General features: G+C 44.0%; 1 protein-coding gene across 2 annotated transcripts; it reads left to right on the top strand.

Annotated features, from left to right (window-relative positions):
• Positions 1-6,726: 6,726 nt before the first annotated feature.
• Usf3 (upstream transcription factor family member 3) lies at positions 6,727-55,032 on the top strand. Of its 2 annotated transcripts, XM_052157805.1 has the most exons (7): positions 6,727-6,989; positions 29,006-29,123; positions 30,672-30,736; positions 32,027-32,055; positions 35,264-35,346; positions 44,249-44,345; positions 47,045-55,032. In XM_052157805.1, the coding sequence occupies exons 3-7, from the start codon at positions 30,690-30,692 to the stop codon at positions 53,413-53,415; spliced, it is 6,627 nt and encodes a 2,208-aa protein (XP_052013765.1). In that variant the 5' UTR covers positions 6,727-6,989; positions 29,006-29,123; positions 30,672-30,689; the 3' UTR covers positions 53,416-55,032. The 2 variants fall into 2 exon arrangements, with proteins under 2 accessions (XP_052013765.1, XP_052013766.1); XM_052157806.1 differs by lacking the exon at positions 29,006-29,123.
• Positions 55,033-66,189: the final 11,157 nt, after the last annotated feature.

The following is a 66,189-nucleotide window of genomic DNA, read 5'->3' as shown; positions in this document are numbered from 1 at the left end:
ATGTCTTTTTTTCTCTGAAAGATTGGGAAGAAGGGGAAGAGAGCTGCTCTCAGCGCTTGTACACCTGGACTAGTTCATACTGCCATAGTCCAGTGACAAAACGGAAGGCTTCAAGCATGGAATTTGGAAAGAAGTAGGGCAGTTTTATTTGCAGATGATATGCTTAAACAGAAGATGCTGCTGGTGGTTTTGGAGAACTCTACTACTTTAGTTCACATGTTACAAAGTTGAATAAAGTTGGGCAGTGATGGCGCACACCTTTAATCCAGCACTTGGGAGGCAGAGGCAGGTGGATTTCTGAGTTCAAGGCCAGCCTGGTCTACACAGTGAGTTCCAGGACAGCCAGAGCTACACAGAGAAACCCTGACTGGAAAAACCACCAAAAAAAAAGAAGAAAAAGAAAAAAGGAAGAAAGAAAGAAAAAAAAGAGAGAGAAATATACCTACATTTGCATGAGTACTTTGCCAAAACATATGAAAGTATTTCAACAATATGAGAAATGTGTAAATACCCAAGTATCTTCACAATATACAAAAACCAAAACAAAAGCCAGGCGGTGGTGGCCCAAGCCTTTAATCCCAGCACTTTGGAGGCAGAGGCAGGTGGATTTCTTAGTTCGAGGCCAGCCAGCCTGCTCTACTGAGTTCCAGGACAGCCAGAGCCAGGGCTATACAGAGATGCCCTGTCTTGAAAAACCAAAAGAAAAAACAAAACATACAGGGGGAAAAAAAACCTTTAAAAGCATAATGACTCGGTCCTCTGTAGTCCTAGGTAGTCATAACTGAGCAACACCAATCTGGACAACAGTGAGACTAAGACATTAAGGAAGGAATGGATGTTGGAGAGATGGCTCAGTGGTTAAAAGCACTGACTGCACTTCCGAAGGTCCTGAGTTCAAATCCCAGCAACTACATGGTGGCTCACAACCATCCACAATGAGATCTGATGTCCTCTTCTGTGGTGTACTTATATATAATAAATAAATCTTTAAAAAAAACTTAAAAAGAAGGAATGAAAGCCAGGTGGTGTAGTGAGTGTGGCAGAACTCCAGAACAACCAGGGCTACATAGAAAGACCTTGTCTCTAAAACAATTGTTAAAATGTCACTTGGACCTAAAGGAAAACATAACAGTAAAAGTATCTAAAAGTCAAAAGTCTGTGTGACCTTGTATTAATTAGTAAAGTTTGCTTTTAGATATAGTACCACAGGTATGTTTCAGGTGTAATCTGTTAGACTTAGGTGTTAGTATTTTCTGGCCTGGAACTCAGAGAGATCCACCTGCCTGCTTCCCACGTATTTAGATTAAAACCATGTACCACCATCGTGCAGGATTTAGCAGTGCTTTTAGAAACATTAAGAAACACAAAACTTGCCGGGCAGTGGTGCAGTGGTGGTGCACGCCTGTAATCCCAGCACTCTGGGAGGGAGAGGCAGGTGGATTTCTGAGTTCGAGACCAGCCTAGTCTACAGAGTGAATTCCAGGACAGCCAGGGCTATACAGAGAAACCTGTCTCAAAAAAACAAAATCAAAAAAAAAAGAAACACAAAACTGTGGACCTTTGTTTTATGATATAAAAATGGTATTCAACCCAAGAGGTAACAAACTTCAATACCCTTGAAATTGAGGAAAGAGGGGGGTGGAGTAGTGGATTGCTTTCAATTACAAATTAACATGCATACATTGGGTCTTTTCAGAAAATCTTGATCTAAGACTTATAACCTATATGCTCTACTATGTTCATAGCAGCCCTATTTATAATTGCCAGATGCTGGAAAGAACCCAGGTATCCCTCAACAGAAGAGTGGATGCAAAAAATGTGGTATATCTACACAATGGAGTACTATTCAGCCATTAGAAACAATGAATTCATGAAATTCTTAGGCAAATGGATGGAGCTAGAGAACATCATACTAAGTGAGGTAACCCAGACTCAAAAGGTGAATCATGGTATGCACTCACTAATAAGTGGATATTAACCTAGAAAACTGGAATACCCAAAACATAATCCACACATCAAATGAGGTACAAGAAGAAAGGAGGAGTGGCCCCTTGTTCTGGAAAGACTCAGTGAAGCAGTATTCAGCAAAACCAGAACGGGGAAGTGGGAAGGGGTGGGTGGGAGGACAGGGGAAGAGAAGGGGGCTTATGGGACTTTCGGGGAGTGGGGGGCTAGAAAAGGGGAAATCATTTGAAATGTAAATAAAAAATTATATTGAATAAAAAAAAAGTTAAAAAAAAAAAAGACTTATAACCTGGCCAACAGGTATTTCAATAACAAATTCAGAGATAGCTGGAAGGGCTTCTAGAACAATAAAGCTTTATACTAACATTCTAAGAGTGGATTTCTTTCTTTCTTTCTGTTTTTTGGTTTTGGTTTTGGTTTTTTGGATTTGTTTTTTTCAAGACAGGGTTTCACACACTCTAAAGATCAGGCTGGCCTTGACCTCAGAAATCCACCTGCCTCTGCCTCTCAGAGTGCTGGTATTACAGGCATGCACCACCACTGCCAGGCAAGAGTGGTTTTCTAAATGAAAAGATGTATGTTTCAGTTGCATCAAGGATTTAACTGGCTAAGAGTCAGATCTCACCTCTTCATTTCTGGAGAACAGATAGAGCAATGGCATAATTAGATTGATAGGTTCATAATAAATCTGTGAAAAGATGAACTATAGGAAGAACAACTGTATCAACTAACCAGACCCCCCCAGAGGTCCCAGGGACTAAGCCACCAACCAAGGAGTATACACATGGCTCCAACTGCACATGTAGCAGAGGATGGCCTTGTCAGGCATCAATGGGAGGAGAGGTCCTTGGTCCTATGAAGGTTCGATAGATGCCCCAGTGTAGGGGAATCAAGGGCAGGGAGTCGGGAGTGGGTTGATGGTTGGAGGAACACCCTCATTGAAGCAGGGGGAGGGGGATGGGATAGGATGTTTCCGAGAGTGGGGGAACCCAGGTAAGGAGATAACACTTGAAATGTAAATAAATTAAAAATAAATAAGATTAAAAAAAAAAAAAAAAGGACCTGGGGAAATGTGACCTTTACTGATGATGCCTTTCTCAGGCCCTGATTTTATAAGTGATGGCAACAGCTATATTGCAGGGTGGTTATGCAGATGAGACAGATTAGGAAATATAAGTCATTCTTATAAAAAGCAAAACCCAAATCACACAATGGCTGAAAACCCTTGTACAACATATAAAGAACTTGTCCACATCAACAAGAGATGCTTTAAAAAGTATATGTGGAAATGTGCTCAGTACTTAGTTGTTAGGAAAAGTATGCATTAGTAACATCTGTAATCCCGGCACTCTAGGGAGGTTGAAGTAGGCCGGTCACTAGTTTAATGATGTCTCAAACTACATAGTGAGGCTGAACAGTTCAGTGCCGGTGATGGTGTGGACTTATCTGGACCCCTAATAGACTGTTAAGAATCCAAAATAAAGGGCTGGAGAGATGGCTCAGAGGTTAAGAGCACTTACTTCTTTTCCAGAGTTCCCAAGTTCAAATCCCAGCAACTACATGGTAGCTCACAACCATCCGTAATGAGATCTGAGCCCCCTTCCAGTGTGTCTAAAGAGAGCTACAGTGTAGTTACATATAATAATAAATAATTTTTTAAAAAAAAATCCAAAATAAAAATTACAAGCTCTGGAAAAAAGCTGAGATATTTCTTCTGGAATCATCAAAATAAACACCTGTACCAATCCTCTTCATCAAGCCAAAGATAGGCTTCTAAAACAAGATGGCTTAACTGTGAACGCTACAAAAGCAAGTTTGTCGAATGTGTGGTTGCAGGCAGAAGCCATGAAGTACAAACTCAGTGTAGCAGCTGGACTCTGGTTACACGTGGTCACAGGTCAAAGACTCAGTGGTCCAGGTCGCAGAGGATGTGCGCTGGTGGAAGAGAGGGCTGGCGCTGGAAAGAGACACATTTATTTAAATGATTGCTTTTGGGAGCAAGGCGGGAAGAGGAGGAGTTTCTGCCCAGCACTGCTCCTGACATTCAGTCTTCAACCCATGTCAGAATGTTCCTTTCAGGAAATGAATCTGAGGGTGCATCAGGCAAACCTTTCTGTGCCATCCAGGGGCCTCAAGTCAGTGGGTGAAAATCAGATTCCGAGGGACTTGACCTGTAGAATGACTACTTCCAGGTAGATACTGTATGCTATTACCAATATAGACACTAAGAAGCACACACCAGCAACACAATCTAATATGTGATGTTCAATAAAGCTAACAAAAGACTCCTAGTTGAGATTTGAAGTTTCTTTTTTCTTTTTCTTTTTTTCTTTTCTTTTCTTTTTTTTTTTTTTTTTTTTTTTTTTTTTTTTTTTTTTTTGGTTTTTTGGATTTGGTTTTTTCGAGACCGGGTTTCTCTGTATGGCCCTGGCTGTCCTGGAACTCACTCTGTAGACCAGGCTGGTCTCGAACTCAGAAATCTGCCTGCCTCTGCCTTCCAGAGTGCTGGGATTACAGGTGTGCACCACCACTGCCCAGCTAATTTTTTTATTTTTATTTTTATTTTTGGATTTGGTTTTTTCGAGACAGGGTTTCTCTGTATGGCCCTGGCTGTCCTGGAACTCACTCTGTAGACCAGGCTGGCCTTGAACTCAGAAATCCACCTGCCTCTGCCTCCCAGAGTGCTGGGATTACAGGCATGCGCCACCACCGCCCGGATGAACTTTATTTTTTCATGTTTTATTTGTATGTGCATATATGCATTCACGCTCACATGCACAGAGCATGTACATAGGTGAGAGGTCAACTTAGAGTTCCTTCTCTCCCACCATGTAGGCTCTGCAGCTCAGACTCGGTCGCCAGGCCTGTTGGCAGATAGCGCCTTTACTCTGAGCCCTCACACTGTCTCACTAGTTTGAGATTTGGACTTCAATCAGGAAATGAGGATTAAAAGTTAAAGTTAACACTCTGACCTTTCTCAGTAAGAAATAATTGATTTTTTTCATTTTGTTTGTGTGATTGAGTGATTATTTGTTTTCAAGACATGGTTCCTCTGTGTAGATCTGGCTGTCCTGGAACTCACTTAGTAGACCAGGCAGAACTGGTAGGGTAGAACTCACAGAGGTCCTCCTGCCTTTGCCTCCAGAGTGCTGGGATTAAAAGCTCTTATCATTACCACCTGACTTTTTTCTATTTTTAAATCATGTCAAAAATATAAACAATGGCTCAAAGACCTTTTAAAGTCTGTTTTTGGAATCATCAAAACTTTGGTTTGCATCTGGATTTGGCGTGCATATATTAATTCCAGCACTCTTACTCAGGATGCAGAGGCAGCTGGATCTCTGTGAGTTCAAAGCCAGCCTAATCATTGAGATACTGTCTCAAACAATGGAACACCCAAATGTTTTCTTTTTAACTTAAAACTAATTTATTTTAGTTCAGGAAGTTACGTGTAGCCTGGATTTGATATTTGTTACCCATAAGACCTTATATTTTTACTAACATGGAAGTGATTTTGTGTAGCTGGACATATATTAACATTATAGTTTCATGGATGCATTAATATTACTATTACAGCTCTGATCATAAGGTCTCTGCTGCCTGGACTAGAGAATGACAAATCTATTCAAAAGCTACTTAAAACTCACTGGCCTGGCCCAGATGGGACAAGGAAGTGAATAAAGAGATCAAACTGCTTATTAGCACCAAGTTTGAAGCAACATTGGCCTAATTTATCACAGATTTTCAAAGTGCGGAGGAAACATGAAAACGGAGTTACTGTTTACCTTTTTCTCAATGCAAAGTCTGTTTCCACTGGACACAGGTTCAAGAAGTTCCTATTATGTTGCCCTGCGTTGCAGTCCAATTGGCTCTGTTTGTGAAAAGTTCATAAATCTTTCACCACCACTAGGCGGAGAATCAGACACCTGCTCAGGAAGGCAGGCTTGTGAAATGAAACAAACCTAGAAAAAGGTAACTGGGACCATGGTTCAAGAGCTCCAAACGCACCTTAGAGGACTCTGGTCCTAAATAAGAGTATCTAGTAGCCTAAACTTAGGGCTCCAATCCCATCTCCCAATGCCACGCACTCACTCCCTTAGCTGGGGGCTGCAGAACATTTCTGAAAATGGGCTACGTGCAAATAAAGGACGTCAAGAGTCCCCAGTATACGAAGTCCAGAAGCCACGGGTCTGCCAAGATCTTGCACTGAGGAAAGTCACACAGAACTGGATTCTCCACCTCTGTTTACCGCCTTCTATCTCCGAAAGCCTTTGCCGCCCTCCTCCTCTTCAGTTTTTTCCACTTCTAAGCTTGCACTGAAAGCTGCCAGAAGCATAGTTCAGAACAAGCTGCTAGGAAGTTTCTTAAAACACCTTTTTTCTAGCTTCTCAAAGCGTCCCCTTTAAGGAACCAGGCCCACCTCTTTCTCATTCACCTACTGGCTTTCCTTTCTGCCTGTCACTCTACCTTTAAGAATATTTCCTGTTCTTTCAACCCAACTTGCACACCTCCGCCCCCCGGCCTTGGTCATTGGGCCGCCTGAGGCCTGTTCCCTCCTAGCTTTTCCCTCCACCTCCTCCCGCCCTCCAGCCTAGCGCAGCGGAACCCCGGCTTCTGATTGGCTACGACAGCAGCCTCCCCAGCACCGGATTGGCAGGCCTGTTTGTCGGGGCCGGAGCGAGGTGCACCCAGGCTAGGCTGTGCGCGTGTAGAGCCGCGGCCGCGGGAGGGGCGGGAGGGGCGGGGGGAGGGGGGCTGGGAAAGTTGAGGCCGTGCTGCCGCCGGGTCTCCGGCCTCGAGGGCTCGGGCTCGCTGCGGCGGCGGCAGCGGCGGTGGCCGCGAGAGGCGGCGGGGGCGGGGGGAGAGGAGGGCCCGGGCCCGCGCTCCCCCAGCCCCGCAGAAGCAGGCGGCGGCTGCGGACCCAGAGGCTCGCCTAGACGGCCAGACACCGCTGCCTTCCGCTCCTGGGACCATGACCCAGGCGGGGGTCGCCGCCGCCGTGGCCCGGAGCGCGTCACCGGCGGGTGAGTGGCCGCGGGAGGGGGAGCTGACAGCCGGGACCGCGGCTGCGGGGGCGGCTCCGGGGGGCGGCTCCGGGCTCAGCTCCACCCACCCCCTCCTAGCAGCGGGAGGTGAGGATTAGCCTGAGTGCCCCTCGTTCTTGGGGACCCCAGAGCTCCCACCTGGCCCGGGGCAATCGCTCTCTTCACCCCGGTATGCTCGCACCCAGGGTGCCAGGCCTGAGGGAGCTAGCTCTGCTCCCGGTGCGCGCCAGCGGACAGAGGCCCCATGCTGTCCTGGGTGCATAAAGAGCTGGGCAGCCAGGTCCCCACCGGGTGGCCTTTGCTATTTCTTGCCTTCACCTTTTGCCATTTCTTCCATCTCTTTACTTGCCTTCTGACTTTGTTTCTGACCCACTGGTCAAACTCGTGCTGCTTGGTTTTGTAACTAACAACTTTCACCCCTATGTGGGAGAGTTAGGCTGGCGTTTTCTTTTTAGATTTGGCAGTTTTATGTGGTCTCTTATCTACAACCGAGGTCAATAAAAGCGAAAAAGACCCCACAGAGAGAAGAGAGCTCTATCCCCAAAATGCCCAACCTCAGCAAGCGTCCAGAAACCTCATACTTGTTCAGGAAATTTGAAATCGGGCGAGAATGCCATTCGCTTGAACCAGTGATATTCAGAAGCAAAAAGATGGGCTTCTAAAAAACATTTTACCACTAAGTAGAGTGAACTAACATACATGATAAGTCTGGCCGACTTTATAGGTAACAGTGTCAGAGTCTTAAAGGAAACTTTGATGAGTAAGTGAACCCTTCAGTAGCTTTTCTCCATGGCCAGTCAGACTTGCTTTTTGGGGGTCCGACAGTTTCCTTAGTGACCTTTCCTTCCCCTCCCCCACTTTCCCAGAACGCTTGACTTGCTGTATAGATACTGTTTCCATTTGTTTGGAAAGTTCACAAAGTATTTGTTGCAAACTAAGGAAGATTCATTGTAATCTTTGCACTTTCTGAAGCCAAGAGTTGTAAACAAAAGCTGTACCAGGAAGCATGCCAAGGGCCCACCAGCCACTTGTGACCCAGAATGACCATAAAAGTGGCCCAACCCAAAATCAAAAAACGTGTTCAATACATTGAGGTTTTTTTTTTCTTTCTTAATTTCATTGTGTGGCTCTAGAGAGTGAACCTTGTAAATGACAAGGTTGTATCACAATGTCTATACAGTATGACTTTTGTATAGATTAAGTTAGTAGTTTGGTGATGTCTGTGCATTGATGAAACCTAGAACATTTTTGATACAAAAGTGTTTCCATTCAGTGTAGTAAGAGCCGCTTAGAATAGTTATTTTCTAGCTTAGTTGTCTATAGAACATCACAGAAATTTTTAAAGTATTTTTTTAAAGATTTATTTATTTTATGTATATGAGTACACCTTAGCTGTCTTTAGACACACCAGAAGAGGGAGTCAGATTTCATTGCTGATGGTTGTGAGCTACCATATGGTTGCTGGGATTTAAAGTCAGGACCTTCGGAAGAGCAATCAATGAGCCATCTCTCCAGCGAAGTTTTTTTAAAAAATGATTTTACAAGCCTGGCGTGGTGGGGGCACACCTGTAATCCCAGCACTTGGGATGCAGAGGCAGGCAGATTTCTGAGTTCGAGGACAGCTTGGTCTATAGAGTGAGTTCCAGGACAGCCAGGACCACCCAGCCACACAGAGAAACCCTGTGTCGAAAAACCAAAAAACCAAAAAACCAAAAAAAAAAAAAAACCAAGATTTTACAGTGAGCTAGTTTTGTATGAAACATACGCACACATAGCACACACATACATAGCACACACACACCCCCATTGCTTAACTCCTGCTAAAAGAGAAACTTCCACAGATAGCAAGCTTGGTACCTAGGCCAATAAACCCAGGTCTTACTGTTATCTTATGTTGTTCCTTCCTGTGGTCAAGCTCAATGTTTCCTAATCGGGCCTGTTCGTTACAATCCCGCGTTTCACTTCCCAGACATTACCTTTGCTATGGAGGAGGTAGGCTGTGGGTATACCTCTTAAAATACCTCTCCAGGCTCTTCTGCTCAGCAGCCAGGGCTGAAAATTACCTTAAGCTTGGTACAATGTCCAGACTGTTCTGCTTGTATTCCAGGGTTTTCCTTGGCAAGCCTTAAGTTGTGTATTCAACTTTTGCCCCACAACCTTCCATGTGAACCTTTGGACCCTCACTCAGATAATGCAATTTAGATCCCTGTTGTTGCTAACCTGAGTGTTTCTCAGGAAATGGATATTTGCTCCTTGTAATTCTCCTCCATATCAAGTAATTGTAGTGACAGACCCCTTAAAGAAGAAATCTTTGGTATGTAAATGCACATATACCTTGAGCTTGCATGCGTACGTGTGTGTGTGTGTGTGTGTGTGTGTGTGTGTGTGTTTAATATAGGGTCTCTCTTTGCTCCTAGGCTGACCTTGAATTTGTAGCAATCCTCAGGCTTTTCTCTCCCAAGTGTTGGGATTACAGATGTGTGCCCTCACACCTCACACTAACAATATTTATATTCTTTAATTACATTATTCAGAGAGAGTCGGAGGTGGGTGTGCATTTGCAGTGTGTGTATGGGGTAAGAGGACAGCCTGAAAGATCATTTTCTGCTGTGTGGTTGGACTCAGCTTGTCAGGGTTGGCCGCAAGTACTTGGTGAGCCATCTTACCAAGCCAACAACAAGTTTTGTTTTGTTTTGTTTTTCGAGACAGAGTTTCTCTGTGTATCCTAGGCTAACCTGGAACTCTATGGGTAGACCACGCTAGCCTTGATCTCAAAGATCCATCTGCCTCTGCCTCTCCCTCTCCCTCTCCCTTCCAAGTGCTGAGATTAAAGGTGTGTGCCACCACCGTCCAGATTCTAAGTTTATTTTTGTTGGTGGTTTTTATATAGTTTCAAGTTTGACCACTCTGGATTGAGCAACCAGTGGGGGTTGGGGGGGAGAGGAGTGTTCATCTTTGGGTGAGGCTAATTCTCTTCCTAATAGTCATTAGTTGCTTTAAGTTTTTTTGTATGGGGTGGGAAGATGATGAAATTTTCTTCCTTCCACATTAGCCATGTCCATTGAGATCACCATTGTTCTGCTCTTGGTTTTGCAGCCGTCTCCTAGAGAGAGCATTTCACAGCAGACTACTGGTTTTCTAGCCCTTTCTTTGGACCTTTCCTATCCCTCTTCCATGATGTTTCCAGAACCACAAATGCAGGGACTGTGGTGTAGAAGTACCTAGTGGGGCTGGGCTCCCCGTGATCTGTTGATCTCTTCATGGTGTCCTGTTGTGGGTTTTGTTTGTTTGTTTTTTGTTTTGTTTTTGTGATGCTCTCCTTATTCTTTAAAGAGAAGTGTTTTATGAGGGGTGGCTGCTAATCTAGGAAAAGTGGCTCTTACCACTTGACTTGTTTGTGTGACAGATAAGCTCTCTTTGAACTTTCTTTCTTTCTTTTTTTTTTTTTTTTTAATTTGGCCTTGGCTGTCCTGGAACTCACTCTTCTATATTCTTTGTTTACATTCCAAATGATTTCCCCTTTCCCGGATCCCCCCTCCCCATATGTCCCATAAACTTTCTTCTCTCCCCTTTTTTTTTTTTTTTTTTTTTTTTTGGTTTTTCGAGACAGGGTTTCTCTGTGTAGCCCTGGCTGTCCTGGAACTTACTCCGTAGACCAGGCTGGCCTCAAACTCAGAAATCCACCTGCCTCTGCCTCCCAAAGTGCTGGGATTACAGGTGTGCACCACCACCGCCCGGCTTGAACTTTCAAACTACACGTTTAAAAAGACTCTCTGTACTACTGATAGTGTGGGTTAATCCAACACATAGACTTGTTTTTTTTTTCTTTTACAATTCAGTGGCAAAGAGAGTTTTGTTCCTGTGGTTTAGAATTCTCTTGAGCTCATTTCAACCATGGGTTTGGGTTTGATTCCTGCTATCGCTTAGCAGTGTCCTCATCCCTTAACTAGTATTGAGTTACTTTGTGAAAGTGTTGTTGTTGTGTGAGACAGTATACCTCGGAGTTCCATGTGTAAATCAAGCTAGTCTCAAGTTCTTAAGATCCACTTGTGTCTTCTTCCAAGTGCTGGATTTAGAGCTGTCTAACATGCTTTGCTTTCAATTTTTTTTTTTTTGTATATTTTCCTTTTTTTTTCAGCAGCTTGGTTATTTTCTTTTGTGGTCTCTAGACTTATATGTTAGTACTTATCACTGAGCCACTGGTAAGGTTTGTGTTTATCTGACTACTAGCCTTCTGGGCCTCTGTTCAAGGGCATGACCTTCATTGTATCTCTAGATATTGTTGGCAGTATTACAGAGCTAGAACTCTCCAGCCGCAGGAACTGTGTCCTCTAATACAGAATTTATCACTAACAGACACTGGAAAAAAATGGGTTAAATGTGACCACCATATTTTATTATACAAGGGTATTGAACAGATCTTTAAAGTTGTTTGACATTAATTGGCATTGCTACTACATCTTGTCTTAACTTTAGTTACGGATTTAGGTCCCTTAAATGTATAATCTTCCATATGTGCATACACATACACCTTAAGCAGTTTTCTCTGAGCTGGTTATCCATAAAATATTTGTGACACTCTTACTAGTAGGAAAACTGTTAACTGTTCAATTGGATAATTTTTCTTTTTCTCATTAAATTTTCCATGTGGGTACAATTGTGCTGCTTCAGAAGGCCAGCTCTTTTCATTACATCAGCAGGGCTTGATAAGTTGCCCCATTACTGTGCTAATACTGTGTTTTTAATTCAGTTCATCAAGTATTTATCGAGTACTTACATTTGCCCAATGCCACAGGTGCTAAGGATAATATAGAAATAGTAAATAGTGATCTCAGTTCGTAAGAAAATATGGGGAAGACTGGGGGGCACACACAGCAGGTAATTAAGGGACTCCCTACACCATTCACTGGCTGCCCAGTTAACCTATGAGATGAGGAGGAGGAGGAAGCAAAACTAGGAAAGACCTCTTCTTTTCTTTTTTTTTCTTTTCTTTTCTTTTTTTCTTTTCGAGACAGGGTTTCTCTGTATAGCCCTGGCTGTCCTGGAACTCACTCTGTAGCCCTGACTGGCCTCGAACTCAGAAATCCATCTGCCTCTGCCTCCCAAGTGCTGGGATTACAGGCACGAGCCACCACTGCTCCTTGACCCCTTATTTTCTAATGCCTATTATGTGGCTGGTTGAGAACCCCAGATGTCTTTACTTCCCAGTTACTGAAGCTATCCTGGGATCCCTGGTGAATGAATTCTCACGTTAGCTGCTGTAATTTCTTAAGCATCAGAAGCCATAGAGAAGAAAAACAAAAGATGCATCCCGAGACAGGTACCAGTTCTACGTCTGTACCACATGCAAGACCAAATTCTCTTTAGTTATTAACAACAGAAAATGGAGAGCCATGGATGTATACCGGGCAAGATCCCAGGACTAGAAGAGAGTTCAGAGCGAGACCTGGAGAGGGGAGGGAATGCTGGCCCAGAGGTCAGCCTCAGCCAGCTGTCCTTCCTGTACACAGTCTTAGCTGGGCCGCACCTCTGATGTCATCCATGTTTGAAGTCCTGTTTGAATGTAAGAGTTGGGTGGAAGAGCTCCTCTAAGGAGGCACAGGCTACTGCTGCCAGGCAGCCAGCGCGGCAGGCATTCTCTACAGATGGTCTGCGTCTGGCAGTGTGGAAGCCATCGGTGAGCAGTTTCTGGAATGAAAGTCAGCATTAGCTGTCTCTAGAGCAAATGTAAAATAAGGAAAAGGGACTACTAAGTGTAAATTAGTTCTTCGAGAAGCCCGTCATCAGAGAAAGAGGTTAATAGGCCCAGAAAAGAAATCATTGAAGTCTTTCAAATGGAGCAACAGGGTTTCTCTGTATAGCCTTGGCTGTCCTGGAACTCACTCTGTAGACCATGCTGGCCTCTGCCTCCCAAGTGCTGGGATTAAAGGCGTGAGCCACCACTGTCCGGCGAAATAGATCTTTTACAAGCTGAGGAAGTTTAGTATGTTCCAAATAGACTTCTTTATTTGCTCTGAATGTTCTAATGAGAATTTTACCTATCCTCAGATGCAAAGCAGCATGAAAATTGAAAGGAAGCGTTCTTTTATATATAGTGTTTTTAACCAGGGGGGAAACATAAAAGGGAAGAGAATAATGAAAATGGGGACTCAAATGAGAAAGAAAGAATTCCTAATTGGGGGTTGGGGGCAAGACACGTAAGAAAGAAAAGAATATGACCAACACTAGGGGTACAACTTCAGGAAGATCTTTGATGTGATGAAATTGGTCCTTGGCTGCCGAGGAAGTCTTTCGGTTGGTTTGAGCAATCTAGTAGTAAACAGTCTTGAACCAGGAAGGATTAGCCAGGGAAGGAGTGGCAACGTGAAAAGATACACAGAAAAAGCAGATTTCTTGTTGAATGTGAAGAATCTCTACATTTTGGAAGCAAAAAGTCAAATGTGGAGGAAGCAATAAATTGCTGCTGAGGGAAGAGCTGATAACAGAGAAGAATTAGTTCTGAGAAGTTCTAGAGGGATAAAAGATGTGGAAACTGGCAGGCACGGAAAGTGTCCTGGATACCAGCTCACACCTGTCTTCCCCTGCTGTGGAGGGGTGCTTTGCTGCCTCCACTAACTGCCCCTTGAGCCTTCTCAGTGGCTGCTGATACTCTCTGACTTCAAGCCTGAGGATGCTGAGAGTCTGATGAGTACTTCAAAGCCCAATGCTGACTCTGACATCAAAGTTGTTTTCACAGCACATTAGGATCCCTCACTGGGAAAGGCTACACTGAGGATACATGGTAGCAGCTGTATTAGTGAATACAGCCATTCTGGCTCAGAACCATTTTAGGAGCTAGTTTTTGTTTTGTTTTTCCTGTGTGTGTTTGTATGCACACACATGAGCACATATATCTGTGTGCATCTAAAAGGTCAAGAATGATGTGGGGTGTCATCCTTGGTTGTGTTCCAGTGTTGTTTGTTTGTTTTTGAGACAGGGTCTCTTGCTAAACCTGAAGCTCTACCTGCTGCTATCTCTCCAGGGCTCAGATTACATGTGCTCTGGTTTTTTTGTGCTTGTGTGTGTGTGTGTGTGTGTGTGTGTTGGCGGGGAGTGGGGTGAGGTGGGGTAGGGGGGTTGCTGGGAACTGAACTCAGGTACTCTTTGGCTTTATTGGCTAAGTTATCATTCCAGTCATTTGTTTCCTTGGTTTCTGTATGTAGAGTGCAATAGCCAAAGCGTGAGCAATTTGAGCAATAAAATAACTTTGGCATTGAATTATGACTCAGCAAACTGTGAGCCCATATTGATATAACCTAGTGGTTGAATACATTTCTTATAGAATTCTAGAAAACAGTGTGGTGGTTGAATAGGCTTGGCCCCTATAGACTCATGTGTTGAAAGCTTAGCTCATAGGGAGCAGCACCATTAGGAGGTGTAGCCTTTTTTGAGGAGGTGACCTTATTGGAGGAATCTCATCATGTGCTTGAGCTCCTGGTGTGGAATTCCTGTCTCCTCCTGGCTGACTTTGGATCTAGATGTTGACTTCTTGGCTCCTCCAGCCATGCCTGCCTGATTGCTACCACGCTTCCCACCATGATGATAATGGAAACTGTAAGCCACCCTAATTAAAGATTTGCCTTATTTATAAAAGCAAACATATAATATTACTTGAAGTGTTTCAGGAATTTTGGGGGGAAAATCAATGAAGGTAATATTTTTCAACTTAAATCTTGCCAGTATTATCTGAAGAGTTTATTATAAATATATATTTATTTGTATAATGAAAAAAGTGCTTGTTAGATAACAAACAGAAGATGAGGCAATAGGGGTACAACTTAGAGCTCAAATCCTGGATGGCTATGTTTTGCAGATTGAAAATGTTTGGAATTTCTGAAAATTACACTTGTGGATTCAGAATAATGCTAAATCTTGCCATGCAGAGAAATTTGTAAATCTTATTCATGTTTCACGTTGAGTTTTCCCAAATCAATTCTAGAAAAACTTGGATTAAAATTCAGAGTGCATTCAGTATGGCGAGAAAGTACCATGGATTCCAGACTTGAAAGCAGCAGCCCCAGTACTGGGCAGAATACAATGCTGGTTATTAGTGCCTTGTAGGGTACTATGTTGGTTAGTTTTGTCAACTCTGTCAAACTTGAATCCCCAGGAAGAAACTCTTAATATGATGAGTTATTTAGATCATGCTGTAATCTAAATAGGCCTGTCTGTGTAAGACTATTCCATTGTTAATTTGAGAACGGAGATGGAGACTATCGAAGACTACATCATCTCCAGGCAGAGGGTCCTGAATAGTCCAAGTGGGGAAGCTAGCTAAGAGAGCGAGCATCCAAGCATGGATACAATTGTCTGGCCGTAGAGATGATGTGACCTGCTTCAAGGTCCTGCCTTAACTTACCCTTGGTGGTAGATTGTAAGAACTGAAAGCCCATTAAATAAGGCTTTGTTTCCTGAGTTGCTATTGTCCGGGCATCTTATCACAACAACAGAAATGAAATACCTACTGCAGCATACCTGCATAAAGGAGAGGCGTTTTCCAGCATGGGCTCCCTAGAGCCAGGAGAGCATCATTATCACATCTTAGAGAATTATTCCACTGTGATTGTGGCTCTTTCCTTCAGAGGTTTGCCTGGCTGCTGACTTCTGCTCCCAGGTACTTTTGATAGCTCAGATATCTGTAGTCAGTGTGCACATTCATGGCAAGGAAGAGTGATTTTCACATATATTAACACAGTGGTTCTTGGGGCTGGAGAGATGGCTCAGTGGTTAAGAGTGCTTGTTATTCTTCCAGAGGATCTGAGTTTGGTTCCCATCACCCACACCAGCGAGCTCACAGCTGCCTGTAACTCTAGCTCCAGGGGACTCAACTCTCTCTCCTGGCTCTGTGGGCACTTGCACACGTGTGATACCAGTATACACAAACATACACACACAATACAAATCTTTTCAAAAGTTCTTAGCCAAGGTGCACTGGCTAGGGAGCTTTTAAATATAGGGTTTCACTATGTGCTCCAAGCTGCTTGGAAATTCTGTCTCTTGTCACAGTCTCCCAAGTCCAGAGACTACAGGTATTCTACCATATCCAGGGGAAGTATGCTTTCTACACACAGCTGTAATTGATAACAGCTGTACTGGGAAACACTAGTCACTGGTTTGTTTAACCAAGAATTACTGTATATTTAAGGAAAAGCAACAGTATAAATAAGAAAGACTAAGCCTAACAGATAAATTTCTCTAATCTTAGAGAAATTAAGTTGAGAATAACATAAAGGGATTTTTTTTGTCCCAAAATATCCTTAAATATTTGAGGAGCTGCTATTACTATAAATTAACAATGGATTACTATAAGAATAAGAGAATTTTTAGGACTTTGGAAAACAATTTCTGAAATAAACTTTAGCAGTGCATATAGCAGCTGGCTTAACCAGTGACTCACTAGAGCAAGGAATTCCTCCAAAATCCTGTTCACAACAAGAAAGAAAAATTATGTTTTGTTAAGGCATAGACTACAGACCTAGGAGAGATCAAACTTCCAGACAATTTTAGTGAGCCTCTAGCAGAAGTCATTGGGCAGTTTTAGCTGTTGTAGGCGCAAGTTTGTTTGTTTGTTTAGTAGGTTTTGATTACTTATATGTTTATTTATCTTTGTGTGGGGGTATATGCATGTGAGTTCTGGTGCCTACAAAAGCCAGAGGCGTCAGATCTGGAGCTGCATTTCTGTGGTTCTAGGAACCAAACCTAGAGTAGTACATGCCTGAATGGGTAATTCCTCTCTACACCACAGTTTTCTTTTTTGAGACAAGTTCTTTTTAAAAATGCTTTTTTAAAGATTTTATTATTTATTTAATGTGCATGGGTATTTTGTTTGTGTATGACATATACATTCTATTTATGTGTCCTAGTGCCCAGAGAGCCCAGAAAAGGGTTTCAGATCCTCTGGAGTTGGAGTTATAGAGGGGTGTGTGTAAGCCACCATATGGGTGCTGGAGATTAAAGGTCCTCTGGAAGAGCAGCAGTTGGCTTACTCCCAGGCCGCCCTCCAGCCTCTGAGACAGGTTCTGTTGTATGTTATGGTTTGCCTTGGAAATTGTAACTCAGGTACTGCTTGAGCTCATAGTCCTTCTCCATCAGCTAGCTTCCTGAGTTCTGAGATTTAAGGGATACACTACTATGATTGGCTGATGGTTTTTTAAAAATATTTATTTATTTATTTATTTATTTATTTATTAATTAATGTATGTGAGTTCACTGTTGCTGTCTTCAGACATATCAGATTCCATTACAGATGGTTGTGAGCCACATGTGGTTGTTGGGAATTGAACTCAGGACCTCTGGAAGAGCAGTCATCCTTAACCGCTGAGCCATCTCTCCAGCCCTAGGTTTTTGTTTTAAGATGTATTCATTTATTATATGTAAGTACACTGTAGTTGTCTTCAGACACTCCAGAAAAGGGAGTCAGATCTTGTTACGGATGGTTGTGAGCCACCATGTGGTTGCTGGGATTTGAACTCGGGATCTTCAGAAGATCAGTCAGTGCTCTTAACAGCTGAGCAATTCTCCATCCCAGGGGATAGTTTTTAATAGGAAGAAAATCTGTTTAGATTTCAGAGTTGACTCTGTGTCTGTGTATTCTGCACCTGCACATTTGACCAGCCACTGATTGAAAATACTCAGAAAAATGGCTTTCATCTGTATTAAATATGATAATTTTTTTAAAGATTTTTTTATTATTATATCTAAGAACACTGGAGCTGCCTTCAGACACACCAGAAGAGGGTATCAGATCGCATTACAGATGGTTGTGAGCCATCATGTGGTTGCTGGGACTTGAACTCAGGATCTTTGGAAGAGCAGTCAGTGCTCTTAACCACTGAGCCATCTCTCCAGCCCCCATTAAATATTACCTTTAGCATTGACCTCCAACAACACAGGACAGTTATGTATTGATACAGCACTTCTAGTTCTTTTCTTTTTTCTTTTTTCTTTCTTTCTTTCTTTTTTTTTTTTTTTGGATACAGAATTTCTCTGTATAGCCCTGGCTGTCCTGGAACTCACTCTGTAGACCAAGCTGGCCTCAAACTCAGAGATCTGCCTGCCTCTGCCTCCCAGAGTGCTGGGACTACAGGCATGCGCCACCAACACCCGGCCAGATACAGCACTTCTAATTCTGAGATCCTATTGCTTTATCTGTAAACAAATAAATAAATCTATCAAGACCTCTCAAAGCCAAGTACAAAGAGCTCAAATGCCAGGCTTTAGAGAAATACATGCCCAACTGAGAACTGGAGGATTTTATGAAATAGAGAGGAGAAGAGCTAACAGATCTCTAAATTTTATATATATATAAATATAATTATTAAGGACTTTTTTATCGGTTTTTTGAGACAAGATGTACTGGCTGGTTTTGTGTCAACTTGACAGAAGCTGGAGTTATCACAGAGAGAGGAGGAGCTTCAGGTGAGGAAGTGCCTCCATGAGATCCAGCTATGAGGCATTTTCTCAATTAGTGATCAAAGCCCCTTATGGTGGTGCCATCCCTGGGCTGGTGCTCTTGGGTTCTAAAAGAGAGCAACCTGAGCAAGCCAGGGGAAGCAAGCCAGTGAGGAACATCCCTCCATGGCCTCTGCGTCAGCTCCTGCTTCCTGACCTGCTTGAGTTCCAGTCCTGACTTCCTTTAGTGATGAACCACAGCGTGGAAGTGTAAGCTCAATAAACCCTTTCCTCCCCAACTTGCCTCTTGGTCATGATGTTTGTGCAGGAATAGAAATCCTAACTAAAACACAAGGTTCCTTTGTGTAACAGAGCCCTGGCTGTCCTGGACACTGATCTTTGACTCAAAGAGATAATACCTGCCTCTGCCTCTGCCTCTCTGCCTCTCTGCCTCTCTGCCTCTTGGCCTCTCGGCCTCTCGGCCTCTCGGCCTCTGCCTCTGCCTCCCAGTGTTGGGATTATAGGACATTTTTAATAAATCAGAAAGCTATGTGGAGAAAAAGTAGGAGGAAAACTTTATTAGATACATACCATTTAAATGGGATTGGAGAGGACCCGTCTATGAGGAACAGCAGGCACAGTAAGTGTGACTGGCAGATTCTCGTTTCCACTGTAGAGAAACACATCTCTAGTGTGGTCAGTCAGATAGAAAGCTATGCAGGAAGACGAGACATGGAATGCATGTGCACACAGGCCAGGCATATGTGGAGTGAAAGAAGATGTGTATTAGCACTGTTACCATACAAAGCTCAATTTCAGACAACAGACATTTTATGTCTGAAATGTTTACTGTGACTATGTCCCTGGGGAGCTAATAATAAATACTCATTGCATATGTAACAAAATATGTACAGTGGCTACAAGAAATAACAAATTCCAAAAGACATATTTATTGATCATACTTCAAAAAAAAGTTAACAAAAGTAACCTAAGGGGAACCAAAAATGAAATGTGAACAGTGTTTTCAAGTGGAGACTGTTTTATTTTAGCATTGTCCCTCTGCCGTATTGTCTGTTTCCTAATGTCATGAAAAGGCACATCCAGATAGATTACAGTACACTCTGACTCCATTTTAGCCTGACTGCCTTCTAAAGGACTCCTTTCCTCCCTCCCTCCCTTTCTTTCTTTCTTTTTTACTTCATTTCCTCTTTTTGTTTTGTTTTTGGAGACAAAGTTTTAACTTCATAATCCTGGCTAACTTGACATTCCGGAGATCCCTTGCATCTTCCTCATAAATGCTGGGATTAATAGTGTGTACTGCCATGCTTGCCCGGGACCTGTTTCTAGGACCAGCATATACTTTGGGTAAGGGACACAATCTAGCTCTTTGAGTAGATAGACAAATACTATTGCATAGAGTCACTGTGTCATATGATGGAAATACTAGGTTGAACTATCGGAAGCTACAGTAAAAAAGCAGAAATGGGGCTTAGGGACATAGCTCAGTGGTAGATCCCTTACCTAGCATGTGGAAGGCCCTGGGTTTGATTGCTAGCACTCTAGAAAAAAAAGTTTCAGATGGCTCAACATAATACTATAGCATTTAATTAACACCCTTTTGATGAGTCTTTCATGCATTTTCTTCTCAAAATAATTAAAATGACACTGTGGCGAATCTCCTTGAACAAATGTGTTTGTGTACATATGTGAATATACCTGTAGGGTGAAATTCTCAGGGTTACTGCAGCAAAGGGGAGATAATGTGTTTCTACAGACCACTTATGAGCTGATCAGGAGGTCGCCTGGGGCTTGTGCTACAAGCTTTCCTGGCAGGGGCAAGACTGTGGCAGCAGAAAGGACTGACCTGTGTTGTGGGACCAGAGGTAGAATGGGGGAGAGTGCGTGCGAGGAACTGACTGCTACCCACATCAAGGGAGCTGCATCCAGAGCTGAAGCGGACTGCTGTGTGGCCTCTTCTTTCAGTGTGACAGCTACTAATGTGTACACAGATAATTGTTTGCATATACAAGGAGAAAGGTCGGATCGACACTACCAGGTTTAAACCTAGAGGGACACTGGCAGTCCGTAAGACAGACAGTATTTGGGCAACTGAATTTTAAAAGAAGCCTTTGAGTTAGTTCTCTTTGAGTTTAGTTATGAAATAAATTTTGCTTTGAGAGTATTTGTAGTTCACAGTGACAAGATGAGGAAAGGCTATATAGCATGTCATACTGTTTACAGCGACTGTCCGTGAAGAGTGTAGCAAAGAAACTTTCTCTTTAACTCATGCGTTTCTTGATGATTTGAAAGTAGGTTTTTTTTTTTTGTTTTTTTTTTTTAAATGTTAAGGGCTTGCTTGTATAGTTTAAAAATAAAATTCAAAATTGTATTGAGGAAATTATGCTTTTGGCTTATTTCCTCCCCCCATACAGGTTAGCTGAGATTCACCGCGAAAGGCAGTTCTAGCCTGGGAGCAGGGCTTCGTTAATTCCTGTTCCTCTAGAGCCTCAACTCTGACATTAGCACTACATAGGATGGTGATGGGATTGTCGGGAAGGAGCCCACAGACATTGTTGAAAGATGCAAGATCTCTTTAGGGGCAGAGAAAGAACTTCAGACAGCAGCTACATGAAGCAGAAAACCACCCAAGACATCCTCAGGTCCTTTTATTCCCTCTGGGATGTAGCCAGCAGCTGCTGGAGACACATGCAGATGAAGGATTCTTCTTGCTGTGACAAGGACCACTGTTCTGTACCTGCAGAACATAAAGGTTGTGCTCTGCATATTATCCAGTGAAGATGAAGCCGCTAGTTTCCACAAATACTTGAGATAATGTTTGCCTGTGACAACCTCACTTTAGCATTTTAGGCCCAGAGTGTGTCCTGGTCACTAAGCACTACATGAGTCTGTGTCCAGAGATTGCTAGGTTGAATGAGTTAATCCATGTGGAAGTAGTGAGCACATTCCGGGAAAGAGTTTCTAACCCAACATGCCGCAGAGAACCTCGGCTAGCAAGCACGGAGAGCCAAGCTGGCCATAGCGCACAGCGGGATGGTGAGTTAGAGTTTGCGCCTGCGCGGTGCCGGAGCTGTGGTATCACAGCTCTGCGCGTGTGGTGAAATGGTCACTACAAAGAAGGATGCAGGGTTGCTAACAGACTGCCATTTTGGAAAAAGTGGATATATAAAGAAGAGAACTCCCAGAAGAATCCACAGTGATTGTTGTTGAAAGATGCAATAGAGAATAGTGTAAATGTTTATGAATTTTTGGTTTCCCAGGTGTGTATATATATAATTTAGTATAAGGAAAAACTAGTAAAGCAAGGCGATCGAAGTCAGTAGAGCTCATTCGGTGTAGAGCAGAAAGCTGATCCAAGTCCGAGATTTAAGTTTAGCTGTGGTATAATTTCCATGAGTCACACTCTGTCTAGTGGGGTAAAGTCTTTTTGAGTGAGGACGTTTATACTTAGGAAGGGTAAAGGGACGGGGAGGCAGGAGGAGGCACAGGAGAGGGTAAAATCGGTATAAAACATTTTAGAATGTGCTAAATAATAGCAAGTCAGAATTAAACATTAGAGGCTAAAATATTGTCTTTTTTTAAATATTTATTTATTTATTATATGTAAGTATACTGTTGCTGTCTTCAGACACCATAATAGGGTGTCAGATCTCTTTACGGATGGTTGTGAGCCACCATGTGGATGCTGGGATTTGAACTCATGACCTTTGGAAGAACAGTCGGTGCTCTTACCTGCTGAGCCATCTCTCCAGCCCTAAAATATTGTCTTTAAGTAAGATATTATAACCTTTTAAATATTTTGTCTGTTTATTTATTTATTTAATTATTTATTTTGAGGCAGGGTCTCTCACATAGCCCTGGCCGTTCTAGAACTTGCTATGTAAACCAAGCTGACCTCAAACTCACAGAGACCCACTTGCCTTTGCCTTCCAAATGCTGGGATAAAGGCATGCACCACCACACCCAGTTTATTAATTTATTCTAAAGTCTATTTTTATTCTGTGTATGAGCGTTTTGCTGAATATGTACTGGTGGGGGGGGTGTGTGTACTCACAGAGACTGAAGGAGGCCATTGGACGCCCTGCAGTGTTGGTTTTGTTTTGGTGAGGCAGTGTTTCTCTTGGCTCAACCTTAGTTCACTAGCCAGGCTGGCTGTCTCATCCTCTAGTGTTGGCTAACAGGCTTTAGCTCCCTTCCCTTTCCCTCCCCTCCCCTCCTCTTCCCTCCCCTCTCCGCTCCCCTCCTTTCCCTTCCCCTCCCCTCCTCTCCCTTCCCCTCTCTTCCTCTCCTCTCCTCTCCCCTCCCTTCCCTTCCCTTTGGGAGACATACCCAGCTACCACAGGTGTGGCAGAGGTCAGAGGACAACTTGTGGAAGAAGGGTCTCTTTCCATTGTGTGGGTCCTGGGGATCAAACTCAGAGAACACCGGTGGTCAACTTAGTGCTGTGCACTTTCTCCTGCTAAGCCATCTCTCCCTCTCTCCTTCCCTCCCTCTCTCCCTCCCTACCCCCCTTCTCTTTTTTGGACAAGATAGACCCATCCATTTGGCCTCAAACTCTTGATCACCCTACTTCTACCTCTGTAGCGTTGTAGTGACAGGTATGCACCACCACACCTATCTCCCCTCTCTCCTTCTTTCCTTCTTCCTTTTTTAATGACATTTTGTCATTAGGGGCCTGCATGTGGAGGCCTGAGGATGTCTTGCAGGAGTCATTTCCCTTCTACCTTTGGAGCCTGGGAGACAACTCACGCTGTCAAGGCTGGAGGCAAGGCCTTTGCCACTGAGCCATCTCACCAACCCTTTTCACTTTGGAAGCACAAAAACTCGCTCTTACTTTTAATGAAGTTCAGTTTATTTATTTTTTTATAGCATGTTTCTTGCTGTTATATTTAACAGTTTTGTGGTATTTAAATGTGACATGAATTAAACATTTTTAAAATATTTATTTTTAATTACACATACATGTGTAATATCTGTGTGTAATCATGTGTATGTGTATAATACCCATGAGGCCAGAAGATCAAGTCATGGAGTTGGAGTTACACCCATGCACTACCTGTGATGGGTGCTAGGACCTGAGCCAGGGTCCTGTGCTAGAGCAGTAAGTGTTTTTGTTTTGTTTTGTTTTTTGGATATTTTCTTTATTTACATTTCAAGTGTATCTCCTTTCCTGGTTTTCCCCCCGCTCCCAGAAACCCCCATTCCTTCCCATCCCCCCTTGTATCAGGGTGTTCTTCCACCACCCTTGATCCCCCTACACTGGGCATTTGCACTCTGAACCATCTCTCCAGCCTCGTTTTACATGTGAATGCCAGGTGCCACAGCTTTTCTTTGTTAAAAAAAAAAAATGTGTTCTTTCCCTCCTTGATGGTCCTCGCCTCATCAAGTCAAGCTTGCTCGGACCGCTTTCACTAGTCTGCAAGCTGCCCGGGCCATTTTGACAGCTCCAGCTGTACTCCCCTGCCCAGTCTCCCACTTTTAAACTGTCCAGCTTAGCATTCTAACCCACTTAAAGCAAGTGACTTGAATATTTTGTTGTAGGAAGAAAACTAAATCAGATTGCTTCTGTGCGTACATGGCTTTGGGTCTGTGCGTTTGCTTTCTAAGTTCCCTAGTCTCACGTGTTAGCTCACACCAGTAATCCTAGCACTTGGGAGGCTGAGGCAGGAGCATCAGATCAAGACCAGACTGGGCTTCATAAGTGTGATGCAAGTTCGTGCTATATGAGACTGTGAGGAAAGAGAGAAAAGAAAGAAAAAGATGAAGGGGTTGCGGTTGTGTACGGTGTTCAGTCTTAGTGTGAAGGGGGTACAGTTGTGCACTGTGTTCAGTCTTAGTGTGAAGGGGGTACAGTTGTGCACTGTGTTCAGTCTTAGTGTGAAGGGGGTGCAGTTGTATACTGTGTTCAGTCTTAGTGTGAAGGGGGTACAGTTGTGCACCGTGTTCAGTCTTAGTGTGAAGGGGGTATGGTTGTGCACCGTGTTCAGTCTTAGTGTGAAGGGGGTACGGTTGTGCACCGTGTTCAGTCTTAGTGTGAAGGAGGTACAGTTGTTTACTGTGCTCAGTCTTAGTGTGAAGGGGGTATGGTTGTGCACCATGTTCAGTCTTAGCGTGAAGGGGGTGCAATTGTATACTGTGTTCAGTCTTAGTGTAAAGGGGGTGCAATTGTATACTGTGTTCGGTCTTAGTGTGAAGGGGGTATGGTTGTGCACCGTGTTCAGTCTTAGTATGAAGGAGGTGCGGTTGTGCACCGTGTTCAGTCTTAGTGTGAAGGGGGTGCAGTTGTTTACTGTGTTCAGTCTTAGTGTGAAGGGGGTACGGTTGTGCACCGTGTTCAGTCTTAGTGTGAAGGAGGTACAGTTGTTTACTGTGCTCAGTCTTAGTGTGAAGGGGGTATGGTTGTGCACCATGTTCAGTCTTAGCGTGAAGGGGGTGCAATTGTATACTGTGTTCAGTCTTAGTGTAAAGGGGGTGCAATTGTATACTGTGTTCGGTCTTAGTGTGAAGGGGGTATGGTTGTGCACCGTGTTCAGTCTTAGTATGAAGGAGGTGCGGTTGTGCACCGTGTTCAGTCTTAGTGTGAAGGGGGTGCAGTTGTTTACTGTGTTCAGTCTTAGTGTGAAGGGGGTACGGTTGTGCACCGTGTTCAGTCTTAGTGTGAAAGGGGTGCGGTTGTGCACCATGTTCAGTCTTAGTGTGAAGGGGGTATGGTTGTGCACCGTGTTCAGTCTTAGTGTGAAGGGGGTACGGTTGTGCACCATGTTCAGTCTTAGTGTGAAGGGGGTGCATTTGTTTACTGTGTTCAGTCTTAGTGTGAAGGGGGTACGGTTGTGCACTGTGTTCAGTCTTAGTGATCACTCCCGTGGTTTCAGTGTACACAATGGTATAGTCATCATCACAGTCAACCTTAGAACTTTAGAACATTTTATCACCCAGAAAAGAAACTCCACCCATCGCATGTTTCAGGGAACCTGGTGTCTGAGAGCTGGCCACCAAAGGGAGCAAGTGCTGAGGCTGACAGGCCAAAGGATACCACGAACAGATCCAGGATTTCACAAAGGGCAGCTTTATTAGTGATGTAGAGAGGAACCTGCCTTGAGCAACAAGGCCGGAAGATCCCAGTACGGTCAGGCAGGGGGTGGGTCTGAATGCTAAGCTACACTAAGTAGCGCAAAGGGATTGACTAGGGAAGGCCAGAAAGAATTAATTGGTGGCAATATCATAGTTTGATGAGGTTTGAATCATAGAAATGTATCTGTCAAAGGTCACTGAATGGTGTACTTAAGATACCTGCAGTTTGTGTGTGTTTTACCTCAAGGCAGAAAAGGTCACAGACAGTGTGATTTGATGTAGGAGATCTGAGGACCATGTAAGAGTAAAGCCTGGCCTGGACTCGATTCCCAATGATTTTTCTTTCCATGCAGATATAACAACTCATAGATTATTAATATAATATTTTAGCATCTGTCTTTAAAAATTCATGGCACTTTAACTATTTTAAGAAGATGTTTATTTAGTCATGTAAATACTGTATTTAAAATGCCATGTGAGCTGAATGTACAATTTGGGTTTAAGGCCCTGCAGCATTTAACCCCAGTGCCAAGAGGAGTAGAAAAGCCATGTCTTCATTGGTAGGTTAATTGGTAAGTAGACAAAGATTTATGATAATGTAGTCCTTTATTCATAAGGAATGTAAATTTTGGAGGGTGCAGAAATGGCTCAGTCAGTAAAATGCTTGTTGTACAAGCATGAGGACCATAGCTCACATCACCAGCACCCATGTAAAAGCCAGGCCTGAGGCACGTACCTGTAATTCCAGTGCTGAGGGGGAAGAGGCAGAGATAGCTCTGGGGCCCTGCTACCCAGTCAGCCAGCCTTACATCAGGGTCTGTCCACCAACCCTCATCCTCGCTTCTGTCTCTCTGACAGGAGCTCTCTAGTTAACCCTAGCTCCCCTGGAATTCATAATCCTCCTGCCTCAACTTCCTCAGTGCTGTGATTATATCCGTTATTTGTCAGGTCCAGATTGTGTGTGTGTGTGTGTGTGTGTATTTCCATGGGGTTTTTAAGTATAGAATCCTGTCAACTACAAATAGAAATAATTTAACTTTTTCCTTTCTAATCTATATCTCTTTTAGATCTTTTTTTTAATGTATCTGAGTACACTGTAGCTGTCCCCAGACACACCAGAAGAGGGTATTGGATCCTGTTATAGATGGTTGTGAGCCACCATGTGGCTGCTGGGAATTGACCTCAGGACCTCTTAACTGCTGAGCCATCTCTCCAGCCCCCCTTTTAGATTGTTTTGAGAGCATATGTACTTATGTGTTGTACATGTATGTATGTATGTGTGTATGTATATGGATCTGTGTGTGTGCATGTTTGGGAGCATGTATACTTACCTGTACATGTACATATGAAGATCAGAGGTTGACTTTGAGTGTCTTCCTCCATCACCCTTTACCTTATATCTTTAGGATAAGGTCTCGCATTGAACTTGGAGCACGTTCTATCACCTGAACTTGCTGACGGGTGAGCCTCTGAGACCTGTCTCTCAGCCTCGTGCTGGGATTACAGCACGGACTGCTCAACCCAGCTGGTTTTTGTTTTTGTTTTTAAGTGTGGGTACTGAGGATCTGAGCTTGGAGCCTTGTGCTTGTACAGTAAGCCCTTTGCCTACTGAGCCACTTCTCCAAGCCCTAGTTTTAAGTTTTTTTTGAGAAGCCTCCACATTGATTTCCATAGTTGCTACAATATTCACTCCCTTAAATAAGTACTTTATTAAAATAAGGAACAGCAAAAGAATGTCTACTTTCTTCACTTTTACCTAATATAGCCTCAGCTAGAGCAAGATGATGAGATAGAAAGCTTTGAAAGCGGGCAACAAAATGGAGAGCAATAGAAAAAGTTCTGTGACCTCCACGAGCGGGTACACCACACCCTCACGTGTATACACCACACACACATATAAGCTACACACATAGGTGTGCATGCATGTGCACATACAGAAACACACAAGAAAAAAATCTTAACTAAAAATAGAATTTCCGTATATGTATGACCCATTCTTGGGCATATGCCCAAAGGATTGTATCTGCTGTACAGAGACCCTTGCTCATCCATGTTTGTTGTTGGCTCTCTTTACAATAGCAAGGAAGTAAAACCAGCCTGGATGTCCATCAGCAGATGAATGAATAATGTAACATACACACACACACACACACACACACACGCACACGCACACATGTCCATCAGCAGATGAATGAATAATGTAACATACACACACACACACACACACACAACCAGCCTGGATGTCCATCAGCAGATGAATGAATAATGTAACATACACACACACACACACACACACACGCACACATGTCCATCAGCAGATGAATGAATAATGTAACATACACACACACACACACATACACACAACCAGCCTGGATGTCCATCAGCAGATGAATGAATAATGTAACATACACACACACACACACCATAGAATTTCATTCAGTTGTAAAGAAAATTTGAGTTAGGAAATGAATGGAACTGAAAAACATTATTTTAAGTTGTAACTCTCCCATGTCCACTCTCACCTGTGGACCCACAGACAGAAAGCACAATGAGGTGACTCTTATTATTTATACTTGGGAAAGATTACCCTAAAATAGAGCTAAGGTTCCCAGACTTTCTGAGAGTAAAGAACAAGAAGAGAAGAGAAGGCAGAAGGGACACTTCCCAAGAAGACGTAGAGCCCTCACCCCTGCAGGTCTGGCACAGCGCTGTGAAGTGTGTCTGCTGTCCATCCTCTGTTCATAGATCTTTAGTCTGCCTTCCCAGTGTTGAGCAAGTTTTCAGTCACTCTTATAAAACAGGAGTGGGCAGAGAGCTGGGGAGCACCTAAAGTGCTTGCTATGGGAGCAAGAGGACCAAAGTTAGACTCCCCCAAACCCACACATACCAGCTGGGCATGGTGGCTCACCTGCAATGCCAGCCTCTGACTGTGGAGCCGGTCCCTAGAACAGGTGGGCTGTGGAGATTAGCCATACTGGCAGGGACTCTGAGTCTCCTTGAGAGTCATTGCCGCAAAAAGAATAGAGCAGAGGGCAACCAAGATAACTGGCGTCACCCTTGGATCTCCTTAGCGTGTACACACACTCACATGTGCCTACACACTTGTTAACATACACCACACAATGCCCATACATAGACATATGAAGAAGAAATAAAAGTTTAAATAAGAGAAATGGAAGGAAAGATAATTTTAGAATTGGGTCTTAATATTAGACAACATGGAGGTCTTTGGAGACCCAAGGGACTCTGAGCATACAGAATTGAGGAGAACGTGTCTCCATGCTGCCCGTTGCCCGTGGGAGCCCTCTTTATGGTTGCCCCATTGGAGAAAGGCATTTTGAGCGTAACTCATTCACTCGCTTTCCAGTGGTGGGGAATGGTCAGGGTTGTCCTCCTTGCCTGCATGCTACCAGTTGCCAGCTGCATCTCCTCGATACTGGTGGCTGCAAACACTCATTGGCTTTTCTTTTTTGTAGTAAGAAGAAAACATAACCTATAGAGACCATCTTCTGGCAGAAGATGATAGATTTGAATCAGAAAGAGGAGGTGTTGGAAGCCAGGAATCTAAAGTGAAGAAACTCTGCAAGCCCCTGGGTGAGAAAGGAGACGGTCGTTTGTGTGCTTGCTCGCTGGCTTGTCTCACACTTCAGTTCCGTGCGTGGCCACTGCAGCGGCTCTCAGGTCTAGGCAGCTTCACCAGCTGAAGGAGAGATGCAACAGGCCGCAGAAGGGACTTGTTTTTGAAAAACACTTAAGACTTTCTTTTGTGGTGTGTGTGCCCCATGGTGTGTGTGTAGGTCAGAAAACAACTTGCAGGAGTCGGTTCCTCTTTCTGTGTGGGTCTTGGCTTGGAACTCAAATCGTCAGACTTGGTAGCAGACACTGTTACCTACTAAGCCATCTTGCTAGCCCCTAGAGATGTGGTGGGACTATATGTTCTCCAAGGCCGTATCAGTCGGTCAGTTTCCTGTCAGCTTCTTGTCTGCCTTCCCTCCTTCTGCCCTCCTTCTCTCTAGGGCTGGGGTGTATTGTGAAATAGAGCATTTCCTGGGTCCTTCTTGCTTCCAGGCACCGTGCGCGGTGTTGTGCCTTCCTGGTGTTCTTTTACTCCCTTCTCAAAGCAGCCCAGTCATGTGGAACTGAAGTTCTGAGAGTCTGCCTGCGGCCTAGGCTAGGAAGGAGTACAGCCAGGTCTTAAACCCATGCATTCTGACTTTACTTTTATACTTATTACCTCCCTTCCCTTCCCAGAAAGGGGGTGAGGGGGAGTGTTGCATTTATATCTTTTCCCTTGTAGCCCAACAGGTACCCTAGCTTTGCAGCCTCTTAGAAAATTCACTGTATCCTGAAAACATTTCCCTTTCAAACTCTGGAAAATTCACTGTATCCTGAAAACAGAGAAGGAAGTCCCCAGTGGTAGTGCTGGCCTTGCACTGCCACATTCTGTGTATGAGTGTCTCTGCCTCCGGGCTTTGCCCTTTTATGCGTAGCTTTCCCTATAGGGCATCAGTTCTAGCCAAGTAGTGGCGTATGCCCATAATACCACCATTCAGGAAGCTGAAGCAGGGGGATTACAAGTTTGAGGCCATACTGGACTACATAATTAGACTGTCTTAAAAGAGAGAGGGTCAAGAGGAAAAAGAATGAAGGAAGAAAGAGGAAAATCCATTGTCTTATATGGTTTTCACACCCACGTTTTAGTGAGTCTCCGTGGATAGCTGAAACTGTGGCGCTTGGGAATTGAAGGAAGCCTAACCATGGCTTACATCTGCTGCTTAGAATAATGTTTGTCCTCTGTCGTTTCTGGAGAGGGATCGGGCATTGTGTTCCTACCGTTCACGATGGCCAAGCCCTTACCATTTTTACCAGTGGCATCTTACTCTGAAGCCCAAGCTAGTCTGGGCTTACTGCCGCCCAGCCTGGCCTTACTCATGATCCTCCTGTCTCAACCTGCCAAGTGTTGGGATTTCCAGCTCACGTTCTATTTCCTTAGACCTTGTTTCATATAACACCCAGTAAAGTATGTTTCTGTGCATTTTTTGTTTTGTTTTGTGATATTGAAATAGAATTGCCATTTGATTTCTCCTAACTCTAGAATGGCTAAACATCTTGGAATATATCTGTCTTTTTATCCCTTCGTAGATTCCTATCACTCTCACCATGCCAGAAATGACAGAGCATGAGACGCCTACGAAAAAGCAGCACAGGTGTGTATCCACAGCCCCAAATAAGGTCATGTAGGCAGGTAGGAAACAGAATTAGTTCCCAATATGTGTGGGTGGATAGAAATAGATTTACTAAAAGATTACATGGCTGAAATTTACCTGGCTTTATTCTCTCAGAAGCCTGACAAGTAAGAATGGCCATCAGTAGTTGAAACATTGTATCAGATCTGTGTCACATGTGTGCTGTCTAAGGACATTTTCACCAGCATACTGTATTCCTCTTGTAACTCCTCAAACATTTAGATTATATTTAATTTGTAACATTATAATCCATTAATGATAATATACATAGTGTTGATTACTTTCATTTTCTTATAGCCCCTCTTCTGAGTTTCTAGCATTGCCTAGAATTGTGTGGCCACTGCTTTTAATAACATTAAAAGTACTATATTCTCAGTGATGACAGTGCGGTACAGGACAGACAGACAGACAGACAGACAGACAATCCGAGTCTGCTTGTGTGCCAAAGTTAGACATGAGCTGTCCCAGCGGGAACCTATACAGAGAGTTTTCTAGATCTTCTTGTTTTAGTTATTTAATGTTGGTATTGTTCGAACGGGTACATGTACAAAACAATATTAAAATAAACTTTGGAAGCTTGAGGTTTCATTAGGGAAATCTGAATTGCAGAACCAGCACTTGATAGCACTTGAGGTTGAATATTGGCAATCCCTCCCTTTTTCTTCATTTTTCTCCTAAATGTATGTATATGTTTCAAGCTTTTTTTGTTTATTTATCTGTTTGTTTGTTTGTGTTTTCAAATTAAAACTGGAAACAAAAGAAAAGAAAGTACTATATTCTCTTTTCTTACCAAATAGCTATTAGTGAAAGCTAATGAGGTGGGTAATTACTGTATAAAGGGAAAGTCAGTATCCTTAGTAGAAATGTAGAGAAAACGTAAGGGTAGGCTAACCTGAGCTGCATAACAGACGGAAAGACCACAAGTGCTCATCCCGCCGCACTGCTGCTCCGCCTCCCCTCGCTCTGCTCGCATCGTAGCAGTCTACGATGAAATCACATGCCCAAATAGTGACTGATTCTATTCTAAGCGTATGATTTCTGGGTATCAGTAGAGAACTGTTCTTACTTTTCAAATTCTATTAAATTTATTCAAAAGTGTCTACATTAAGGTTTTCATGCCATAATACCCACTAAGTAATTCCTTATTGAGGTAATGAGCACAGTTTTATAAAATTTGTTTTTATGATTATGAAAATTAAAAAATGCTTTTCTGTTATCTTCTATTACCTGTCTTTGTACTTTCTGTTTCAGGAAGAAGAATCGAGAGACACACAATGCAGGTACGTGCAGGGACTTGAACTCCGCTGAAATCAGTTATGCCATGGTTGATTATAAGTTTTTATGTGCTAAACATGGAATTATTTGTTACATTTTAGAAAGGGCACCTTATTGTTTTTATCAATAAAATATTCCTAGAGCCTTGTGGAGCTGACTGCATAACATCTGATTTGTAGCCTAGTTTGGATTTGTTATGAAACTAAGAGTCTATGGGGCTAGTGTTGGAAGGGGTTCACACAGCGCACTGAGTGCATGAAGGTTGTGTCTGTCCACGCTCCGGAGGGCAGCCCCCTGGGGAAGGACTGTTGGCGCGTGGCAGTCTTCCTTCTGAGACGAAGTCTGTGTGGCCCTGGCCGGCCCTAAACTCACAGCCATTCACCTGCCTCTGTCTCCTGAGAGACATTTTAGGCTTGTGCCACTGTGCTTAGAGTATGTGGACAATATTAGGTTATATAGACTTCTATCATAGAAACAAGTGTATCATAAAATAAACATGACTTCCTCTCTAATGTTAGATTACAGGTCACAGCCAGCCAAGTGTACAGTGTTGATTGTTGCCGTTTTCACTTGGGCACTTTATATAACAGTTCATTTTGAATTAGACACTGTTTTCTGCACTCAAAAAAAATTTTAAAGTTAGTTTCTATTACTCCACATCTGTGACTATAGCTATGCATAAGAAAAGGATCTCTGGGGAGAGTTTATCCACAAAGATACATTGAACCATGGTAGGATGAGTTTATCACCTTTGAAATCCACTCAGATAATAATGAACAGCAATGTTAGAAAATAAGACTGGCAATCAGTTATTTAGAAGGAGGCCTTAAAAGATAGCCGAGAGTAATTTATTATTATATGTATGTGTGTTAAATTTTTATTATTTTTAATTATGTGTATGTTGGTGTATCCAGGTACCCACAGAGATTTAGATCCCATAGGAGCTGGAGTTACAGTTGGTTGTAAGTTACCTAATGTGTGTGCTAGGAACTGAATCAGGTTCTCTGGGAGAGCAAAACATGCTCTTGACTGCTCAGCCATTTCTCCAGCCCAAGAGGCATGTTTTTAATTTCAGCATCTTATAGAAATTATTTAAATGAACTCTTTTGTCTTTTTACTTGTTTTATAGTGTTAGCATGTCAGCCTGGAACATTCTGGCAGTTAATTAACAAGTTGTCAGTTGCTTCTTACTCTAGTTTTCATTTCTGTTGCCGTGATATAATATCCTGACCAAAAGCAACATAGGGGAGGAACAGATGTATTTGGCTTATAATTCCAACTTGCTGTTCATCACTGAAGAAAACTCAAGGCAGGGACTCAAGCAGCTAAGTCACTTCACATCCATAGCCAAAGGCAAAGAAACAATAAATACATTCTTGGCTGGAGAGATGGCTCAGTGGTTAAGAGAACTGACTCCTTCCAGAAGTCCTGAGTTCAATTCCCAATAACCACATGGTGGCTCACAACCATCTGGGCTGCGATCCAATGCCTTCTTCTGCTGTGTCTGAAGACAGCAACAGTGTACTCATACATTAAATAAATAAATAAGTCTTTAAAAAATAAAAAATAAAAATAAATCCATTCTTGCTTGTTTTCAGCTACCTGTCTCTATTCTTACACCATTCAGGATCTCCACCTAGGGACCAGAGTCGCCCACGATGGACTAGGTGTTACGATATCAATTCGCAGTTAACACAGCTCCCTACAGATATAACCTAATCTAGATAATTCCTCATTAAAATTCTCTCTTCCTAGGTGATCTTATGCAGTGACAATTTTGGAATTTTGGTTTCTTTAAGAATACAGAAATATTATAAGAGGACTTTCGATTTAATCCCAGAGTGGTAGAGATAAGGGGCCACTTGGGACTCTCCACATGACTTACCTCGTGTTCTAGCAGAAGCATGGTTTTGCCAGCTACAGATAGTTTCTGCAGTTGTGTAACATCTGGAACTATGAGAGCTTTTCAGAGGTATACAAATGCTGACGCCCCCTAGGTAGTGCTGGTTGTTGGTCGTGTAGGGAGGTTGGGTGCAGTTTGTTAGTTAGTTGTCATGCTCAAAGAAGAAACAAAAGAAGGGAATTAGATTCAGGGATCTTCCAAATTCCTCTCTCCCCTCTATCCTTGTTTCTCTCATGTATAGTGCTAGGGGATGAAACCGGGGACAGGGGGAAGGTAAAGAGAGGTAAAAGAAAAACCTACAAAATAGTAAAGACCAGCTACAGTCATAGGCTGTGTTAAGTGGATTGTGAAAGTAGAAAAGATGGTCAGAGTGGATATCCCAGAAACGAGACAAAACCAAGCCAATGCTTTTTCTTACCTAAGACGTAACCAGCAGCTGCTTCTATTGTTCTATGACTAGGCATAAAGGCCTAGTCATCTTACAGTAGGCATTTTAAGGTTCTTAAAATGTAAAGAAAAGTCACATTTGCTCAAACAGAGGCAGCTTTTTGGTAACTTATTAGTGGTTTCTTTGAATGTGGTTGTTGGGCTGTTGTAATGGCTCAACAGGTGAAGTGGTTTGCCACCACGCAGGCAACCTGAGCTTGATAACTGGAGCAGACATATTGGAACACACACAAATAAATATATACATGTAAAGAATGGATTTAAAAAATAAACTTGTTTATCAATAAATCTTTACTACTTATTTGCATTATATTGGAAAGATGGCCTAATAATAATACATTGTTAAAAGTTCCTTTTTTATCATTTTTTAATGTGTATTCTGTGTGCTGAGTGCCCTGGGAGGCTAGAAGAGGTTGTTGAACCCCTTTGGACTGGAGTGACCAATGGTTGTGAGCTGCCGTGTGGGTGCTGGGAAGCAGACCCTGGTCCTCTGGAAGAGCAGCCAGTGTTCTAGGCCACTGAGCTGTCTTTCCAGTCTAATGTAGTTATTATTTATGATTTTCTTTGCAATGCTTATAAAAGTAATACATACATTTATTTTCATAATATTTTACTTAAAATACTGCATTAAAAAAAAACCCTATGTACAACCTTAGTTACAAGCATTGGTAAATACTGATTGTGGGCTGAGGATTCAATTTCTTCTCCCATGTCCATACTAGGCAGGTGCTCTGCCACTGAGCTGTAGACCTCCCCAGCCTCTTCCACATGTGCTTTCTTTACTGATAACGCCTTTGCCCAGGTAAATTGGACAGTTTGGTTCAGTAGTATAAGGGTTGATGATATGTTTTTCCTCTTTCTAGTGGAGAGGCACAGAAAGAAGAAAATCAATGCTGGGATAAACAGAATAGGAGAACTGATCCCGTGCTCCCCTGCTCTAAAACAGGTAGGTGCCCCTTCTTTCCTGCTTTGAAACAGCCCAGTCTTCTGTGTTTACCTAACCCTCACCCCGACACATGTAGGCGGCCACTGTATTTCCTTTGTTGCTTGTTAACAGACAGTGTCTCAGTTGTTCAATTATATTTGGTTTTTAGGATGACTCTTTTTGTTCCCTGCCATTTATCAGGGGCTGGGTGTTCGTTTTATTTTCTTCCTTTCTTTTTTAAAGATTTTTTTATTTATTGTATGTAAGTACACTGTAGCTGTCTTCAGACACTTCAGAAGAGGGTGTCATATCTCATTACAGAGGGTTGTGAGCCACCATGTGGTTGCTGGGATTTGAACTCGGGACCTTCAGAAAAGCAGTTGGTGCTCTTAACCACTGAGCCATCTCTCCAGCCCCCCTTGCTTCATTTTCTATATTGTTTAATTTTTCTTGCATTTCTAATAATCTCCAAGTACAGTTTTCTACATGTCAAATGTACCATGTGATTGGCAGACTGTCGTGCCTTTCTAAAGAGTTACTAAGGTAGGCCCATGGTTAGATTGATAGGAGCTACTACATTTCCTAGCATTGCTTTCTGATCATTAATGTTCTTTATGCTTTTAAAATGGCTGTCAGCTCCAGTTCATATTTGTAAATCTTAGCTTAATGCATGATACTTTTCCCTAATAAGGATAATTTTGGGTTTTATAAAAAGCAAGGATAAAACAGGATCATTGAGCACAAAACAAATAATTCAAGGTATATGGAATCATGAAAACTAGAAGAAAATTGATATTAGATTATGGCCACCAATAAAGTGTTACACGTGTGTGTAGACATGGCCTTCCCAGCATGTGTCAGTTCCGGTTTGGAAACCGGCCTCCTCCGGCTTCCTTACTTTCACTGGTTGCACACACTGACCGCTTGGTTCAGGTCAGCACCTCATACGATCGCCTCTCTGTGATGACTGTCTAGGAGTCCTTGACAGTAGCATAGAAGAACTTGTAACTTTTAGACTAACTTTAATTAAATTATCTATATAAAATAAATATGTGTACATAGTGAATAATAGCAAAGCAATAAACATTAACATTCTTCCTGCTTTCTAGCCTTAATACAGCTTTCATAGACAATCATTCTAAACTGTTTTCTTTTGATACTTACTCATTTCTTAGTTTTCTGTATCCTTTTTAAACTTATAAAATTGTGTGTGTGTGTGTGTGTGTGTGTGTGTGTCCTACACTGATGTGAAGGCCAGAGGAGGACATACAATGTCTTCCTTAACGCTCTCCATGTTTTAAAAATATAGTACTTTTATTAATTCTCTGAGAATTTCATTCAGCATACACTATTTTGATCGTATTCACCCTCAACTCCTTCTCAGCTTCTACCCATCCCACTCCCTCCCCCAACATCATGCCCTCTTTGTTGTTTTTAATAACCCTTTGGGTCCGTTTGTGCTGGCCCTGCCCTCACGGATGTGGGTCTCCATGTCTCCATGCTTACACTCAGGGACTCTTGCCCAGTGGGCCATCTCTTTAGTTATGTGTGCTTCCTTTTAATTCTTTGTACATGTTCAATGAAATCTCAATGCAGTTTTCTAGGTGGTCAGATTACTGCATGACTTCCCTTTTGCCTTTTTCATCCTCTGAGACTTTCCTTCTAGAACCTTCAGTCCTTTGTTTTTAGTCATAACCAGTCAGTCTCTTCTTTTCATAAAGTTTTTCTTATTCTCCACCTAATGGCATATGCTCATTTCGTGGATTTTCACCCCTCACTGTTGTATAGGCTTTCCCAGGAAGATGTCTTCAATTTTTCTGGGGACCCCTCCCACACACACATTCACTTTTCCCCCTTTCATTTAGGTATTTTGTCTAAATAATAATGTTAAGCCTTATTATTTAAATGACATATGCATGTTCGCTTGTTTGCTTGCTTCATACCTCATACTTGAGAATGAGGCATCCGAAAGCCAGTCAGAGTTTCCCTGCCTTTTTAACTGGAGCTGCTGAAGAACCCTATGGTAGTGTGGTTCAGTGCAACCGCCGCTTCCCTCCCCCCAGCCACCAGGACTGCCCCTCTATTTCCTGTCCACAATTCACATGCTTCCCCCAGGGACACTTTGTAAAAAATGACCAGAGATGTTTGTAATCCAGGTATGAGCATTGTGGGGAATGTGTGGGTATGTGTGGAGGTGTCTTAAAGATGTCACTAGACCGCTTCCCCTGGGGAGTGGCAAAGGACCCTCCATCTACCTCTTCGGAACATTCAAGTGAGACTAGGGCTGTGCAGCAGTTCCTGCTACCTGTTGGGGACAGGGCCAGGTCTACTTGTTGGTACTGTTCCCCCACCTTTCCCAGCCTCAGTTTCCTACTTTGCTGCTTCGAAACAAATGTGCATCGCGCTCTGCTCCATCTGAGCTCTCACAGCGGCTCTTGGAGCTGGGTCCAAGCGTGTGCATGGACTGTACTTAGTGTCCTGGGCACCCTCATCTTCTGCCTGGGGTGTATGCCTCATTTCCCACCCCTCCTTGCCCTAAGAGGAGTTCAGGGCCTGGCCCTGGTGCTAGCCCTGTCCTGAGGCAGTGCTGCAGGAGAAAAGTTTGCTTGTATGGAAGAGACTGGTGGACAGGCATGCAGTGGGTTGCTGATCCAGTGACCAGCAGCCAAGCCTGTGCCTGCTCATAATGCTTTCATTGTGGAGTTAGGCTGGCTTTCCAGACACAACCCTGAGCCGCTCCTGAAATCACAGGTGTGTGTGTGTGGGTGATGGTGGGGGGTGTTGAGGTGGTGATGATGTGATGATTCTCCTCCAGGCACTGGGCCCAGCCTTCAGAGATGCTACCTTGGTGTCTGGTTGCTCTGTCTCTGGGTCAAGCACAGAAAAGGAACTGCAAGCTGGCTCACACAAAGCAGCTACACCAGGGGGTCTCTTCCCACTGTCTCATCCTAGAGGCTTGTCTGACCTGAGGGACAATCACAACACCAGGTCTCACCCACTCAAATGGACTAAAATTCAACCATCCTGGGTTTCAGGGGCGGGGCTTATAGACTTGTTCTTAACTTTAAGAGACTGGTTTTCTGAGGGAACTGGCTTTAAGATACCTACACAGCCATAACTGCATACCCCTCTCCAAATGAGGGGTCAAGATACTTAGGGAGAAAGGTTAGAAGGAAAGAGAGAATTTACTAATAAAAGAATTAACAGCTTTTAAAAAACCCCATCAAATGAGCTTGAGTTTGGCCCTGACTGTTTTATTTTTCCAGGAAAGCGTCTGTCTGTCTCTTCCCTGAGAGTAGAAATGGTGAAGGAGAGCGTGAGTTTGCTTGCTGGAGATCTGGGGCTGCTCCAGGGACAGGGCTGGAGACTCTGGCATTGTAACACACAGCAAAGGTTTTGCTTTGCCTTGATTGACTCAGAAGCCTCATCTCGACTAGTTGGGACAACTGTTCTGAGGCTGAAATTTTCTAGTTCAAATTTCAGAGAAAATAAACTTGCTTTGTGTGGCTAGAGCAGGAAAGAAGTCATCCTATTGGCTGAGGACATGGGCGTGGGAGGGACCTGGTATCACTGCTCCTGGAAGTCTCTCATCCAGCCCCTACCAGCACCCTCCTCCAGTAGGAGGGTAGCGAGGGCTTCTCCGTGTTGAAACTTGTGGGATGCCAAGGCTGGGTCCGCTTGCTCGTCCGCTGTTGCTCTTCCTCAGTGCCTTCCGTGACACTTCAGTTTCTCTTCATCCCTACTGAGTGGATTCAGTTTCTATAAATGTGTGAGATTTTTCGTTTTGTGTTTTTAAAAGTAGACTGTCCCTGCTTTCAGGAGCCTGAGGCAGGAGGGGCAGGGGCTGACCACTCAGTCCATGTTGGAAGCTGCCTGGTAAATCTTACCGTCTACCTGCTCCTGGCTCTCACTCTCTCTGGCTCTTGTAAGTTCTTGAAGAAGGGAAGTCGTAACCATTTCACTTTTTAGTGTCTAGTATGTGCAGAGGAAATCAGTATGACCCCAGAGCAGAGCAGGTGGCACCTTGCTGTGTCCCCTCCCTGCTGTTCGCGTGGGGGGCAGATGGCTGAGCATTATCAGGTCCTACTGTTATTCTGATTCTTCTTCTTTTTGTTTTTTTTAAGATTTATTTATTTATTTTATGTATATGAGCACACCATTGCTCTTCTCAGACACACCAGAAGAGGGCATAAGATCTCATTATGGATGGTTGTGAGCCGCCATGTGATTGCTGGGAATTGAACTCAGGACCTCTGGAAGAGCAGCCAGTGCTCTTAACCACTGAGCCATCTCTCCGGCCCCTGATTCTTGTTTTGAGGAAGGACAGTATTAATTTTCCCCTTTTGATTTTGCAGTACCAGGATTTGAAACCAGGGCCATACATACTCCATAGACACTCTACCTTTGAGCTCCACCTCCAGCCCCTGCTTTTCCTTTTTAAGTAAAAGAAGCCTTTTCTAGTTTCCTAGGTATGCATATTGGGCCTCCGTAGTGACTCAGGTGAAGGAACCCAGAACTGAAACTTAGAGAATCACACCACTAAGTCACAGCAGTGGCTCCATGAGAGCCGTGAGGGCCTGGCAACATCAGCACTGCGCACACTGCAGTAGAACTTAGTCCTCACAACTGTGCTGTCTGGGTGTGTGTCAGCGTTACACAGGCTGGAGTTCTCACAGAGAAAAGGCTTCAGTTAGGGAAGTGCCTCCATGAGATCCAGCTGTGGGGCATTTTCTCAATTAGTGATTCGAGGGGGGGGGGCTTGTGGGTGGTACCATCCCTGGGCTGGTAGTCTTGGGTTCTATAAGAGAGCAAGCTGAGCAAGCCAGGGGAAGCAAGCCAATAAAAAACATCCCTCCATGGCCTCTGCATCAGCTCCTGCTTCCTGACTTGCTTGAGTTCCAGTCCTGACTTCCTTTAGTGATGAACAGCAATGTGGAAGTGTAAGCTCAATAAACCCTTTCCTCCTCAACTTGCTTCTTCGTCATGATGTTTGTGCAGAAATAGAAACCCTGACTAAGACAACGACCATATGCCTAGTAGTCAAAAGAAAGAAACTAGAAGTGACCAGTGAGTACTTAAAATGCTTCTTAGTAATAAACTGGCTAGTGAAAAGAGAAGTAGTCATTGGAAAGTCAAAGGCCAGATGAGGTCCTTTAGTGTCCTCTCTTGTGCCCACCTTATCCTTTGAGACAGGATCTCTTGCTGAACCCAGAGCTCACAGGGTTTTTCATTTTATTTGATGGGCTTTGGTCCATTGCCAGCAAGCCCCAGCAATCCTGTACTCTGCTCTTCACCCTTAGCACTTGGGTTACGGGGCTACACATGCAGATTCTAGGGACCCAAGGTCAGGGCTGCACGCCTGTGCAGAGAGCTCTTACCCACCGCCGACGCCCCCGCAGCTCTGTTTGGGTTTTTAAAGAATATATTGGCATAGATTTTTTCTGGAAGGATATGCATACAACATAACAATGATTGTGTCTAGGACAAGCTCTGGAGAGCAAGAGAATAGAGAAATGTAACTTGTCAGTGTTTATCTCTTCATATTATTTACATTTTTGCCATATGCACATAATGTTTTTGTTCTCCGTGTGTGTATACTTATTGCTGTGTGCATGTGTGCAGTGTACACACATGTAGAGGCAGGGTCAGTGTTAGCTGTCTTCCTTAGTTGCATTCCATCCTATTTTTTTTTTTTTTTTTGAGAATTGCTCTTACGCTGAGCCTGGAGTTCAGTGACTCAGTAAACTATCTGCCGAGTGAGCTCTGGAGATCTGCCTCTCTGTCTCCCCAATGGTAAAAGTATTGACATGGTCTGCCATGCCCCATGCTGGTGATCGGCTCAGGTCCTCACACTTGAAGGGAAGTGCTTCACTGACTGACACATCTTCCAGTCCCCACATTATTTTCAGTCTTTTTTCTTTCTTTCTTTCTTTCTTTCTTTCTTTCTTTCTTTCTTTCTTTCTTTCTTTCTTTCTTTCTTTCTTTCTTTCTTTCTTCCTTTCTTCCTTCCTTCCTTCCTTCCTTCCTTCCTTCCTTCCCTCCCTCCCTCCTTCCCTCCTTCTTTCCCTCCCTCCCTCCCTCTTTCCCTCCCTCCCTCCCTCCCTTCTTTTCTTTTCTTTTCTTTTCTTTTCTTTTGGTTTTTTTTGGATTTGGTTTTTTGGAGACAAGGTTTCTCTGTGTAGCCCTGGCTGTCCTGGAACTCACTCTGTAGACCAGGCTGGCCTCAAACTCAGAAATCCGTCTGCCTCTGCCTCCCATGTGCTGGGATTAAAGGTGTGAGCCACCACTGCCCGGCTTATTTTTAGTCTTAAGGTTTATTAAGAGCATGGCACTAGAGACATGGTGTGCTGCTCTTGGAGATCATCCAAGTTCTGTTCCCAGCACTCAGGTCAGGTGGCTCACAACACTATGACTCCAGATCTAGGGACTCAGCGTCCTCTTCTGAACACTGTGGGCACCTGCACATGGTACTTTCTACACACAAAAGCACTCATGTGCACATAGTTAGAAATATAAAGTATGTCTTCAAAAGTGTTAAGAATAAAGAAGTGCTCTGATTTAAAATGTAACCTTTAAAAAAAGTTTGGAGCCGGGCGGTGGTGGCGCACACCTGTAATCCCAGCACTCTGGGAGGCAGAGGCAGGAGGATTTCTGAGTTCGAGGCCAGCCTGGTCTATCAAGTGAGTTCCAGGACAGCCAGGGCTACACAGAGAAACCCTGTCTCCAAAAAAAAAAAAAAAAAAAAGTTTGGAAATGGGAATCAAGTGAGAGCATGGCACCAAAATTCAGTCAAGTGACCTTCCTTTCTCAGCCCAGCTCCCAGCGTGCTTTGTGGCTGTGGTGATTGGTGCAGTGATGCTGAGAAGGCCTCCCCTGGAGCCTCCTTCCCCGTTAGTCTTTTCAGTATGCCTCACCCCTCAGCCCTGTCTTCACACACACCAACACACCAATGTCATCCCTGCCTGAATGCCTTTGCTTCCAGAGCTCTTCCTCCAGATAGCCCCAGGGGATGCTCCGCCCACTTCAGGTTTTACTTGGGTGTTGCTTTAGAGAGCTCCCAAAGCTCCCTGTGCAACACAGTGAGAGAGTGTCTCAGGACAGGCTCCAGTAAGAGAGTGTCATGGATCCAGTGACCTAACAGAAACAGAAACAGAAACGTAACCTAGCAGTTGTGAAGGCTGAGAAGCCCAAAGCAGAGGTTCCGACCCTTGGGCTGTACAGATGGCTGGCTCCGCAGTCAAGTAGGAGCCACTCAGGACAGGGCCTGAGCTTGGCTCCCAGCGCCCTGTCCAGCATCCCACGGCTTCCCGTGACCCCAGACCTCTGGGACTCAACACCCCGACCTCCGTGGGCACTCGTGTGCTTAAACCCACACAGAAACAAAGAGCATTAAAAATAATAACATCTTTAAAAAATACATAAAAATTTTCTAGTCCTAATTATGTTCAGAGAGAAAGATCACCACCCTCTTCTCTTTTAAAAATAATAAGTTACTGTTATGTGTTTGTTTGAGTTTGTGTGCACTGTCTAAGTGGAGGACTCTGCAGAGCCCAGAGAGGTTGTGCGAGCCTGTAGAACTAGAGCTGCTTGTGGTTGTGAGCTCCCTATGGGTGTTAGGAACCACACGTGGGCCTCTGCACAAGAAGTGTGACCTTCACTGCTCAGCCATCTTCCCAGCGTGTCTCTTTCTAGAAGGCTGCTAACCTGCACGAGCAAAGGAGGCTGCTGAACCATCTCTCCATCTCTCCTCCTTCCTTTGAGGGTGCTTGATCCCATTCAGGAGGGCAGAGCCCTCTCAGACTTCACTTCCAGAAGTCATATGTGTAAAGACGGCAGAATGTCACTAACATTCAGCTGGCACTGCCACGGCCAGGCTCCTTCCATATCCTTTGTGCTGCTTTTTCTTTGTGCTGCTTCTTGTGTGTCATGCAAAAATCTGTTTGTCCAATTTTGTGTGTGTGCTTTGTTTTCTTTTGCTTTTGATGGTGTGTGTGAGTATGCATGCATGTCATTCTTCAAAGCATCTTGGCTTTATTTGTATTGTGGATGCAGGCACAGGTGTATGTGGGCGTACTTGTGTGTGCACGTACATGGGAAGGCCAGAGTGCACTTCTGGTGCTCTTCCTTCTGGCGTGCCTTTACTTTTTTTACTTTTTGGATTGGTTGCCCTAGAACTCAATGTAGACAGGCTGGCTGTGAACTCAGAAAGCTGCTTGCTCATAAGTGCTAGAATTAGAGATGTGGAGAGGCACACTCATGCCTTCCACCTTACGTCTTGAGATGGGATCTTTCACTGGCTTGAGGCTCACCTATTGGATTAGGTAGCTGTCTTTCCCAGAGCTGGAATTATAAGTTCATGCCACCATACATTGCTTTTAAAATTTATCTTCAGCAAATTGAAGTCAGGCTGTCATGCTTTTGCCTATATTCCTAGATCCTAGAACTGAGCCTGACACTTAGTAGTAAATGATCAGATGCTTAATAAATATATGAACAGCAGAAGCCTTTGAACTCTGTATCTAATCTGTATTATAAAAAGTTACCTATCACATATGATAAAGCTATCATATAACCGCTGGAAGCTACATACGAATGGTTTACTGGGTTTTCTGGAAGAAGAGCTGGGGATAGGAAACAGGGTGACAAGAGAAACACCTGGAGTCGAGACTTGATTTCTTGCTCATTTAGACTCAAACTTTATTTTGTGATTTGTTCAAGTGTTAGCTAGTGGGCTCTCAGGTATTCATAGGAAGTCGCTGGCTCTTAGGAGAACAATGGGTCAGAACCTCTAGGGCTGGATTGTAGCTAGCCCCGAGGCTTGGGGGAGGGAGGGCTCAGTTCCTGAAGCCCTGTCACGTTTACATGTCTTCTTACAGGTTTTACCTTTTAATGAAGTGTTGAAATTATTACTTTTCTTTTGCAGAGCAAGAACATGATCCTGGACCAAGCCTTCAAGTACATAACAGAGCTGAAGCGGCAAAACGATGAGCTCCTGCTTAACGGAGGGAGCAGCGAACAAGGTGGAGGCTTGCGGGGCTTGCTGTCTCCTGTTTGTGTTGCAGTGACATGCACTGAGGACATGGAATGCTCCCCAGCCTCCCTCAGAATAGGCTCACCTTCAAGCCTCGCGAGAGAATAGCATTGCAAATGAGATCATTGCAGCTGAACTCCTCTTCTTCCTCTGTGGTTAATTTTAATCTTGTACAAACACATAACTTCAATGTTGATTCTTCTGTGTATTTCATGTTTGTCTAAGTCATGAAACTAATAGTATTAATCTCCTCTGCTGCACTTGGCTCTTGCAGTTAGAGACTCTGTGAAGATGACTCACAGAGGAGCTGTGTTCATGGTAACTTATAAACAAGATCAGAGGATAGATCTGGGCCAAGTTTTAATAATGCACTGACTCAGAAGACCAAAGTATTCACTTCATAATTGTTTGCATTAGTATAAAGTGTATATTGAACTGCCAGGTCATTGAATATACTTGATTTTTAGGTGTAATTTTTGTGCTGTGGGGTCTGAGTTTTCCAGCAGCATTAGTGACAAGCTGAAAGGAAACACTCCGGGCCAGTGTGAAGCTCAGGGCGGAAGGCCAGTTGGGTGGCCCTTTATTATGGCTCTGAAAAGAACAGAGGGTTTCCTGTGACAAACCTTAAAAGGAGTAGAAGAATACTTTAAAAGGAATAATATTTTACTGAGGTTGACAGTTCTGTCAGACTGTTAACCTCAGTAAAATATTATTGTGCCCCACTGCTTGTACTGGGCAAGACTAGCATTGGAAGCCCTTCCAGGAGGGCAGCATTCAGAATTCTGCCTTATACTCGGTTTAGAAGCTGCTTCCCAAGTCAGCTAGCTCTCTTTCAGTGGTGCAGACCACCCTCTGGGTGCTTCTATCAGGCAGCTAGGTAAATTGGGATTGGAACATTGCGAGGGACTCCATAGATGCTTTGAGGCTAGAATGATCCTAAGACTTTCCCAGTGAAAGCTCCTTTGCCTGAGAATGCAAGGCTAGGCCAACCAAGCAAGTTACCTCAGTGAAAAGAGAAGCTAATGATAAATTAGCTAGCGAGTGCAGGTCAGGGTGGGGCAGGGCGTGGACCAGCCTCAGGGGCTCTCTTGTCTCTGTGGTGATCATGGGTTCTTGGGTTCTTTTTGTGCATATTTTCTATCCACTACCTGACCCCTGTGTTGTTTGTTGTTGTTATTTTGGCAGAAGATAGTTTTTTTCATTTAATATAGAGTAGAGGACAGCACCTTCTCAAGGATTGGCAAAGGCCAAAGGAAACATTCCTGTAGAACACACTCAAAGGCTGAAGGCAGACAGTGATCGAGGAGACCACTGTTGCAGTCTGTATTGGAGGCATGCTTCTATAGACTGAAGTCTACAGAAGAGACAACTTTCCCTTCAGAACATACTCCTGCCCAAGAGATTAACATGCCCATTTCAATAGACTCCTAATGAGAGGACAGTTTTATGCTCTTCATCAAAAAACTTCTAGCCAAATAGTAATCTTACAAGGTTACACACACACACACACACACACACACACACACACACACACACATACACACTCACTCTATTATTGTAGTGATCTTACAGTTAGTTCAGAATGTCATGTCTTTACCTAGGGCTACATATATGCCATAGATCAGTTATCAGAGCCCTGCAATTCTGGTCTTTGTTTAAAACCTGCTGGTTTTGAGAGGGGCTCATCCCAATGACCTTCAAGCCTGCCTATCTACCTACCTACTTCACATTACCTCCTCAAGAGGTGAGACTCTAAAGTCATTTTAGATGTTTGGATTTAGATAGTCTGACTATTTGGGGCTGCGGTGGGTGTAGAAGGGGGTAAGGTTGCTGACTTGGAGCTATATAGAGTTAGATTGCTACAGGACCATCTGAGGATGGACTGATTGTAAACAAGAGGAGAAAAAAAATAAGAGAGTAGGCACACAAGGTCCAAGACAAATATAATCACCACTGAGATTATAAGTATAATTCACTTCAACTATGAAAATTGAGAGGTCCAGCAAAGTCATTTGCCAAAAGGGATGGTAATGTCTGGCATGGTTTGAACCTGGTCTTGTCAGTCAGATGGAAGATTAGCAGAATTAAGAATTATAACAATCAACCTTAATAATAACACAAGAATTCCCCATGAGTAGCTGTGAGGATATCTATCTAACATGTCCTGGCTACCCTTGGACTACTGTGTCAGGCTGCTTTAAAAAATGTCCCTCAAATTGATGGATTTGAGCCAAGGCCTAGTTAAGAACTAACTCATAGGACTGCACCTCAGCATTCTGTGTAATACTATTAAGAGTCTGTCAGTTGTGGTAACCTACCCTTGGAACCCTGAACAAAGAGGCTTTTAGCTTATCAAGAGCATGCTACCAGGAATCAATCTGTCTTCCCTTGTTTTATCTGTTAGCTGTGCTACTGGAAAGGTTTTGATTCCGAACATTGAGACCTGTACACCATAGGAGATTTTTCAATGGTTGACCTTTAAAAGTGTAGAGTTTAAAAGGAATTTAAGGGAGGCTTGAGGTATCACTCTAAGAAGAAAACCTTACAGCAACAGAGAGCTCCTGGTTCTGCTGAGGTATCTGAAAGCCAGAATTGCAATTCAGTAGCTTAGCACATATAGTTTTGCTTAAGTTGTTATAATCACTGACATTCATCTGTGTTTTTACATTTTTATTTCTGATATTTTAGCTGAAGAAATTAAAAAGCTGCGGAAACAACTAGAAGAGATCCAAAAAGAAAATGGCCGATATATCGAATTATTGAAAGCAAATGACATATGCTTGTATGATGACCCCACAATCCACTGGAAAGGAAATCTGAAAACCTCAAAGGTGTCTGTTGTTATTCCAAGTGACCAGGTCCAGAAAAACATCATCGTTTATTCCAACGGGAGCCAGCCTGGGGGAAACAGCCAGGGGACAGCTGTTCAGGGAATAACCTTTAACGTTGGTCACGGCTTGCAAAAGCAAACCGCCAATGTGGTGCCAGTGCAGAGGGCCTGCAAGCTTGTGACTCCTGTGTCTATTTCTGGAGTTTACCCTTCTGAAAGCAAGCCATGGCATCAGACTACAGTGTCTGCACTGGCTGCCAACCAGTCTGTTCCCCTTTGTCCTCCCACTGCCATTTCTACTCAAAACATTCTCGAACTTTCTACTTCTGAAAGCCAATCAAGTGTGCTCGGTGCCACTGGTGGCTCGGTGGTCACGGTTTCAGTTGGCCCTGACCCTCACCATCATCGTTCCTTGAATACATGCCTAAATGATCAAAATGTTTCAGAAAATAGCAATGCACAGGAGAGCCCCAAATCGTCAAAGGAAACAGTCACGTGTGTCTCAGGTGCGTCCTCCTGCAGTCCGGCCGCCGTCCCCGAGGCACACCCTGAAACTAAGTCCAGTCCGAGTATGCAGGGCTTCAGTGCAGATTCGCAAAACACCCTCGCGTCGGTTACCACCACCGTGTGCTCCCAGCCTCCCGGGTCGACAGGCGGCTCTTCTCCAGTGAGTAGCAGCGAGACTGCAGACTCGGCAAGTACAGCAACAGCGGTGGTGCCAGCCCACGCCACAGGGGAGAGGAGTACCCTCCCAGTGAGTAGTCTTTCTACAAGTCCTTTGGAGGATAGTTGGACTCTTTCTTGTTCTCTACCGTCTTCAAGTGTCAGTGCTTCAGAACTAAAAAACATCAACAGCCTTACCCGAATCTCCTCTGCGGGAAACACACAGACAACATGGACTACGCTGCACCTGGCTGGAAGCACTATTCAGCCTTTAAGCCAGCCACCATCTTCTGCTGCAACTCCAGCAGTAAATGACGGTGGCACCAGCTCTGCCCCAAGCAACCGCAAGCCTGTGACTGCAGGCATCACCCTAGATAATTCCCCTGCCACAGACGGGCAGCCAGGCGAACAAGTAGTGGTGACGCTGCCTTCGTGCCCCTTACCTATGCAACCACTGCTTGCCCAGCCACAAGTTAAATCTCAGCCTCCCAAAAATATCCTTCCCTTGAATTCAGCAATGCAAGTGATTCAGATGGCTCAGCCGGTTGGGTCAGGGGTCACTGCAGCTCCGGCTAACCAAAATGTCATCATTCTTCAGCCGCCCAGCACAACCCCGTGCCCAGCAATGATGAGGGCAGAGGTCTCCAACCAAACAGTGGGCCAACAGATTGTTATCATACAGGCGGCTAATCAGACCCCAGTGCCACTTCTCTCTGCTCCCCATCCTGGTCCTGTACGACTGCCTGTCAACGGAGCCAGTGCTATAATAGGGTCTCATAATTCAGTGCAAAATGTGCCAGCCCCACAGACTTTCGGAGGAAAGCATCTTGTCCACATATTACCAAGACCTTCATCTCTGTCCACTTCTAACTCAACACAGACTTTTTCTGTTACCATGTCAAACCAACAGCAGCCTCAAACCATTTCTTTAAACGGACAGCTCTTTGCTTTGCAGCCTGTGATGTCCTCATCAGGAACTACAAATCAAAGCCCTATGCAAATTATTCAACCCACCACCAGCGAAGATCCAAATACCAATGTTGCCCTGAACACATTTGGGGCTTTGGCCAGCCTCAATCAAAGCATATCACAGATGGCTGGGCAAAGCTGTGTCCAGTTGTCTATTAGCCAGTCTGCTAATCCTCAGACTTCTGCAAGCAGTCAAACCAGCCCTGCTAACTGTGTCTCACTAACAACAACTGTAGCACCTACCATGACAGCAGATAATTCAGCCACACTATCCACTACTTACAGTCTTGTCACAGCTTCCTCAACAAACACTGTCACTTGTTTGCCCTCTACCATGAAATCAAAAAGACTGAGCAAGAAGCCAGGTGCCAAAAAACACTTAGCAGCTAACAAGCCAACATGTCTCCTGAATTCAGTCAGAGATGTGAGCAAGGTGGACAGCTCAGCAGAGCCATCCTGTAGTGATAGACTGCTGGACAGCCTCCCTGTCGGCCTATCATCTGTTGCTGTGTCCCAGCCAAAGGATGTTAGTATTTCTGCTTCACATTCTTTGGACATTCTGAATTGTGAATCAATAATCCCTGTGTCTGGCCCCAAATCTAAGTCGGCAGAAGACACTAGCTCATCCTCCCAAGAATCTGAAACAAATGAACAACTAGTATCAGCTCCAGCGACGTCCAAAGATTCCACTCCCATTTTGCAAGAGACATCTCAGGGTACGCCACCATGTTCTGTAGCATTGTCCAATGGTATGAAATCCTATACTTCAGCCAATGTGTTGACTCCACCTCCTGTCGAATCCCAGAGCTTGGCTTCTCAGGTTTCTGCTATGTCATCCACTTCAAGCACTGACTGTATTTCTGAGGTAGAAATTGTGGCAGAACCTTGTCCAGTTCAGCAGGATTCATCAGACACCATGCAAACAGCAGGGCCTCTAAAGGGGCAAGGACTGACTATGCTGCTGTCTGATCTTGCTAAAGAAAAGGACCTTCAGAGGTCGTCCCTCTCAGTCCAGATGGAGCATGCTGACTTTTCTCCAGAGAGTTCTAAGATAGGTGATTCTAATGTTGACTTGCATCCCAAGCAGGAACTGCTCCTTTTGAGTGATGACAGAGACCCGCCCCAGCCCCACGCCTGCCTCCCCGACCAGGAGGTTATGCCTGGCTCCTTGCTCGCCAGCAGGCAGGCTGACTCTCCAATGTCAACCAGCTCTGGCAGTAGTCGTAGCTTCTCAGTTGCATCCATGCTTCCTGAAACAACTCGAGAAGATGTGACCAGCAGTACGACAACTAACACATGTGACAGTTGCACCTTTGCAGAGCAAACTGACATCGTGGCCCTTGCCGCCAGGGCCATCTTGGACCAGGAGAGCATTGAGAAGGGAAGGCTTGGAGCACAGGCTGATGTGAAGGAGGTTACTCCAAAGCCTTCTGAAACCTCTTTAGAGGGAGAACAGCCCTTTAAATCACAGATCCACAAGGAGACTTGCACAGGACAGGCAGATCCACCACCAAATGAATTTAACTCTCAGGATTCCGTGGAAGTGACAGTTGATAGGCCTCTTGAAAAGCCAAGCTGTTCTCTGGGAATGAAAGCATCAAATGCCCCCTTACAGGCATCAGCCTCTCAGCCACCAAGTCTCGCCCATCACAACAGTGTCAGCCATCCTCTGGTCAGCTGCACTGGTCTGTCGCAGAGCTCAGATCAAACTTCTAATCCTGTGACCGTTAATATGACTGTTTCATCCAGTTCTTATGGCAGCCAGCCTCCTGTGCCACCTCTGATGACAGACTATCCCCAGGAACAGCTGAACAGCATGGCGAGTGCCATCCCAAATCCACAGGTTCAAGAACCGCTGTCAAAGCCTAGTCATGAAAGTCGTAAAGATTCTGCAAAGCGCACTGTACAAGATGACCTTTTACTATCTTCAGCCAAACGTCAAAAGCATTGCCAGCCAGCCCCTCTCAGGCTTGAAAGTATGCCCCTGATGAGCAGGACTCCAGACAACATTCCTGATCAAACTCAAATGATGGCGAGCCAGATCACCCCCAACTCTTCAAACTCAGTTGTACCTGTTAGCAACCCAGCACACGGAGATGGCCTTACACGGTTATTCCCACCTGGTAACAACTTTGTGGCTCCTGCACTGAGGCAGACAGATGTTCAGTGCAATTCTCAGCCTTCGGTTGCTGAGCAGCAGCAAACCCAGGCAGGCCAACATCTGCAGGCGCTGCAGCAGCACGTACCACCTCAAGGAGTGTCTCACCTTCACACCAACCATCTGTACATCAAGCAGCAGCAGCAGCAAGCAGGGCAGTTAAGAGAGAGGCATCACTTGTACCAGCTGCAGCATCACTTGCCTCATGCAGATAATGCTGTCCACTCCCAGCCTCATATTGTGCACCAACAAAGAACTCTACAGCAGGAAGTTCAGATGCAGAAGAAAAGGAATCTCGTTCAGGGCACTCCTACATCTCAGCTAGCCTTACAACCAAAACATCATGGGACTGACCAGTCGAGACCCAAGAGTAGCCAGCCACACCCTCACCATCAACAGATGCAGCAACAGCTGCAACACTTCGCAAATTCCCAGCCAGAGAAGAGCTGTGAAAACCCTTCAACTAGCCGGGGCCACCATAGCCATCCCCAGAACCATCTCAATCAGGATGTTCTACACCAGCAACAGGATGTTGGAAGCAGACAGCAGTCTTCTGACCACGTGTCTGGGCATAATCCAATGCAGAGGCTTTTACCATCAAGAGGCTTAGAGCAGCAAATGGTGTCCCAACCAAGTATTGTTACTAGGTCTTCAGACATGACCTGTGCTCCACACAGGCCAGAGAGAAACCGAGTGTCAAGTTACTCTGCTGAAGCACTCATTGGAAAGTCATCTTCTACTTCAGAACAGAGGATGGGCTTATCAATTCAGGGTTCCAGGGTTTCAGATCAGCTTGAAATGAGAAGCTATCTTGATGTTCCCAGAAATAAAAGCTTGGCACTTCATAATATGCAGAGTCGCATGGATCATGCTGTCACCTCAGATATCCGCCTTTCTGATTGCCAGACATTCAAACCAGGTGGAGCCAGCCAACAGCCCCAGAGTAATTTTGAAGTACAATCTTCAAGAAACAATGAAATAGGTAACCCTGTGCCATCACTGAGAAGCATGCAGTCCCAGGCTTTTCGAATTAGTCAAAACACTGGCCCACCACCAATAGACCGACAGAAGAGATTATCTTATCCACCAGTTCAGAGCATCCCAACAGGAAATGCTGTCCCACCAAGGGACAGTGAGAACACATGTCACCAGAGTTTCATGCAGAGTCTGCTTGCTCCTCACCTTGGTGATCAGGTCATTGGGAGTCAAAGGTCACTCTCGGAACATCCAAGGAATACACAATGTGGTCCATCTTCAACAATTGAATATAATTGTCCCCCAACTCGAGAAAGTGTTCATATCAGGAGAGAGAGTGAAAGTCAGAATAGGGAGAGTTGTGACATGTCTTTAGGTGCAATTAACCCCAGGAACAGCACTTTGAATATTCCTTTCTCAAGTTCCTCTTCCTCTGGGGATATTCAAGGTCGAAACACAAGTCCCAATGTTTCTGTACAGAAGTCCAATCCCATGAGAATTACTGACAGTCATGGGGCCAAGGGCCACATGAACCCTCCTGTCACATCCAACATGCATGGGGTTGCAAGGCCAACTTTGCCACACCCCTCTGTGTCTCATGGGAATGCTGACCAAGGGCCTCCTGTTCGTCAGGCTAACTCTACAGTTGCCCAGAGATCAAGACATCCCCTGCAGGACAGCAGTGGTTCCAAAATCCGCCAACCTGAAAGGAATCGTTCTGGAAATCAAAGGCATAGTAATGTCTTTGATCCAAGTCTTCCTCATCTTCCTCTCTCTACTAGTGGCAGTATGATTCTTGGACGGCAACAGCCTACTGCAGAGAAGAGAGGAAGTATTGTTCGCTTCATGCCTGATAGTCCACAAGTACCTAATGACAATTCGGGTCCTGACCAGCATTCGCTGTCACAAAATTTCAGTTTTCCTTTTATTCCTGAGGGTGGCATGAATCCACCAATAAATGCTAATACTTCCTTCATTCCACAGGTGACTCAGCCTAGTGTCACCCGAGCCCCAGCTCTCATCCCAGTAGATCCCCAGAACACTCTCCCTTCTTTCTACCCACCGTACTCCCCTGCTCATCCTCCTCTGTCCAATGACATTTCAATCCCTTACTTTTCTAATCAAATGTTCTCCAATCCTAGCACAGAGAAAGTAAACGGTGGAAGTTTAAACAACCGATTTGGGTCAATTTTATCTCCTCCCAGACCTGTTGGCTTTGCCCAGCCAAGTTTCCCTCTTCTCCCCGAGATGCCGCCAATGCACATGGCCAACTCTCACCTATCCAATTTTAATATGACGTCATTGTTTCCAGAAATAGCGGCGGCTCTTCCTGATGGCTCAGCAATGTCTCCTTTGCTTACCATAGCAAACTCCTCTGCCTCTGACTCTTCCAAGCAGCCCTCAAACAGACCTGCTCACAACATAAGCCATATTTTAGGTCATGATTGCAGTTCAGCTGTTTAAATCCAGAAAAACTAACCATAAAGGTTTGGGTTTGAAATGACAACTGTTCTTCTGTACACATGTGCATTGAGAGCTTATGTGGGTCTATGTCTTTGTATGGGATAACCATTTTCCAATTAGCTTCTGACTACAAGGAAGTCGTGTCAGAGAGGATGCAGACACTGGGGTTGTCAAAACAATCATCTTCATTCCTGAGTGATGTGCTTTCTTTAACCTAAGTGATTTACCTTTCGAAGCTTGATTTGTAATCTTTTATTCCCTAAGTACTAATTCAGCCAGAAGTTGAAGAGATCTTGGCACATGCTGGGTGGTAGGAGGGAGCAGAGATTTTAAATTCAGTTGTTGAGAAGTTGTAAAATAGACAGTTGAGATGGTTAAGTTGTAAATCCAAAAGTAAAAGCAACTTGAAAGAAATCATGATTCATCATAGGTGCTTGCTGATGTCACCATCTAACAGTTCTGAACCATGGCAAGTATTGAATTGATAATGAGTTGAATTCCCATAAATAAAAATTATCAAGCAGATAGAAAATAAATGAAGTTTGATCAGCCTTCATTCCTGAGCTTTGATACAGAGACTGCTTTCTTAATTATAATTTTTAATAAACTACCTAAATTTCATATCATATTCTTCAAAGTAGGGAGCCACATTCTCCTTTAATGTGCCAAGATTCTGAAAAGCAAAAGTCTTCCTTAGACATTGAGCCTTAAAAATACAAAGCTAAGACAAAATACAGAAATGTTTTCCACTTAGTACTTGGGTTTTGCATTAGGCCAAAGAATAACAGCAGTTGTATTGTGGGTTTTCCTGGTGTCAGTGACTAGTGCTTCATCAGTTGAGTTGATTTAGTATTTACTCTTCATCCTATTTATTTGGTCTTAAAATACATTAATTTACAATCACTTAAATGTTAGAACTGCTCAGTAAATGTTATGTTTAGAAGATACATTTGAGCCTTTCAGATGCTTCAGAGTAGAGTTTTAAGCTGTCTTTTCATTTGCCGATTATTTATATTGAATATAGAATTGTAAATTACATTATTGTCCTTCATAACAGTTATAATAAGAAAATGAATTTATTATTTTTCTTGTAGGTATGAAATGGTGCTTCACAAAAATACCTTCACTATGTATGTATGTCTGTGTTCATGAGTGAGAGTGGGTGTGGAAATGGTTTTAGAGTAGAGACTGGTCCTTACTGTTGGAGATGTATATCATATACACATCTTTACTTATCATGTTGCATATGATAAAATGATATAATCTTGTCTCAGTTGGAAATTAACAAGTTGGAAATGACCATAGAACTGCTGTCTGCAAATGGACAGTTGAGACTTGCTCTAAAGCACCGGTTGTTTCTCAGTCCTCCTAATGCTGCGGCCCTCTAACACAGTTCCTCATGTGATGATTCCCAACCATAAAATTAGTTTCATTGCTACTTCATAGCTGTAATTTTGCTACTGATATGAATTGTAATGTACATATGTGATTTCAGATGGTCTTAGGTGACCCCTGTGAATGAGTCTTTTGACCCTGAAATGGGTCAGAACCCACAGGTTGAGAGCCCCTGTTCTAAAGCATAGGGAAACATACTGTAGTTGTTTTTTTTTTTTAATTCTCTCAAACATTATATCCCAACTGCAGTTCTCCAGCCCCACCCGTCTCCCCTCTCCCCCAGGTCCAGTCCTTCCCCATTGTCTCTCCTAAAAATTAAAATTGAAAAAAAAAATAGCAGGCCACCCAGGGACATCAACTGAACACAGCATGGAAAGTTACACCAAGACCAGGCACAAGCCCTCATATGTAGGCCGGATGAGGCAACCCAATAGGAGGAAAAGGATCCCGCTGTAGATAAATATTTTTTTAACCCCAAAGAATTAGTAATGAATTTTAAACATATATTGAATCTTAAGTAAAGCTAAGAAAAAAATTGAATTGTTTTAAAATTGTTTAAACTCAACCTTTCAATTGTTGCTACCTACGCTCTGTTAAAAACTGAATAGAGGGTGAGGTCCACAGGATGGGCCCATTGACTCTGTGGACGCTAGCCCAAGGACCAGCAGAGGCTTCAGGTTTGAAGGGGTTTTTGTTTGTTTGTTTTGTTTTTGTATATTATTATTATTTTGGTTGACTTTCTTTTTAGACTAAGAAAGCTGCCCAGGCCCAGTCAGAGCAGTTACCACTGAATGCCTTTCTAAAGGCTCAGCACAAGTGTCACCTATGCCTGGTCACCTGTTTTCAGCAAGCTCCTCTCTTTCTGCTGCCCTTGAAAGTCACCCCTTCTGGTGACCTAGGCCAACCTGTTTCTTCCCTGAGTCATATTCCTGGAGAAGAGAACTTCCAGAGTGCAGTACTTAATGTGTGAACACCATACTAGGAAAGCTACTGAGGGAAAGAACATGTAGCAGTTGCTTTTAGGCATGAATATTCAGCGTTTTCTTTGTACTTGAAAAGTCCAGCCTGCCAGCTTCACTGGGTAGCGTTCTGTGAGCCTGTCATCCGTCCCACCTTCTCTTTTTGGTGGCCTTTGACATATGTATCCTCACATCATGGTGGCTCTTGAGTTCTGAAGGACAGACTTGCTCAGTTTGGACTTAGGTAACATGGCATGGACAAAGTTAAGGTTTGTGTTGTGTTTTTGAGACAGGGATCTTGCTATGTTGTCCAGACTGGCCTGGAATTCCTGGGCATAAGCAGGCCTTCTACCTCAGCCTCCTAGGTAGCTGGGACTAGAGGTGCACTCTGCCACCGTGCTAAGAAGCACCACTTGAGAGTGCGGCATAAGAGTCCTAAAGCCTGTTGCTACTTTGGGTTATTTTTGTTTGGTTGACTGACTGCAGCTCAGATCTGCACTGAGATAGCACCACCGCCATGGCTTTCACGGTGAGTGTACTGCACTGTGATGCTGTCTGGCTCCGCTTTTCATGACCATCTGGAGAGAGATGGAAAGGTCTGCAGATAATTAGGCTCCTGCTCACATGTGGTTCTAAATAAAGACAATTTGTTAGAGATCACTTCATCCACGGCTCAGGTGAGAGTGAGGTCTCACTGTGATCCTGCCTGGTTCAAAAGTCTGGGTCCCTGTCATGACTGCTTCCTAAGTGAGGATCATTTTGTTCTATTATCACATCGAATCAGTGGAAGTGCTTGGTTCCTCTCAGCATGCCGCAGGAAGTTCTAAGGAAGTGGAGAGTTTTGGATTTCTCTATATAAACTTCTTCAATGAGTTTGTTAAATATGTCAATCACAGATGAAGTAAATCCATTTTAATGTTTTTAATAGGCATTGGGTTTGTATAAGTCTTATATTTCTTCAGATGGTATAGATTTGATCTTACTAGAACAGCTCTGAGATGCCAGATGTCATTTCCTCTCTGGGGGGAGAGCAGGATTTCCACACTGGTGTGATTTTGAAAGTCTGAAGGATCCGAACTCTGGGTTGAGAGTCTGGGATGTCTGCTGCAGTCGCAGACACAGGTCAGAAGTATCCAGAGCTGCAACGACGGCTAGGCGTTTAAAGCAAACCTTTTAAAGCACACAGTTGTTTAAGCATTTTACAGGGCTTCCCTTGCCTTGTTCTGGCCTTCCAGTATTAACCGTCTTAGAGGCTAAAACATACACTCCAAAGAAGGCGTAGAAGCACCTTCTAATGGAAACATTTAAAATATTAAGATATTTTACATATTAAATATTAAACTATTGCTTCTGTGCTTCTTCTTGGCTTTACCTTTCCTTCACATAGGAGCATAGGCTCTTGGGCTCTATCAGCTATTCCACCTCAGATAGATGCAGGCAGGCTGGCCATGTCCCTGGGACAGAGTTCTCCCCGCGTTAGAATATGATGGGCCCATCCTGTGTGTAGCACTGAGGCCCAAGTTTTACCTTTTGGCAATCTCTATGCCTCTTTCTTAAAGGGCAACAATTCCTCAGGATGCCATTAGTTTAAAGCCTCTTGACTTAAGAGATTTTTGTATGTGGGAATAACTGCATGTGGTGGAAGGAAAGGCAAAGGCGGTACCGAAACGAAATAGCTTTCATTTCATCTTCTCAGCCCCCTGAGAAGTCAGGGCAGTCCTGCCATGTGGGTCCTCACGACCTGGAGGACGTGTGCCTGTGGCTGTTAGTATGTAGGGCAACAGTTAGCAGATGAGCAGAGACTCTAGTGTGGACTTACTCCCTGGTGATGTTGCAATGTGTGTATGCAGATTAGCTTCTTTTAGAGATTCCTTTTGAGCTGAATATTAGCATTTTGTTTTCCTTCCCCCAAAGTTCTACCAAAAAGCAAAGTTTTGTGTTTGTTTGCTTGTTTAACTGTGCATTGCTCAACTATGCTCCGAGTTCTGCTCCCACTGTGCTGAATTCTCCCACAGTGAGAGCTAAGCTGTTTCCAGCGGCTCCTGTGGGGCTCGCCACACTCAGATGACTGGACTCAGCCAGTCCAGACAGCTGGGAGACCACACCCAGGACCTTGGACTCAGAGCTTCTGGTTCTGATGACAAGCCTCCACCCTGGTACTGCACTCTACCTGAAACTGTGCCTCTGATCCCGAGACCAGGCCCCAGAACACATCACCCAGCCAACCCTCTGTGGCTGAGGAGGAGCTCCAGGGGTGGGGCGTGCCGTGTAGCCAAACCCCTCATGGATGACAAGTCAGCTGACACTTCTCGCTCTTGCCTTAGCCCCTGAGCCACCACTGAGCCACTGGCGAGTGGTGTAGCTGAACCTGTGGACACAGAGCTTATGTGTAGGCAGCCCTCCAACGTCCTCACTTCTACGTAGACTCTACCTGGTGGTCTTCCCTTTGGGCACATGTGTGTTGTCAGGTGCTTCATAAACACAAGTCAACTTAGGTTGAGAAGATTGGGCAAGTTCTTCTGGATGAATGCATAACCCACCATTAGATTCCATGAAACATGGATAAACCTCTCTTGTAATGTAGCACACTTAAAAAAAAAAAAAAAAGGTGATCTTTAACTTTTTGGGCCCAGTTGTGTGTACATGCAGTATCTAATAGGAAATTAAAGTTCAACCCGTTTAACTTTGTCTTCACGTTTTGTTTTCTGAGGCATCAATGCCCTCATGCTCCTGAAGTCTTAAAGTCATCTTCATCTGCAGGGTCTCCAAGCACAGAGCTTAGCTCTAGTGGTGAACATGTGGGGGTGTTGAACTGTTAGCTTCCAAGAAGGGACCAGACAGCGTGGCTTAAGATGCTGCATCGTTGTTACTGTGAAGGAAACTTCTTCCACTTTCAGCAGGTTTGTGTGTGTGTGTGTGTGTGTGTGTGTGTTGTGCGTACGCGTGCTCCCATGTATGTTCATTTTGGCTTTTTAAAAATGTTGAAAATTGAGAACTTGATCACCTTCACACATTATTTATAGACACACTGGGTGCAGTGCTTACTGTAGGCAGCACCAGGGGAACATGAGTTTAGTGCTCGGCCGTGTGATATTTTGTCTATGACCCGGCCAGCTTTCTGCTGGGCACTGTGTCCTATAACTGTAAGTCACCTGGTTTATAATGCGAATGGAAACCGATTTGTTTTATAATGGAATACAGAGCAGATTATAATAGGATCAGGACTGTCCCACACTTGTAAATAAGAATGGGCCCTGTTTATTTTGACATCTTTTTACAAATGCATTGTATTAGGATGTGAATATTCCAAAACATGCTCTTGTTTAAAGTTTTGAAATTTTTATTGTTAAATGTAACATTTTAATGGTTGTAATAATTATTTGTATAGATATGAATATAGTATTTTATTTAAAAAAATAAACTTTGCGATTTTTGCATTGTGAATTCTCTCTTCCTGCCCACTTCTCTTCAAACCTACCTGCTTGTTTTGCATCTGAAGTAGTATAGTACCACAGTCTCATCTGTCTGAAAAGATCCCGTGACCCATGGCTCTTGGGCAGTGATGACAGAGGCTAAACTGTTAAAAGAGGCTGCACACCTGTACATTCGTCATAAAAGGTAAACTTAGACTCTCACACATGGAAGGACATTTAGTGAGGATTCAGTCTGAGCCCTCAACTGTGTTCACAGAGGAAGCTAAGCATAGGCCTGTGGCAGGGGGTGGCGTTGGGCGGGATGGTGGCTCTCGCCGGCTCCTGCAGGGAACCCCATGGTTGCTGGTTCACAGAGCCTGTGACTCAGCCTCAGGGAGCTCTAACAGGCTCCCCGGGCCTCTTCAGGCAGCCGCACCCATATGCACCCCAACACACACACACACACACACACAATTAAAAGTTAAATCTTTTCAAGAGAGTTGGAAGACCACTAGTGGTGCCACACATACCTTTAACCCCAGCGTTTGGGGGGGCAGAAGCAGGCAGATCTCTGAATTTGAGGCTAGCCAGAGCTACATAGTGAGACCCTGTCTTAAAAAAAAAAAAAAAAAAAAAAAAAAAAAAAAGAAGTTTTACTATGGCTGTATCAACTTAGCTAAAAACTTACAAGATAATTTGTGAAGGGAAAACTGGATTGTACAGTACAAAAATATATAAAACAACATAAATGTGTTATTTTGTATAAACTTACATAAACTTTATATTGTTTGAGACAGGGTCTCACTGAGCTGGAACCAGCTCTCCTGCTTTAGCCTCTCAAGTTGTGATCACAAGTACATACATTTATATCTGACCAAAATTATACAAGGTGTAAGGCTCAGGTGTAGCTCTGCAGTAAGTGTGCATGTGTGAAGCACAGGGCCCCAAGTTTGCTGATCTATGGATCCCTACAAATCAATGTATTGTTTACAGATTGAGTAAAAACAATACAAAAGTGATCAACCCCAAATTCAGCATAAAGAATTCTCAGGGGGCTGGAGAGATGGCTCAGCGGTTAAGAGCACAGACTGCTCTTCCAGAGGTTCTGAGTTCAATTCCCAGCAACCACATGGTGGCTCACAACCATCTGTAGTGGGATCAGATGCCCTCTTCTGATGTGTCTGAAGACAGCTACACACAAACACACACACACACACACACAATGAGAACCACAAAGGTCACTTAGGTGACCAGGAAAGGCATACACAGGAAGTCAAGCACACAATATTTTCATTCTAGCTTCTTAAGAGTGGAGAGATGGCTCAGAGCATTTGTTGCTCTTCCAGAGGACTGAGGTTCAATTCCCCGCACCCACATGGCGGTTCATAAACTGTAACTCCAGTCCCAGGGCAGCTGATCCCTCGTCTGGCTTCCACAGGCACCAGCACACAAGTAGTGCACAGACAAGCGTGCCAGTCACACTGCATGACAGACCACACAGCTGTACCTAGTGCTCCTGCCTTTCTTTAGGGGAAAACAAAAACAAAACAAAAACAACTATGGTACTGTTTTGAATCTGGTGACTTCAAGCAAGTCACATAACCACCTCTCTGTGTCATAGTTAATTTTTACTTCTTTGTTGTTAATTATTACCTGCTCTGCCTACCTCACAGGTATAAAAGACACACACACACACACACACACGCACACGCACACGCACACGCACACGCACACGCACACACACACACACACACACACACACATATATATATATATATATATATATATATTTGAAAGAGTTTTACCCCCACTGTTGCAAAACAACAACCAATCTGTAAAATGGCGACTTCTTGCCTCTTCTCCACCTCTCTACACGTGGGACTGACCCTCAGGCCTTCACCTCTGTCAGCCTGGCCGAATGGTGCTACCTTCTACTCTGGCCTTTCCTTCTTCCTGTGAGAAAGTAAGGAGGATGGGTTACTCTGCTTCATGGAAAAGCTCGGCAGACGCTCGTTTAAACAGGGTCGGGTTGAATGCATGATTGTACTGCTTTTCCGCATGGTCAGGTAAGCTACGGATGCTTTGGGATTTAGCCGTTAGCTAAAGCTTGTTCTCTGTATGCTGGTCATCAGGGGTGTCTCCTCACCTCCTCTAGTCAGCTTCCAATCTGTGGGTCTGCAGAGAGCCTGCATCCAGACTGAGAGAGGAGGGGCTTTTCTGGAAATGCATGATTCAAGTAGGTTAGATTCTAGATTTTTGATTGATGTTATGGAGCGAACATGCAGATTATATATATACATTACACTGTGTGTGTGTGTGTGTGTGTGGTTTCTGTAACAACCACGTATCTTCTGAGCATCACACTTTCTGTTAATAAGCTCAGATGTTTGGTAGTTATATAGTCCCAGGCTGTGTGTCTTGCGTGTGTAGAAACACACCCAGATAATGGCTGGATCTTGCCCGTGGTACACTTGTGTCTGGTCTGACCTGAGTCACACCTTACTGACTGGAAATTCAGGTTTCTGCAGCTGTCCTCCACCTAATGAACAGTGTTTGCTCTAAGTATCAGTTTCTCTATGTGGAAAATGGGAAGGCGGTCAGGGTTTGATCCAGTGATATGTACTCTCTGGGCAGGTGCCTAAGGAGCAGATGCTGCCTGAATCATCTGTTCTGCTGCCTTCCGGCTCTGGGATGGAGTCAGGAGCGGAGACATCAGTTCCAGGGCTTAGATCCAGTGGCGCAGGAGCAAACCCAGCCTCGTGTTCGTTCTGTGGCAGGAGAGGACCTGGCAATGGCCCCGGGCAGGGAGGCATGGCTTTTGCTCATTTGATGATGAATTAAGATGCTGCCAACCCAAACACCCCCTTCCTGAAAGCTTCGCTCACTGCTGCCACTGAAGGTGGGCACTTCAGTTTTCTTTTTTCTTTGTCCTGTTTTCCAAGTGAGGAAATTATTATCTAGTGTTTATTTAAAATATTACAATATTAACTACCTCTCTGTGTAGGCCCGGGAATACCCAGGAGGACCTGTGTATCATTTTAAAGATTGTGTTGACAAGAGGTCTGCCAAATTGAGTCCTCCAGACATGCTTGTGGAGGAAGAATACTAAATACAACCTGGCTTCTGCTCAGATCTTTTTTTTTTTTTTTTTTTTTTTTTTTTTTTTTTTTTTTTTTGGTTTTTCAAGACAGGCTGTAGCCTTGGCTGTCCTAGAACTCACTCTGTAGACCAGGCTGGCCTCAAACTCAGAAATCCACCTGCCTCTACCTCCCAAGTGCTGGGATTACAGGCGTGCACCACCACGTCCGGCTCATCAACTTCTTCTATCGTTTGCTTAAAAGAGAGTTGAGGAAACCCTGGGAGGTGGTGCACACATTACGGGATTTCAGTCAGCAGTGAGTGCTTGGGCAAAGAACACACCCAGAACAGCTTCAGGGAACTGGTTCCTCTGTAGGGGTTGGGGGCTATTGAATAGCTCCTTGGGAGGTGGCTAGGGTTTCTGGAGCAAGGCTTATGTGGTTGGGTACCATTGGCCAGGACAAAGGATATGGAAGAAGCTTCAGCTGCATACTCAGGGGCTTTCTCTCTTGAGACCAGATGAGCCTCCGCGAGAAGGAAAATGCAACACAAAGTTAGTTCAGAAACAATGATAACTCAATCTCTGGGTTAAAACCTAATTTTGTAAGCCTTATTAAAATCTGATCCCTCCGGTGGCCTTACTAGGAAACTCTAGCAGCTACACCTTACCTCTCTGATGTCCCAGCTCCCACCCCCCCAAAAGCTCATTTTTTCTAATGAAATGCTTGATGTCTATTCACAGTACCTCTTATATGTTGACATCTTCCTGTTTATTTGAAAAGACAGATGTTTTCTTGTGGGCATGACATTCCAGGCTTGGAGAATAGCAATGGATGTCAGCTTGCGTATGATATTTCATTTTTTTATTCTTTTTTGAGAAGTTCTTATGTAGGTTTGTTTGGCCTAGAACTTGCTGTGTAACTGAAGTGTCTTAGTCAGGGTTTCTATTGTTTCGATAAAAAAAATGACCAAAAAGCCAGGAGGAAAAGGCTTTATTCAGCTTACTTTCCAGATTGTATAGTTTATCATTGGAGAAAGTCAGGACAGGAACTCAAGCAGGGCTGTCCCGCCACTCTTTTCTAACATTTATATGGTGTCCTCACTAAATGACATTCTGCAAGCTCTCCATTACCAGCCAACAACACTACTGTGCACTGCTGTCCAGGACTTTCTTCCCTTGTATATTACCTCTTCATTTTGTCACCCTGAAAGCAATTGAATTTCTCTCCACATCCAGTTTTGACTTGCCTACTCTCAAGGGCTAATCTTGGTCGTCAACTTGACCACATCTGGAAAACACTATAAACCCAAGCAGTTGACCATGCCTGTGCAGTTAGAAGACCCACCCTAATTCTGGACCATACCTTCTGGTGGCAACCTGCCCTGAACTGCCTGCTGCCCAACCCTACTTGCTGCTGGGAATTGAAGGTGAGGTGGTGCAGAACCAGTGGTACAGACTCCAGGAGCAGGTGAGAAACAGCCCAGCAAGCTCATCTGAACGCTGCCGCCAGCTCCTTTAATACCCTCCACCCATGCTCCATTGGTCCCAAGAAAACATCTCTTCTAAACAGCAGCTCCCTATTGGCTGGCATTGTCTGAGTCAATAATCCTTGGACTCTCAGGCAGTCCTCAATTAGGTCCTCCTGCAGGAGATACCTTGGGGCTGTGGAGCCTCCAGCATTTACGCAGAGGTGGCCTCGCCATTCCTCCTACAGCAGCCCACATTAAAGAACATGGAAGAAGGAAGACGTTGCTTTTTGCCTGCTTGCTTCACTGTCACTGGCAAGTTCATCTGTCCTGTTCCTGGTGCTTTCCTCTCCTGATGTTAGAACCCATTTCTTTGGGATTCCAAAGTAGACTGAAGACTCTTTAGGTCCATTCCGGGATTCCATCTCCAGATTTGGGATGCGAAGACTTCCAGTCTCATGGACTGAGCAACTACCAGATTCTTGGTCTTTTTTTGTCTTGAGACAGCTATTGTTGGACTGCCTGGATTATAGCCTTTAAACCACCCTAATCTCTCTCTCTCTCTCTCTCTCTCTCTCTCTCTCTCACACACACACACACACACACACACACACACATACACACACACACACACACACACACACAGAGACACGCCTCATATGTGCTCATATATTCTATTCAATTTGCTCCCTTTGAGAACCCTGTCTAATACCTTCTTGGAATGTCTTAGGCTGAAATCTTACCTGTGTTCCTCCCCCTTAGGCAGTCAGGAAAAAAGTGCTACTAGCTAAGGTGTTATTTATGTCTGTAGTTTCAGAACTAGGGAAAAGCCAAGAGGACCATGAGTTGAAGATTAGCCTGGGCTACATTGTGAGAGCCATTTCATGGAGGGGAAAAAAAGAAAAGAAAAGAAAAAAAAACCCTCATGGTTGAACCAACTTTCAACTTGGTTTCCATTCATCTTCCAGTTTAGTGTTTGTTATTTTCTTTCTCTATAGAATTCCATTAACATTTTTTTATATTATTCTAACACTTGAAAGTCAACTGGAATTTCTCAGGTATATTTGGAGCCATTTTTAGTGCAAAGTTTATGTCTTTAAGGTTTCCTATTCTTTAAAATCTCCCTTCATCTTCTCCCCATCCACCCTACCACTACAGCATCTCAACATGTAGCTAAGAATGGCCCCCACAGGTTCAGATATGCGAGTGCTTAATCACCATGTATTGGCACCATTTGAAAGGATTAGAAGGATTATGAGGTGTGGTCTTGCTGGAGGAAGTGTGTCATTAGGGGTGGACTTGCCAGGCCCAGAGTCTGTTTCCCCTTCCCTGATTCTCTGCCTGTGAAGACAGATGTAGCTTTTGGCAACTGCTCCAGGACCTACCTGCTTGCTCCCATTCTCCCTACCATAATGATAATGGACTAAACCTCTGAGACTATAAACAAGCCCCAGTTAAATGCTTTCTCTTATAAGAATTGGTCATGATGTCTCTTCACAGCAACAGAAGTGGTGACTGGACAAATGCTAAGGATTCTATGAAGCCACTCTATTCTTTTGCTCTTTGCTTGTTTATAATAAACACATGGTAATAATTTGTTTCTGATCTGTCTTCTCCCTTGCCTTGCCTGATCTGGTTCTTCCCACTGCCCAGTCCAAATATTTCCCAATTATTGAGTGAAGTGAATAGAGGAGTAGTAGGAAGAAAGCGAAGGGCAATGCGTCCCCTAAAAAGAAGATTACTGTACAAGTCACCCTGTGTTTGCGAAGCGGGGTCAACAAGACTGAATCCACCCTCTTCGTAGAAGAGGCCTGCCTGTGCCAGGTGCTCTGTGAAACTTTGCCTAAGCGATACAATAAAATCCACAAAATTAATGGTGGATTCTTTCAGGGCTGACAACATTTCATTATCCTAAAATAAGATACTTTGAATCCTTTTAGATAACCTTTGGTTTAAAGGATTGAAAGTTTTATTTATGAAGAATATCAAGATTTAGCACAAAGGGGCCCAGAGCAAGACATGTAGAACTGAATACCAGATTTCTCTTCCCTTTTGTGATGTACCTAGAGATGGGATGCTCAGCCTTTATTTAGCTCTTGACTAAAGTGTAGCATTGCTTAAAGGCCAGTGTGGCTAACCATTGTTTGTGTATCCAGTGAAGCTGATGAGACTTAGGTCATAGAGACTTCACAGAAGACAAAGGTTATAGGACAGAAGTGAGGTTTCTTTTTTGAATGTGTATGTACGTGTATGGGGGTGGGTGGGTACCATGTGGTGCCTGAGATAGCCACCCACAGAGGTGTGAATAGGGTATCTCATGTCCCAGATCTGGAATTATGGATGGATATAAACTGCCCCGAATGGGTGTTAGGTGTGAAGATGCATTATTATAAAAGCATCTCTTACATTCTAAGAGATGAACTTTTTGCTGGAACTCGGAACCAGATTTAATAATACACTTG

The sequence above is a fragment of the Apodemus sylvaticus genome, chromosome 15 (assembly GCF_947179515.1).
Source record: "Apodemus sylvaticus chromosome 15, mApoSyl1.1, whole genome shotgun sequence".
Classification (NCBI taxonomy): domain Eukaryota; kingdom Metazoa; phylum Chordata; class Mammalia; order Rodentia; family Muridae; genus Apodemus; species Apodemus sylvaticus.
Note: the sequence above shows the minus strand (reverse complement) of the source record. Positions and strands in the feature narration are given on the sequence as shown.

Coding starts and splice junctions, on each gene's coding strand:
- Usf3 (XM_052157806.1), top strand. CDS start 30,690: ATGCCAGAAATGACAGAGCATGAGACGCCTACGAAAAAGCAGCACAG. Junction 35,347..44,248: donor GCTCCCCTGCTCTAAAACAG/GTAGGTGCCCCT, acceptor TTTCTTTTGCAG/AGCAAGAACATGATCCTGGA. Junction 44,346..47,044: donor CGGAGGGAGCAGCGAACAAG/GTGGAGGCTTGC, acceptor CTGATATTTTAG/CTGAAGAAATTAAAAAGCTG.